We start from the raw sequence: 72,089 nt of genomic DNA on the forward strand, positions 1-72,089 counted from the left end.
CCTTTGAAGGAGGTGATAGCATAGCAAACTAGGCAACCGGACTATAATGCTTTATCACTTTCACTTAGCCATAGGAGCTCGATGGTGGGGCTACTATATAGCCCCTAGAGGCACCGCGCTCTCCGAACTCGGGGCGCATGTGTGCCTGACCGGGAAGCGGTCCTTTGTCAAAGCGGAGGAATTCTAAACATTCCAGTAGTAGATCGAGTGGTTGACCAGTCTCTCGCTATATCATGACAGTCAGTTTTCGGCTTTCTCTACTGAGGTGCTCGCCCAGCCGAACCGGGGCACAATCGCAGTAGTTCTCCTGGTGCCGTGTTAGCCGATGGAGCGGAACGTAAGGCAGCAAAACACAGGAGCCGGGCAAACCCAACATTTGACCAAGGACATGATTCGGAGCTGATGCATATAAGGCCTAACTCGAGACGTCGAACACTCCCTGAGGTATTCGGTCTTTATGATAACGGGTAGAACAATGCCCTAAGCCCCTAGTGTCCAGGTACGGGCGTGAACTTCTGACGCGGCCGATGCCAAAACGCCAGCCTCCTCCTCGGTTATGGTAGGAAACCGGGGGATGTGTATCAACAAGAGACAGTAAGAAAGGTTTACGTAGGGTCTTAATCTGAAAAGAATCCTTGCAACGGGTCCCTGCTGCACGTCTGCGCCTGTGTCTCCGTTGTGCTGTATCCTGGACGGGTGTAGCACATGGTTCATCTATAAAAGAGAAGAACTTAGTTTGGAAAAAATATCGTGCAAAAAATGTATTTAAGACAGAGTATGATTTGGAAGATGAATAAAGTTGAGCTTTATTGGCTCTCATCGTTCATACGTGCAGCCCCTTGTAAAGAGGTATGCGGCTGGGAAGCCCCTTGTTTATTTATACCGGACTCGCCTAACTGTGTCTGAGGTCTCAATGACCTGTTTTTAGGGGCTTTGATCAGCAGGGCCGGATTAGTGTGTGGCTGTCAAGGCAGTCTCACGTTTTCCGTGGTCGAGGAACACTCGGAGTTACCCTTTAATGAGATTATGCCGCGTGGACCGGGCATTTTAAGTGTAAGAGACGCGTAATGCGGTATTGCGTTAAAGCGGGCGAAAGCTTCGCGTCCCAGTAGTGCTTGATGGCTACTTTTGAATGGGGCGATATGGAAGATTAGCTTTTCGCGACGGAAGTTGTCGGATGAACCGAACACAACCTCTAGTAGTACAGAGCCTGTACAATTGGCATAAAGGCCTGGCGTCACTCCTTTGAAGGAAGTGCTGCTATGGTGAATTTTTGTAGGGTTTATCCCCATTCTGCGGATGGTATCCTGGTATAGCAGGTTTATATCACTGCCGCCATCCATTAGGACTTGTGTGAATTGTAGTCCGTCGATTATGGGATCCAATATCAAAGCAGTCCCTCCTGCGTTTCGAATACTTCTGGAGTAATCCTGATGGTCGAAAGTAATTGGTTTTGACATCCAATTTCGGGACTCCACTGGGGTGGACCATGCGGCGCGTGCTTTAGCAGGTGCCGCACTATTTTTCCTTGTTATCACATGAAGTGAGTTCACTGTTTTAACTTCTAGTGGGAAAGTCTTCTGTTTTTCGGCGTGCTGCTTGTGGGGTTCGTCATCGTCTTCGCTTGGTGTGTCGAGCCCCTTGTGTTCGGCGTTAAGTCGGTCGGACTGCTTGAAGACCCAACAATCTCTGTGGGTATGGTTTGTAGGCTTCCCGGGAGTACTGTGGATTAGACATATCCTATCCAAGATTTTGTTTAGGTTGGATAGCTCGTCACTGTTGTCCTTAAGAGGCAGTGTTTTGTTATTCGGCCGAGAGCTTTTGAACCCGGCGTTGACCGCCGTGCCATTTTCCTTATTCCGGCGCTGATCTTTTCTGCGTCGTGATTTCCAATTTCCATCCCTGACCTCGGATGTACTCAGGTCACTGGTGCTGCATCTTGCCAGCCAGCTATCTTCCCCCGCGCAAAAGCGGGTCATGAGGCTTGTTAGCGTGGCCATTGTTCTTGGTTTTTCCTGGCCGAGGTGTCTGGCGAGCCATTCGTCTCGGACGTTGTGTTTAAATGGTACTAAGGCTTCGGCGTCCGGACAGTCAACTATTTGGTTCTTTTTGGTGAGGAACCTGTTCCAGAATTTGCGTGCTGACTCTCCGGGCTGTCGAGTTATGTGACTTAAATCGTCTGCATCCGGAGGGCGGACATAAGTTCCTTGAAAATTTGCTCGAAACGCATCCTCGAGCTCTTCCCAACTTCCGATGGTATTTTCTGGGAGGCTTTTGAGCCAATGCCGAGCTGGCTCTTTGAGCTTGAGGGGTAGGAATTTTATGGCGTGGAGATCGTCTCCTCTAGCCATATGTATGTGTAGGATATAATCCTCAATCCAGACTCCGGGGTCTGTTGTTCCGTCATATGCCTCTATGTTTACGGGTTTGAATCCCGCTGGAAATTCATGATCCAGCACCTCATCGGTAAAACATAGTGGGTGTGCGGCGCCCCTATATTTAGGTGTGCCGTTATCTTCGAATACTCGGCGTGTTGTGTTGCTTCCTGGAGCCTTCTTTTTTGGCCCATAGATGGACCTGACCGGGCCATCCTTTTTGTGAGGATCCTTATGTGGATCGTGTGCCGGCTTGTGTGCGGTGCCGCTTGCCGCTCTTAGCCTGTCATCTGGTCATCTATCCGGCTAGGCGGCCTCTTTGGTTTTTGACTGTGGGGGCCCTACGGCCTCCTCGTCAAATTCGGGCAACAGCCTGTGCTTCGGGTAGCTCTTTGCTTGGTGACTATCGCCGTATTTATCTGCGGTCTTGAGTACTTTGCTCCATCTCATTCTGAGTACATCTTCTGTTGTTTTGAGCTTCCGCTTCTGCTTCTTCAAACTTCTTGCAGTGGCGATGAGCCTTTTGTGAAGGTTCTTATGCTCCGGTGATGTGTCCGACGTGAGATCGTCTGGACTGTTGTTTTCGTCGGGGATGGGTTGCTCGTCCAATTCATCCTGTTCGGATGGTTGCTTGGTGGCATGTTTGTCATCCACTGGTTCGCCCTGCTCTACGGATGGGTCAGTATGGGTGCTTTTGTTATCGAGGCGGGACTTCGGGCATCGCTTGCGTCACCATTTTGGTTGTTTTTCGGGGGAATTATCCTTCGCCGCGTCCCGTTGTTCCTCGTTATCGCTTCCTTTTGGTGTATCCACCATGTATACGTCGTGAGTTGAGGTGGCTTTCCAGTGCCCAGTAGGCACTGGTTCTTGGTCGTCTCCAGCATCGTCGTCCATACCTTCGATGTCTTCGGAGTCGAAGTCTAGAACGTCAGTTAGGTCGTCGGCAGTGGCTACGAAGTGGGTGGTGGGTGGGTTTTGAATTTCTTCGTCGTCCGCATCCCAACCGTCCTGACCGTGATCCGGCCAGGGCTCTCCTGATAACGAGAGATACTTTAGTGAATTCAGGATGTCGCCAAAAGGTGAGTGCTGAAAGATGTCCGCAGCGGTGAACTCCATGATCGGCGCCCAACCGGATTCGATTGGTAGGGGCGCGAGGGGTTCGGAGTCCGGCGAGGAGTCTGGAACCTCGGAGTCACGAGCTTCACAAGGGACAAGGTCAGTATTCGGCTCCATCGCCGTAGAGGTTGCAGCCCCCGAGGCGGTGTCTAGCCACCCGTCCTCGATCTGCGCAGCCAGCTCCGAATTGAGGGTCGGAGCGGACTCGTGTGCGGCCTCCAGGGCACTGTCCGGCAGCAGGGCTAAATCATGCCCATGGTGACAGTGCGGCGCGCTCGGCTGTGGCTCGAATCCATCGAAGATCAAGTCTCCGCGGATGTCAGCCGTGAAGTTCAGACTTCCAAATCTGACCTGACGGCCAGGGGCGTAGCTTTCGATCTGCTCCAGATGGCCAAGCGAATTGGCCCGCAGTGCAAAGCCGCCGAATACGAAGATCTGTCCGGGGAGAAAAGTCTCACCCTGGACTGCGTCGTTGTTGTTGATGATCGAAGGAGCCATCGAGCCTATCGGTGACGACACAGAGGAACTCTCAATGAAAGCACCAATGTCGGTGTCAAAACCGGCGGATTTCGGGTAGGGGGTCCCGAACTGTGCGTCTAGGCGGATAGTAACAGGAGACAAGGGACACGATGTTTTTACCCAGGTTCGGGCCCTCTCGATGGAGGTAAAACCCTACTCCTGCTTGATTGATATTGATGATATGGGTAGTACAAGAGTGGATCTACCACGAGATCAAGGAGGCTAAACCCTAGAAGCTAGCCTATGGTATGATTGTTGTTCTGTCCTATGGACTAAAACCCACCGGTTTATATAGACAACGGAGAGGGCTAGGGTTACACAAAGTCGGTTACAATGGTAGGAGATCTACATATCCGTATCGCCAAGCTTGCCTTCCACGCCAAGGAAATTCCCATCCGGACACGGGACGAAGTCTTCAATCTTGTATCTTCATAGTCTTGGAGTCCGGCCGATGATGATAGTTCGGCTATCCGGACACCCCCTAGTCCGGGACTCCCTCAGGGGGGAAACGTTTTTTTCGTGAAATACGGTGGCCCGTCCGGTGGGTCCCTGCTGTTAGGTGGAGGTATCATTATTTTCCGCGTAATAAGGGGGCACTTCCTTGCTGCGGCCGTGGACCCAGCTGTCAGCCTCTCCACGTAGAGTCCATGTCCGATGGAAGTCGTTCCTTGACCACGTTGACCACGCCGTGCCGAGAGCACCACGACGGTGGACGACGGCGAGGCCTAGGAAGGGGACTGCGCGGAGCTAGGGAAGACGCGGCAGTGGATGCCCAGGCGGAGAGGAGTACGAGGGTTCACTGGTTCGGCTGCCGTCGCCGCAGAATAACAGGGGGTGTGGGTGAGTGGAGGGATGTCCTGGCCAGTGGTGAGTGGAGGGATGTTTTTTTTTAAGCAGGGATTTACCCGATTTCAAGAGGTCGAAACCAACAGAAACAATATGCGAGTCTTACGACTTGAACGAAGTATAGGTAGAGCAAATTTAAACGTCAGGTGTGTTGTGTTAATCACATCGCTCAATAGTCGCTTTGTTTTCCCCATAATTATGGGCTACATTAGCTGGTAGGCCCAACATGCATTTGTATTAGATGTTTCGTTTAGTCCGGCCAGAGGCGTGCTGTGTTCACGTTGCGGTCGAGAGAGTTTTTCATGGGTTTTAGTTAGGCCACGCCGAGGCAAGCGTGGGGTGGCGCAATCAAGTCGTGGCGTGGCGTAAGCAGGACCTCTATGAAACTTCACGGAGGGAGTAGGAAGAGAGGGACCGACCCGGAGTCCGTCCCTAGGGTGACGGTTCGTGTACGCTCCGCCGATCGCGGGGCGATTAGGGTTTTGGTCATCCGCTCCCATCTCCTCCAGAGAGCGGATGCGGTGACCGTCCGTGTGATTGTTTGATCACGCGTCCCCTTCAACGACGCGTTTCCCCCGTCCATCCTTCCCCACCATAGTCCTTCCCTGTGTTCCCTAGGGCACAGGGTCGTAATACACCCCGGAAACCCTAGGAGGAGTTTGGAGGAGGCGTCGGGTGAAGAACAGGAGATGGAGATAGTGCCGGGGCTGCTGGGAAACCTGGAGCTCTCGGAGGAGAAGAAAGGAGTGAAGATCCGTCTAGGGGGGGAGGGGAAGGAAGCGGCGGCCCAAGTGGTAGGAAGAGTTGTTTCAGAGAAACCAGCTCATCCTGATGCGATCTGTCTCTCACTGGGACGGATCTGGTGCCCAATTAAGGGTATTGACTACAAAGAGGCTGGTGACAACAGATTTGTGTTCACGTTCAAACAAGAGTCTGGGAAGAGGAAAGCACTAGAGGACGGACCGTGGATGTTTGACAAAGAGTTGGTGGTTGTGGAGGACTATGATCCGGGGAAAAGAATTGAGGACTACGATTTTAATGAGATCCCGATTTGGGTGAGGATTTTTAGCCTCCCACTTGGCATGATGAACGAGGATTCAATGGAGGAGATGGGCAACATCATTGGGCGGTTCGTGGAGGTAGATGCAGGAGAGGATGGAAGGGCTATTGGGAAGTTCTTGAGGGTGAAGGTCCGAATGAACATTGAAAAACCAGTGATGAGAGGCTTCACTCTCGATGATGAAGAGGGTGGAGGTGCTAACAAGAGGAAGAAACGGATGAGCATAGATGGCAGAGAGGAGGAGGAAGAAGGAGAGGGCTTGTGGTGCAGATTTGAGTACTAATTTTTACCGGGCTTTTGCTGTACATGTGGAATAATAGGACATGTGGCAACGGACTGCTATATCAAGGTGAACAAGGGGGAGAGAGCTCAGTTTGGGCTGTGGCTGCGAGCTAATGTTGGGAGGAGGAGGTTTATGGGGGAGGACGAACGGAGCTGGAAGACGAGGGGTGGAGGAAGTGGAGGGGGAGGAGGTGGAATCAGGCACTATGGCTACAGCTGATCGCAAGGAAGGACGGGAAGTGGTAGTGGGAGCGACAGCCTGTCATGGCGCAAGAATGCCGGCCAGGATTCGGGTGGCAAAGGAGGTAGGGAAGGAGAAGAAGAGGTGACAAGCCCACCCAAGCTGAAAGACACGGTGTCGCCACATGGGGGAAACCCTAAGAAAACTGGATATGGAGGAGGGTGTGGTGCAGCAGCAGCAGGAGAAGAGAGATTCCAACATTGGGGAAGAGGTGGTGGTGCATGAGCAGAGTCAGGCGGTGGAGGGGGTACCTGTCGCCCAGGTGGGTTCGGTGGCTGTGACAACTAAGGATGGGGAGGAGGTGCTAGCAACACGGGAGGAGGATAACATGGGAGGGGGAGCAGGAGCCGAGCTCACAAAGGAATGGCAGCGGGGTACTTTCAAATAGAGGACCGGTGGGGAGGAGAAGAGGAGGGCTTCTGCTGTGTGTAGCGAAAGAATCGTGGGTCATAAAAGAATCCTGATGGAGATCAATGAAGACTTGGAGGGTGAAGCAAAGAAGGGAAAGATAATGGAGGATGTGGGGTGAGTAAGGTGATAGCCCAGGAGGAGGATGGGAACAAAACAAATGAACAGATATTGGCCGGGCTGCTCGAGCAGTCCCGCCGTATATAATGAAAATCGTCAGCTGGAACTGTCGGGGGTTGGGGAATGGCCCGGCGGTTCGGTCTCTTCTTGAGCTGGGAAGACTAGAGGACCCTGACATCTTGTTTTTATTGGAGACAAGGTTGTATGAGAAGGAGTTAGGTCATTTAAGGTGGAAGCTGGGGTTAGCCAACATGTCAGTTTGGAACCCTGAGGGGAGAAGTAGAGGTATAGCCATGTTCTGGAGGAGAGGGGTGGAAGTTTGTCTTAGATCATATGGTAGGAGGCATGTTGATGTGGATGTGAAGGAGGGTGATGATCCGGTGTGGAGGCTCACGGGTATGTATGGACATTCAGCTACAGGGAGAAAGAAGGAGACCTGGAAAACATTAAAAATCCTTAAACAGCAGCACCAACAAGGAAGGCCATAGATGTGTGTGGGCGACTTTAATGAAATATTATCGGAGGTTGAGAAGGTAGGAGGTGCCCCGAGAGCGCAACACATGATGGACGGGTTTCGGGATGCTTTGACAGTATGTGAGATGAATGATCTTGGTTTTGAGGGTGATATATTCACATGGAGGAATCACAGCAAAGATGTGAGCACATACATTTGCGAGAGACTTGACAGGGCCGTCGGTAATGAAGAATGGAGACAGCAATTCCCGAATTATGTAGTGATCAACGGCATTCCCCGACACTCCGATCACAGGCCAGTCATTGTGCAAATGCAAGGAGCGAGTAAAAGGTGGATGAATGGGGAACGTGGCTTTAGGTTTGAAGCACGGTGGCTACAGGAGGAGGGGTGTGAGGATGTTATTCGGGAGGCATGGGAGAGGAGTTGGGCAAAAAGGGGGGAAGGCGTGGCGGCTGCTCTAAAAACAGTGGCGGAGACGATGCGGGTGTGGGATAGAAAAGTAGTAGGGGAGCATGAAGGGAGGCTGAAAAAAGCGAAGAATGAACTAGAGACGTGCATGCATTCTAGAGTATCACAGGAGAAGATCGTGGAGGAGGCTAGGTTGAGGTGCTTGGTTGACGAGTTGGAGGAGAAGAAGAACACCATGTGGAAACAACGAGCACATGTCTGGTGGCTGGTAGATGGTGATCGGAATACAAGATATTTCCAGCTCGTGGCGTTAGGAAGGAAGAAAGCTAATAGGATCAAAGAGTTGAGGAGGGAGGATGGGTCGGTCGTGGAGGAAGGAGATTTATCTAACTATGTCTGCTCGTTTTTTCAGGATCTTTTCTCCTCATCGGCCGGGGATAGGGCACATGAACTGATCGATACGGTCAGCCCCCGAGTAACTCCTGCCATGCGTCGTACCCTTGATGCTGAATACACTAGAGAAGAAATCAAGGCAGCCCTGGATCATATTGGCGACCTCAAGGCACCGGGTCCGGACGGCATGCCCTCCATGTTCTTCACACGACATTGGCATTTTATGGGTGACCAAGTGGTTGAGGAAGTCCTTAGGGCGCTGAATGGTGGTAATATGCCCGTGGGTTGGAATGACACTCTTGTGGTTCTTATACCCAAGGTGAAAGACCCCTCTAGAATCAAGGATCTGCGACTGATCAGCCTCTGCAACGTTGTTTACAAGCTCATCTCGAAGGTCATAGCAAATCGGTTGAAGGTGGTGCTCCCGAACCTAATCTCTGAAAACCAGAGTTCCTTCGTACCGGGCAGGCTAATAACAGATAAGGTTCTGATCTCCTATGAGATTTCGCACTTACAAAGAAACAAGAGGAAGAGAAAGGAAGGGGTGACAGCGGTGAAGGCTGATATGAGCAAGGCGTACGACAGAGTTGAACGGAACTTCCAGGCAATGTTGACCAAGATGGGCTTCAGTCATCGCTGGGTAAGCCTCGTCATGTCCTGTGTGCATACGGTGCATTATCAGATCAAGGTTAACGGCATCCTGACATACCAGTTTTGCCCGTCGCGTGGCCTGCGTCAAGGAGATCCTCTGTCGCCCTACCTCTTCGTCATATGTGCTGAAGGTCTCTCTTCTTTGCTGCATGAGGCTGAACGGGCGGGAAGGATCTCGGGCGTCAAGATATGCCAAGCTGCACCGAGCGTCTCACATCTCTTTTTTGCTGATGACTCCATGATCATGCTCAAAGCTAACCAGCAGGAGGCGGTTGCCCTTAGGGAGATTCTGGACTTGTATGAAAATTGCTCTGGACAATGTATCAACTTAGACAAATCTGCTGTTATGTTCTCACAGAACACTTCGGAGGAGTCCAAAGACGAGGTCAAGGCTGCACTTGGCATTGTCAGTGAGAATTGGAATGAAAGATATCTCGGCCTACCTGTACATGTGGGTAGATCACGAAGGAAGGTGTTTGCATACATCAAGAAGAACCTATGTGGACGCATGAATGGATGGCAGGAGCGGCTGCTGGCCAAAACGAGCAAGGAAACTTTGGTTAAGGCGGTCGGACATGCTATACCGAACTTCGCCATGTCATGCTTCGACTTAACCAAGGGTTTTTGCAAGGAACTCGATTCTCTGATGAACAAATTCTGGTGGAGTCAACAAGATAATGAGAACACGATGCATTGGATCAGTTGGGAGACGTTGACACAACCAAAGGCACTAGGAGGACTGGGCTTCAGGAATATCTATGATTTCAATATCGCAATGCTTTCAAGGCAAGGGTGGCGATTTCTGCAGGACCCAGAGAGTCTTTGTGCTCGCATCCTGAAGGCTCGCTACTTTCCTCACTGCTCAATTCTGGAGGCCGAGGCGAAAGAGGGTATCTCTTATTCTTGGAGAAGTATATTGCATGGTCTAGAGCTCATCAAGCAAGGGTACATCTGCCGCATTAGGGACGGTACTCAAGTCAACATATGGTCGGACCCGTGGAGCCCTAGGGCCTGGTCGCGTCAAGTTATCACCCCCAAAGGTCAGAACATCCTAACACATGTCAGCGAATTGATTTGCCCCGTCACTGGCTCTTGGGACGCACAACTGGTGCATGATTTATTTTGGCCTGATGATGCCCAACGCATCCTGCAAATCCCCCTACGTGAAGGTGCTACTGACTTCATTGCGTGGCACTTTGACTCCAAAGGGCAGCATTCGGTCCGAAATGCGTACAAGCTACAGGTTCACCTTGAAAGGAAGAGCAACACGGTTAGAGCTGGGAGCAGTAATATGATTCCGGGTAACTTTGAGAGCTGTGAATATCAGGCCTGGAAGTGCCTTTGGAAGCTTCCGTGCTCGCGAAAAATTCAGATGTTTGCATGGAGGATAAAACACGAGTCCCTTGCCTTCAGAACCAATCTAACCCGGAGGGGTATGAAGCTCGATAACACCAAGTGTCTGTTCTGTGGATGTGCTGACGAGGATGGAGCTCATCTTTTCATCAAGTGTAAACACGTGAAGCCAGTGTGGAGGGTACTCGGGTTTGAAAAGGAGAGGAATGAGCTTGAAGAGATCACGTCTGTGCACGCAATGATGGACCATTTATGGGGTCTAAATGAAAATAAGTGTGTGCAGATTCTCACCATGTGGTGGCACTGGTAGAATAATCGCAATAAGCTCAGAGAGGGAGAGCTAGTAGTACCTTGTGAAGAACTGACACGGAGAGTGTTGTCAAACTCGCTGGAGTACTTGCACCTGTTCGCGAGAGAACGAAGAAGAAGGAGAAGCTGGAATGGCGGCCCCCTTGCGACGGGATGATCAAAATTAACCTGGACGGCGCCTTCAAACCAGGCGACAACTTTGCCACTTGGGGAGTCGTGGCCCGGGATGAATCTGGAGAGGTAATCACAGCCCGAGCAGGCAAGACGGAGCAGGTAGCAAGTCCGTTTGGAGCTGAAGCCATAGCACTGTCGGAAGCAATCAACATTGCGGCGGATCTCGGGGCGTTACGTGTGGTTTTTGAAACCGACTCGACACTTCTCCAGGAAGCTATGAACATGAGGAGAGCAGACTCATCATCGTATGCAGCACTCATCGAAGATTCCAAGCTCCGACTCAGGCTGTGGTTCTCGAAGCAACAGGTCCAAGTGTGCCGTAGGGAGGCAAATTTAGTCGCACATGAACTTTCCCAAGTAGGACGTCAGTGCATGTCTAATAATTGTATCGTGTGGAACGATGATGTACTGCCTCAAAAGCCTCTTCACGCTGCTTCTTGCGCACTTCGTAGGCTTGGCGATGTTCATCCGATAGCTCATCAAGACCGGGCTTAATGATGTTATCGTCGTCAACTTCCAAGGGCTTGGGGAGATTAGACATGGTTGATGATGATTCTTGATCTTTGTGTCCCTAGCGAAGTCGCCAAAAAGTGTGTTCGCACATGAACACGTCACCGTGTACCTCCAACGCTGAGGGTGATGCACCGCAGCTCATGTCGAAGGAGACCCGTCCGGAAGCGCGGTACGCAAGCAATCCGGCGGGTGCTTTTCAGGACCCGAAACCCCAAGCGCCCGGGAGGGACCCCGTCTGGACGCGCGGTGGCTATGGGATGCCCTAGGTCGATTCGCTCGCCCCTAGAGCCTCGAGGATCACTGCCCTTCAACACGAAGAACGAACGAACAACGAGAGAGAAAGAACAAGGGAGAGATGTAAAAACTAGGATAAAAAGTAGTATATTGATTTGTCGATTGTGTGTTGTTCAATCGGCCGTCACCTCTCATCTATTTATGAGGCAGCTGGACTTCCCGTACAAGAAAAGGACTAAAAAGTCCATCCAAAACATTACAAACCCTAACCTAACTCGGACAGGAATCTTTGGCAATTTTTCGGATCAACTCGGTCTCACCGATTGTTTTGCTTCGGTCCCACCGAGTGAACGTGGCCAACTCTCTGTAAATTTCTGTAATTTCCCAGATCAACTCGGTCTCACCGACTAGTTTTCTTCGGTGCCACCGAGTGAGCGTTGCCAACTTTCTGTAACTTTCTGTAGTTTCTCGGATCAACTCGGTCTCACCGAGTCAATCAACTCGGTCCGTCCGAAATGACTTTGCAGCTTCTATTTTTGTCCTTGTTTTGCCTCCACAGGTTGCATACGACCTCAGATTAAGATGATTGTTATATCAGAATCGACCGTTTCGACGAGACGAAGACAACTTATGTAGAAAGTTTGTCCATTTGAGGTCGTATTGGGGGCTTAATCCGCCAAACTGTACTCTGAATATAAGATCTTAGTACTTTGAGCATAGTTTCGGCCTTCGAGATGAAATCGGACGGTGATGGCCCAAACTTCAAAGACGTTCATATCATCAATACAGAACTCTCTCATGTAGATCTTCTCTATCTGATGCCATTTTAAATAAGTTCTAGGCCGTGCCAAAATCTGGTGTCAACACTTAGAATAATACCTAGCGTCTTGATCACCTTTTTACTGTCATCTAGCATCCGATCTGGGGGGCAGATTCTGAAATTAAGTTGTGTCCTGAAAAGATATCATGGACGTGTGGCATTGAACACAGAGCTATATAAACAGTGCTATCATAGCCACCACTAGTGCTCACTTGGCTATTAGATTCCTCATCCATGTCTTCTTTTTTATCAAGCGTTGGCAACTCTTTGTAACGACGTCCACTTGAACTCTCGAGGCTTGTAAAGCAACCACAGTGAAGAGAGCATATTCTTTCCCCATACTTGATAATTCCAACAACAAACACAAATACACAAGACAATAGAAGCTCCAGGCTGTGTCTTCCAATGGATTTCCAAAAATCATATATAGCCAGGACAACTTGCACCACGAGATTAAGCAAATGCCTCAGCCACAAGCTGTTGTCCTCCATGGAAAAGGCAGTAATGGTGTCCTGCCCACCAAGATGGACGAGGAGAAATGGTGCCCAAAAGAAAACTAGTGATCGTGTTACCCCTGTTACGTGCCTTTCAGAGCTGATGTCCTCATGTCGTGAGACAAGGCCTAGGGTATAAACTGCTACAAAGTTTGCTCCAAGATAAGCAGCCCAAATGGAGAGCCTTAGGACCATGCTCGTGCTATGTTGCCGCAGGCTGCCAGTAAAGAACAAGAAAATTTGTGGTGCGAAGCTCAGAAGCACAAGCACCTGGATTTCCCACATATCGAATAGTTTGAGCAAACCCTCCATTGCAGGCATGAATGCTTTTGTATGTCTCAGATGACCACCTGATGGATCAGTTTTAGAAGTTAAGAGTGTGTTTTCCAAGATAGCAAGATTCTCCAGACTCAAATATAGAAGCCGTTTCACCTTTATGCATGCACAACAGGAAAGTATTCAATGTCTGCAGTTCTACATTATAGATGAAGGATTACTTTGTATATGTTTTAGGCTATACACAAGTAGAAAAAGAAAAACCAAGATATCGAAGCAGCCTAGGGATCGTGTGGTGCAGTACGTTGGCTCATGTTTCTTTGGAATTAAATTCGTACGTCCCCAGGACTACTACTACTAGTTGCGTTGGGCAGGCTCCAAGGAAGATGCATCGGGTAGGTCATGCTCGTGACCTTTCCTTCTTTTCCTGTTTGCTTCCATATCTCTCCTCTCTCCCTAATAATAAAGCACGGATTGGGTCTCCGGGTTTACCGTCACAATACGTTTCTTGTCGTGAATTTACGCTTTCAGTTTTTTTCACCTATATTATTTTCGTTATCCGAGGTGGTACTAATTTCATCCCGTTCGCTCGATCGTGCCTTATGTCGCACGCATGGGCTCTTTCACCGCTGATTGGGCCTATTAGCACTTGGGCTTTAGCCTATGTTGTTTCCACTTCAATCTTTTGGCAATAGCTAGCGCAGGAACATTGTCTTAAAAAAAAGCTGGCGCACGAACAGGAAACCCCAAATCAGAAACCAACTAGGTCACGAAAAGGAATTCCCATGAAACGATCTAGAAACCGTCGGAGCCAAGCCAATCGCCACAGGAGTCTTCTTTCCCGACATACTATATATAATGTCCAAGTTGTTTTCCCCGTTTTTTCTCTCCCGTCTCACATGCACAGGATCTTCAACAGCGAGATCCCGACGGCCACGGCAGACCGATCTTGACGGAAACGAGGAGCACGCCGAATAATGCGGCAACGCACGCCAAGAAATTAGCTTGTCCACCTTCCACAGCTTGGCAGGGCCATATACATCGATTAGCCTGGCCACGGCGGTAATATTGATGCCGGAGAGGATCACGTTGGGGCTGTTGTATAAGAGTGGCAAAAGAAAAAGGAGCGTGACCAGCACCGTCGCCACCACGTCGAGGGGAGATGCCAAGATGCCATGGTGAAGACGCGGCGACGCAGAGAAAGCTTTAGTCTCTTGATTGCTTTCGTCTCCTCAACTTAGCGAAGCCGAGTCCAATATTTTTTCTTCCTATGGAGATACATGTGACAATCAGATGGGTTGGCGTACATTCAATCTTGTCCATGCAATTAGTCGTGAACTTTTGGTGCGACAGTACGATTTGCCAACCGCAGGGACACCACCGTCTAGGAGTAGCGGCTGGCCCAATCCGGCTCATCCACTTTTCTGAGCTCGTCGAGCGAGACGCCAAGAAGGCTTAGAAGAACGTGGCTGATGAGATTGTGCAACAGGCCTGGCCCTGGTGAAGCCTCCACAAGAGGATGCAGGAGGCGCAAGATGAGGTGAGCCGCGCAAAGCACCAATGAAGGATGACAGTGGCAGCGGGTAGCCAGGTAGAGGTCGATGGGGTCGACGAGATAGTGGATGATGGGAACAGGAGCTGGAAGCCAAGACGTACATGCACAGTTGGCTCAGGTGGTTGATGCTTGAGGTGATTCTTACATATGGTGATGTTCTGATGAAGTGGACATGGAGGTAGGAAGGAACTAGCTGAAATTTTCAACGTCAGTACATATGGTGCAAACGTTGTTGTCCTTTAGCATTGCGTTGAGGAAATCCAGAAGCCCTCCCCTCACATTGGTCTGCCCCCCTTGCAGTCCATCATGAAAACTGTTACGTGATATTCTTTCAAAATTGGTGAAGCTGCATCAGAACATGGTATTCTTCTAGGAGTGTGTCCCATCTTTTTTGTGTGTGAATGTACTATTGGTTGAGCAAAGCAAGACAGGAGATGATGAACTCGAAGATGTGCGTAAAAGGAATTCCAGTACTTTTACTGCTATAGAAGTACAGAAAGAGAGGGCTAGACAGTATATTCCCTCGAGCCGAACGAAGCATGGTTAATTCCAATCGATACATGCATGTTTTTAATAATTGTTAAAGTTTGCTTGGGTGTTGAATAATCCCACCTCGTTCTGTTATATTGAGTCGTCTCAGTTTATATATGTTCCCAAGTTAGCTGAAATATCAACAAAGCCACCTGGGAATCAACAAGCAGCCCGGAGAGCCAATGGGAGAAGATGACGCAGTACCATTGAACAGGCTTGGCGAGGCAAAGAGGAGTAGTAAAGGTTGTTGAGGGGCGAGGGACGCCGGCGACGAGAGGAGAACAAGCGGCGGCCGGGAGGTGCAAGAGCGTGAGGGGGGCGCAGCTGGGCGACGGCGTCCATGGCCGGAGGCGCTATGAGTTGGGCCAAAAAGAAACACATGGTAGAGAGTACGGTGTTTAAGAATTATATAAAATCTTGCCGAAGAAAATAAATTGAAACTCATTTGGTTTTGAAAAACTTGAAACTGTTTTATTTGGCCTTTCGGGGTTGTGCAACTCCACATAAATTATCCCACGTGGAACTTATATTTACATTGCTATAAATAAAAATCCAATATTTAATTTAGAGGGTTAAATTGAAAGTGGGTTATGCTTAATTCGAAATGAATGGGATTGTTATTTTTAGCTCCCTAATATTTTTTGGGGGCTATGTTCATGAGTTATAAAGAGAACCACCATGTGAATTCCCTCAATTTAGATAGAACGAGGATCCATAAAATTTACTTATTTGAATTTCATTTGGTTGGCTAATTTAACAAAATTCAAGTGAGGGATTTAAAAAAAAACCTCAATACAAATCAAAGCATGATGACAAGACCAGCAAAAATAACATGAAACAAACATTATAGTTTAGTAGATGTATGTAGTACTGATGCAACAGAAGCATAAGATGCCCAGACTTGTTGCACTTGAAAAAAGTAAAGTATCAGGGATAAGAAAACAAGCGAAAGGCCTGGTTGACTTGGTCCTTATAAACGTTGTTCCGAAAACCGCACGAATCCAAGCCACAGCTGCCGTCATTGAGAAGCAGTGCACTGACGGGCCGTCAACAGCGATAATGTTGTCTTAGTAAATAAAATAGGCATGTTTAACAGAACGCAAGGACCTTAGTGGTGATATGATAAACAGATCAGCTTTATGCACATGCTCATAATAGAAATACCTTTAAGTTCATGCTTTAAGATTCTTTTTGCACGAATCCAAGCCACAGTAGCCGCCATGGATATGTACTCGAGCCTGCCACAGGAGAGCACATGGCGCCATGGACACGCCGACGTAACAGCATACGAGCGCCAGCGCCGGAGACCGCGACAATGGTCACGCTCCCGCCCGATCTCCTGCTTGAGATCGTGGCTCGCTCCGACTTCTCCACAATCGTTCGTTGTGCCGCTGCCTGCAAGCTTCTTCGGCAAGACATCCTCACCCCGCCGTTCATCCAGCGCATCACACAGCAAACGGCTCCCTGCATCGTTGTTGATATGTGCGACTACGGCAGGAAACCCCTCACCTTGGTGCACCCAGCTACGCCCGCTGCCGCGACCTTCTGCCAGGACCACCTCTCACCCTTCATGTTACGTCGGATGCCAAAGCTCCTTCGCAAGTATAGACCGGAGATGTCCCGCGGCGGCCTCGTTGTCCTCCGCAGCCTCGACGATATGCAACCCAAATCTCACACGTGCGTATACAACCCCATGACAGGTCATTGCACCTACCTCTCGAAACCGCCTGATGTCAAGAGTATTAGTAGCTGCTTCCGGGAGTCTGTCCTACTCACCGCCGTAGACGGCATCGTCTGTTCCTTCATGCTGCTCTTCGCCGACATCTACACAGGGATCATGAAAGTGCACACCGCCACATCCCTATCAAGTACATGGGAGTCGGTCACTTGCTCCAGAAACCATCACTGGTGTGGTTACGGTAGCCATGTACTCCTCCGTGGTGGCGTCATCCACTGGCTTGCCGACAACAACGACCATATCCTCACTTACAACGTCGGCACAAGGACATCGGAATTGCTGGAGCTCCCGCTTACTAATAAAGATGTATGGAGCCTCCAGTTAGCAACATCACGAGACGGGAACTTACTAAAACTACTCGCCATGGAGGGGTTCAAGATATACGTGTGGCTACAACTCCCTTTGGACCCAACACATGGTGGTGGTGGTGGTTGTAATTGGTCCCTGCAAAATATCCTCGACACCGAGGAGACGCTACGATCAATGTGTCCAGACATGCCAAGAAACGTAACTGTTTATTTCCAGGGCTATGAGAACAGGAGTGGCGACGTGCGGCTGCTGCAGGTACAAGGGAAATATCTCGTACAGGGGAAGGATTTCTTTTATGTGTTCCTAGTTCTCGATCTGGAGACAAAGGAAGTACGTAAGCATAAGTCAAGCTCCTTGTGGTTGGAGATTGACCTACCAACCCACCTACAAACAATGAAAGTGTTTTACTAGCTGCAAGCTAGCCAAGTAAATAGGGTAAGTGGGGGAACACTAGATTTGCTGCTCTCCCCTATTTTCCGTGCTTTAGTAATTCTTGGTGGCATGGGAAAAACGTGGTGCTGTTTAGATATTTGTGTGGGGCGTGGGATATATTACCACCTGAAGTAGTGGGCAATAGTTTCTAAGTTTTCAAATGGTCACGGAATAACTTGCTTTTTTATGCCCCTCCTGTCTCAAAATACAATTTGTACTATATTTTCTTAAGTTGAACCTTGTAAAACCTGACAGGGTTTAAATAAAAAATATTAATATAATACAACTAATACCATTAGTTTCATCACAATTATATATATATATATATATATATATATATATATATAGATAGGACAACACTATTCTAATTCCAGGATTAGAATAACATTTGCGTCACGATCTGCCCTATAAGGGCCCGACAAGCAGTTCCCTAACCCATTAAGAAAAACCCGAGCCTAAAACTACCCGGTCCTCTCGGCCTCCACACCTCCTGCACGACCCACCTCCCTCGACTGAAACGCACCACCTACCCCGGATTGATCCCCCACCCAACCGGCGCCGCCGGCCCCGCGCCACCCGCACCCCGTCCCAACCGGCGCCTCCGCCACCGCGCCGCCCGCACCCCGCCCTGACAGGCGCCGACGCCGGCGCCCCCGCGCTGCTACAACAGGCATCGCTGTAGCCCCGCCCCCGCGTCGCCCCAACGGGCCCTGCCACCTCTGCTGGCTCCCCGCTTGGATCCGGTGACGCCATCGACCACCGGAACAGGCGCCGCTCACACCCCGGTCGCTGTTGGGCGCCGCCGATGCAGGACACCTCCTGATGCTCTGCGGCCATGCCATGGATGACCACGAGCGGCCTTCTTCCACCTCCACAAAAGTTGCCACTCGGGACACCCCGCACTCGGGCCTTCTCCTTGCCGCCGTGAACTCCCCCCCCTACCACCGCGACCTTCTTCCCCTTGTTGCACGACCTTCTTCCACCTTCCTCCACCACCCTTAGGCCGCAAGGCAACGCTCCAACCAGCCAAATGGGTCGCCGCCCACCACCTGTGCACCATCCAACACAGATCGATGCCGGACAACGTTGAGATCTCCCTCCTCCCGACGCCTCCCATCCTGCAGGTATTGACCCTCCCTGTCTTCTCTGAAGTCTCACTTCGGGAGTGTTTGACCATCTCTGAACATTTGTTTATGAGTTTGTTCTCTAAAAAACTGAAATTGGAAGAACCCTTTTATATATCTGATGGTGGTTTGAGGTTTGAGCATGGTTGAACTGCACTTTAACAAAAAAATGTGAAAAACATACAGGTCTGTCACATTATTTTGGTCACGAAGGTGCTCCATTTGAGCATCCATAGCATCACAGAAGCTCTTCAAAAAATGGACCTGATGGTGGTCCATGTGAGCAGCCATACAAAACAATCTCTACCAGCTATCTAAATTCTTCAAACAAAGCACTATGTTGTTGTATTTTTCGTTTGTAGGCTGCTCTGGGGAATTTGTAATAGTAGCATGGTCAGATTCAGATTATAATGTGCCATTTTGTAACACATAGTGTGCCATTGTTAGTTCAAAGTCTAGCAGAGATTTCAGTTTAGGAAAAGGTTTTTGTAAATTACAGTATGAGCCATTTCTAGCTCATGTTCAGCAGAGTTTTCAGTTTCATGAAGATTTTGTAGAAAAGAGACTATGAGCCATTCTAAGTTCAAGTAACATGACATGTGCAACATTAAACCTAGTTGCCACAAAATGAAATGTGCGGCATATATTCCAGTATGTGGACCAAAGGAGAACTACAATTTTTTTTTGATTACTTAGTCATGCAATTGCCAGAGTCATGATGGTAGAAAGTTCAAACAAAAATAATAGAGTAGTTCAAAAATAAAAAACAAGAATTTCGAACATTAAAAAATAGAGAAGTTAAAAAATCATAAAAAAGACCTTTGATCGTTTCTAGAATTAGAAAAAACTCTTGAAGTTCAAATTAAATTAACGGGCGGTCCAATATTTATTACAAAACTAGGATATTTTTGTTACTAAAAGAAATAATCAAGAAGTACAAATTACAAAAAATAGAGAAGTTATATATAAAAAAAATTTGATTTTCCTCGTTACACAATAATAAACCAAGAAGTTCAATTTCCAAAAGTGGAGGAGTTCAATATTTATTACAAAAACTCAAATTTTGCCCGTTACTAACAAATAAACCAAGAAGTTCAGTTCGAAATAACCAAGAAGTTGTATAATGTTTATTACATTTCTAAAAAATACACAATGAAGTTCAAATAAAAAAGTTAGAGCGGTTCAATGCCTATAAAAGACTCAGATATTTTCACGTAACCTAGAGAAGCTCGGGTTGATAACTGCCAGAAGTTCACGTACTACAAGGTGTGCATTTTGTATGAAAAAAACAATGAGAAAGCAAAGGCTAAAATATTTGTTGCTAGAAGTTCAAGTGTTTTGTCCAGGGAAGTTGAAAAATTCTTGCGAGAAAGGTTCACCTTGTATTTCCATGTCCAAAAACACAAAAAAGAAATTGTTTATTTGTGTTCTAAAATAATTCTCTCAATCCACAAAGAAGTTCAGTTATTATTTGGGATCAATTTGATTTCAAAAAGAAAATAAAAAATTCAAATTATAAAAATGGAAAAGGTTCATATAGTACATGGTGTGTTTTAATATAAGAAAAATGAATTAAAAGGCAATGTCCAATTTTGTTGTTGTTATAAGTTCAAGTCCTCGGTCGGAGAAATTTAAAAAAATTATTGTGAGTGAGGTTTGAACAAAAGGAATATATTTGCGCAGCATTGACGAAAGGATGAGAAAATTACAAATGAAAATACATCACAAAAGTTCAACATGAAAACAGTAGGAAGTTCAACTACTACACTGAATGAATTTCAGATGGAAACTATTGAAACCGTAGAGAGTATGAAAAAATGATCAACATGGGAAATTTGCGTGTTTACATCAGCTTTCCATCGGTATATCACTTGCTCAATTCCGGTGAGTGGATGGAGAGCGACGAGCAAAAAAAGCACGTGAAAAACAGAGTGAAGTTCAGGTAGACATATCGAGAAGTTCAAGTTCTTCACGCGGCGCATTTTTGGATATTCTGTTTCGCGATATAGGCAGGACGAATGATCTCACTGTTTTCGAAATTACATGAAAACGGTTAGGAATCAAAGAAAATTATCAACATGAAAAAGTTTCGCATTTTCCGTAGCTTTCCGAGGGTGTATTATTTGCGCCATTCCGATAAAGCTTGTAGGAATTACGGCAAAAAACTGTTTTTTAGTCATTTTCTTAATTGACTTAAAACCATAAGGAATTGGGAGAAACAAATATATCAAAAAGTTTCGCATTTCCTCAAGCTTTCCAGTGCCATATCATTTGCTGCATTCGGACATACGGTTCAAAAATTAGCTCGAAAAATCATATTCGCTAGAACTTGTATCGTTTTCTAGATTTCTTTTAAACCGTTCAAAATTAGAAAAAACTTTCAACATGATAAAATAGCACATTTTTATAAGTTTTCCAACGCCATATCATTTATCTCGATTAGATTAGCCATTTAGAAATGACATCGAAAATACGAACTCGGCTATTCGGTTTGCGAAATTTCACGATTTTCCAAATTACTCTTTATCCATAGGGAATTAGAGAAAACTTTCAACAAGTGAAAGGAGTGGTCTTGTAGCACCTTTCCATTGCCATATTATTTGCCTCATTCCGTTAATCGGTTTAGAAATACGATCGAAAATACGATTCACGTTTTTTGTATGAAGAAAAAAAACAGTTTTCAAAACTGCTCTTAAACCACTTTTTAGTTGAAGTTCGACCTAGTACTCGGAGAAGGTCAGACACGTTACTCGGGAAGTTCATGTTATGATTAGAATATTACTAGTCATCAACCCGTGCATCCGCACGGGCTAGCGAATTTGGATTTCAGTACTATTAATTATAATAATGTGTTTAACATGTAAAAGAAATTATTCTGTGGTACTGGGGAAAGAGAGGTTGTATTTCTTTTCAACTTGTGATTAGACAGTTTTCACTAATTTTACTTTTTCGTTGTCCCATCTCTCATAGTTCTCAAATATGATGTCTTGGTGACACGATTATGGAGCCGATATTGATGGAAAACGTAGTTGCAAATGTGAAATTCATTTATGTGCTATTTTCTTTGAACCTATGTATCTAAAAGAAATCCAAATATAAAATATAAAGTAATTTATTTTTACTTGTACCAGATTGTGAGGTGTGATGAAAGTAAACACTTTATTTGGCGCTAGAGTTTGCTAAGACAGTAAGCAATCCTCCCGGCATCTCATAAGTTTTAGCTTCCTCATGAAATAACATTTCATCGGCCACAACTTGTTGGATATGTTTTATTTAGAAAACTGCAATGGCGTACTATCATATCAAGATGTGAAGGCAAGGAGGCAATCACCTCCTTTCATGTCTTTTACCCCTAGAATGAATGGACGCACATGTCCTATGCATAATAGCTGCAATTCCCTAACCTTAGGATAGACATGCGCTTGCATTATCTTTGTTCCATTAAGAGTGAATAGTTACCCTGACTTTATTTCTCTCAATACCTAAGCCAAAATGACACTAAAATAAGTGTTAGATTCTACTCTTGGTAATACTGCCTATTACTTACAAAAACTTTGGATATATACCTTGAATTTATTATTCATTCCTCGAGTTAATCATCTATCTATTTATAAAAATAATATATTGAACTGGGGATTTCTAAATATTTTGGTGTAAGATGTATATTTACTCACATAACATTGAACTATACAAATACTGGGACATACATATATACTCAGCAATGTAAATATGAGAACTTCGTTATGTGTCCTCCATAGTGATAATCTGTTTTTCTTCTCTATGTGTATACGAATTTCAAGATTTAATAATGTTGCCAATCTGACCAATCCATTGTTACATGCATGTACGTATACATATTTGTATGATCCATTATGCTAAAAAGGCTAATTTAATAGTAGAAGCATTAGCCGAGACAGCATGATGTCATTGTTATTACCTTTGCTTCCTGTAGAAATTCAGTCAAATATAAATAGGCACTATACGCTAGACTACATGATGCCATTCTCATTGCCTTACTGCACGCATGGCGCTGGCTGCATGCATACTGTGTCCAAGGCCAAGAGTAGCTCTCGATGAGGCAGTCATCTTCTGTTATCATTGATCTACTGCCAATACAAATCTCTTTTGCTGAAGATAATCTCACATAATCATGAGGACTTCAATTAAAATTGGGCACTAATGTTAGCAAATAGAGAGAGAAACGTGATGTAGTAGTATATATGAAGAGAAGGAAAATTGAAAATATACAATAATTAGCTAATTACTACGATGAGTTATTCCCAGCGCTGCATCGTCGCCCGAACATAGAAATTTTGTTAATTCAGTACGTAGAGAAGGGAAACTAGTGGCTGCACCCATCTTCGGTGCACCCACGCAAGAAAATATAGCAAAACACTTTAAAAAATTCTAAAACTTTATGGGAATGCTCAACAATAAATGTTATGGGCGCTTGCAGAATTTGGTTGTCAAATAACATTCGAGGAGCTTTGTACAAAAAAGACAAAATTACAAAATCTGTTCAAACAGTGCACACACATTTTGACTAATTTTCAGTGATTTTGTGTTGAACTGCAAATTAGCCAAACTCTTTTGTCAGGCTTGTTCGTGGTAGTTCCTCTAGTCAGCAGTTTTACTGATGATGTCGGCTACCCGATCCGCTTCAGTTTGACACCAATACATCTGACCAACTGTTGCATCAACCATTGTGAGAATTATTCATTAATTAACCCAAAATAGATGCTTGATTGTTGTGTGATGCAAACCTGAAAACTGTGGAGATTAGAAGGTTGGAGGAGGAATTGGGAAGAGGCTGAAGCTGGATCTTGGCTCTTTTCAGATCGGATGCAATATTTTCCAAGCAGCTCCGGGATTCGTCAAAGAAATCCCGGGAGAGGAGAGGAGAGCTGATGGAGGGTTGAAGGGAACAAATACGTATGCGAGGGACCAGAATAGATTAACAATCAGGAAACGATCTTTTTTTCTGGCAAAACGTTCTTACTTTTGTATCTCGCAAGGAGGAAGATGCAGGAGTATCCCCCTAGGATTCTATCGATGAGCCACGGCGGCAGATGATGACCGGTGGCAGGGGCAGCAGTAGCGTGTTGCTCGCTGCTCTATCTTATCGCCTCGTTCCTTCCCCATGGCCGCCAGTCAGCATCTTGGAAGGCCATGGGTGCGCCTACTATCTCTCCATCGTCTCCGCCGATGCGTTCGACCTAGCAGAGTCGTGCATCGTGATAGGATTATGTTAGTTTGTTTGCAGCCTATAGAATCGCTTGGGAAGGTTTTCACGTGGGAGGCGGAGTCTGGGAAGAGGTTTTCACGTGGGAGGTGGCATCACACATTTTTTTTCCTTTTACAACGTAAAGAGAAGTCCTGGCGTGAGAGGTGATAAAATGTGAGGACTTCTTGAGAGAAATCATCGAACGGTTATGGATAACAAATAAGAAGATCCAACGGACAATTTTGCTTAATTCTAAGGATTAACATGGAGGCTCGGATGGTGCATCCAATTGGTAAATATAAGATTCTGATCATGGGATGAGAATAATTTTCTGATCACAACCTAAACTTCCCGTGTAACGCGCCTGAACTTCCCTCTGTACGAACCCGAACTTCGGGCTATCTTAGCAACTGTGGCTTCCCCCGTGAATTATTCTGGTCGGTCTGTTGTCTGGATGTGACTGTAATCCAAATACCGATACCTGCATCTAAATGCTCATTTTGGTTCGTAATTTTGTATTTTGTCGGATTCGCTCTCGGGGCGGTTGAACTTGTGTCTGTTTGCAAGTTTAATGCATTCACTGGATGTTCTAGAACATCTAACACGATGGGAATTTGGTGGAAGTATGAGTTTCGTGGACAATTTGTCGTCAATTTCAACGGATTTGATTTCGGCTTCTGTGTTCTTCGTCCGCCAGAGTGGTTTCCACGGCTTCTGTAGATTTCTTGTTTTTCCTGTGAATGTAGAGGGCGGATTTGCTTGCAGTAGTGAGATTGGATCCTTCGTTCGTTGTTAATTTGGTTGGGTAGGCGCATACACCCGGGCGATTGGATCTCGTGTCCGGCCGCGTTGGTTTCGGTTCTTCGATGAGACAACTTGGTGGCTTTATCGTTTTGATGTTAGGGCCGAGTAGGTGTTGCGTGTGTGGGTAGTGTCTTGGGCGCGCGTGTGCATGTACACGGGACACGTCATAGTAGGCGTAGTCAGTTGGCGACTTGGTCCGGGGAGAGCGAGGCGATCGGGGTGGGCTCGCCGCGGTACGTGCGTACGGGCGCGCGTGGTGGATGCGGCCAAGGCGGGCCGAACCGTGGGCTCGTACAGGTGGGAGCATGGGGATCGTGGACACGCTGGCCTGGGTATAAATCCCGTGTGGAGGTCATTGTAGACTGGTGTGTTTGTAGCTCGAGTTTGTTGCTCGAGGGAATACAAGGTCATACGTGCGGCTGCAGTGTTCGTGCGCGGGGAAGAAATTCTGCTATGTCTCCCAGCTCCTTCTTCTTCTTCTGTACTCCTCTTCGTCTACCTCCAGTCCGGTGAGTGAGAGAGAGAGAGAGAGAACTCCGGTGAGTGCTAGGGCAAGAGTAGACACCAACACTCCCGACCGATATCTTGCTTGAGATTATTTGATTGGAGGATTGGGGAATTAACGAGCGAAGGGGAAAGGGAGTACGAGTTAAACTCCCTCTTATCTCTTCCCTGGTGGGGGGCTGGTAATTGAGGAATCTTTCCCTGCTTCAGGAGTCGGCAGTGCATCGTCAGAGTTCTTCAGTACATGGGGATATTTCGGTCGTGAAAACTAGGCAGTTCATCTCAATCCCTAAAATATAACGTGCGACTCAAAACAAAAAGAAAAAACATGATGTGAAGTTACTAGGAGTAGGAGGCAAATGCGGTCACTAATGTCTACGGCATCAAGACCAACCGGTATGCGGACAACGAAGCCACAAATCACATCACCGGTGAGCTGGACAAGCGGACAACCAGACACAAGTACCACGAACTGAACTAAGTTCACACTGCATGCGGTTCTGGTATGAAAATTACTCATGTTGGTAGTCAATTGTCAAAACCCCCCATGAAAATTTTGCATGTAAACAAAATTCTACATGTTCCTGAAACTTCAAAAAATCTCGTCTCTGTTCATAGGTTCAATCTTCACTGTCGTCTTCTCATTGAATGTTATCCTTATTTCTTTTTTGGTTAAGCACTTGGACACGAGGAGAATGTTAGACTGTATTTCTATCTGGCTTTTGCATGTCTTGTATATTGTATTGCACACTTCACAATACTACGTTTAACCATAGTTTTAAATAGCGCGCTAAGCATCTTAGCGGCGGACCTCTTCCAAATGCTATAGCGTGCTATAGCGAAGCTATAGCGCGCTATTTAAAATGTTTATTCATTTGTTTGGACCAAAGTCTCTTAGCGCAAGACCTTTTGTAAACGCTATAGCGTGCTATAGCGGAGCTATAGCGGGCTATTTAAAACAGCGCGTTTAACATGGTATCAGGTTAGGTCATCGATCGATGTCTTCCGCTCCTGTTGCGATCGTCCCGTTCGCCTATGGTCCCGCAGCCGTCGCCCCAGCTGCTGCAGCCCAAGCCGCGGCTGCTCACGCCGCTACCACCTCTCCGTTTTTTATGTCGCAGCCGCTAGTCTCTCTGGCCGGTGTTTCCCAAGCCGCCGCAGCACCTGCCATGGCTGGGTCGTCAATGCATGGATCTGCATCAATTGGTCAATACACTGCCCTGCAAACAGTCGACGATGCAACGCCTCCATCTGGACTTGCACCGCAGGCGTACAGCGAACGGCATCTCTACGGCACTCCCGTGGGCTATGCACCGATCCACGGCGCTCAGCAGCCGCCGTACTACGACGTCCAGCAGCCGCCGTCATACGGCTTCCCGGGCACCCAGCTGCCGCTGACCCACGGCGCCCAGCAGCCGACAACCCTCAGCGCTGCCTCCTACGGCATCTCGGCACCACCATCGCCGTCCCATGGTGTCGCCTCCTATGCTGCGTCGACGCCACCGCCGAGCACTGGTACCATCATGGTCAACCCGTGGCTGCCTCAATCTGCCTTGCCGGCGCCCTACGGCCCCTCTGCTCCATTGGCGTCCGCCTACCCGACGGCCTCGGTGCCCTACGGTGGACCATCAGAGAAGTTGGTGGCTTTGTCCGTGCCCCTGCGTTTCTATGCGCCATCGCCCTCTTCGGATCATGCTGTGCCTATTGCACCGTTTTACTTTGCGCACATGATTCCGGTGAAGCTCACGACGGATAACTACTTATCATGGCGTGCTCAAGTATTGCCGCTTCTTCGCAGTCGCTACTTGGAGGGTTATTCGTGCCCGCCGCCGTATCGTAGCAAATAGATCTTGAAGTGGTTATGAGTACATGAATAATAAAACGACATTAAATGAGAAAACACATCTACAATAAGGTGTTTGAATGAGAAGAACATGTGTGCACTAAGGGTATGGAAGTAGTGTTAGTAGAGGGTATAAAAGGTCATAGCAAATAGATCTTGAAATGGTATTAGAACATGAAAAATACTCCCCCCGTCCCAAAATACTTGTCGGAGAGATGGATACAAATGGATGTATCTATGTCTAAAATACATCTAGATTCATCCTTTTCTCCGACAAGTATTTCCGGATGGTGGGAGTAAAAAGAAATACCACATTGAATGATAATACACATCTAGAATAAGTTGTTTGAATCAAAGATAACATGAGTGCATTAGGGGTGTGGAAGTAGTGTTAGTACGAGGTACAAAAGGGCAACAGTGGGGACAGAGCGAAGGAGAGCTGCTTGTATAGGGAGCAGACTGAGCGAGTGAGATACTCCAGAACGCGACATTGAATTTGGCAACGCGGACAGGAACATGATATACCGAGACCGCGCTTACATTGCCATTTTCAAGCGGTTTACAGGTTTAAGTATACCCTCGAAATAAAATCCGAACGATCTGCTTGGATGGTCGTTTTTGCGTCGTAAAGTTTCCGGCCTGTTTCTGGTTACACACCTGTATTTCACATATATGTCACTGGTTTGCAAAACACTGCCAGGGGCATCGTCTGCCCCTGTATTCCCCGATAACGCTAGATCTCGCTAGGTGGCCACAAGCGACAGAACCGCGCCGTGTGGCTAGGCCGGAGTACGCAGAGGTCAGCTCCGTTGGCTGGAGACAACACCGTCAATCACCAACGTCTTCGCCTCCCGCCACATCAGCTTCACCACAACGGCTTTCCACCGACGACCAGCATCGCCTCGGCCACAATGGGTCTAGGATAAAGTTAAACCGATACAGATAACTAAGCGGAATGTAAGCGGTACAGAGATATCTTCTCAATGCACTTTAAAGTAGAAAAAAATATTTCTCTCTCATCACTTCTCAAATTACTAATTGTTGGCTCATTCCGTCCTGTATTCCGAACACGGGGCCAAAGGGGGCCATTGCCCCATGGCTCTAGGAAAACTCGTGAGTGTACACTTATTATTGGACTCAAATGTTGAATATTTATCAGGGTTAATGCATAACTTGTTTTCTTCGCCCCCTCAACTCGGATTAGGCCCATCAACGTTGATTCCACAACCAATGTCACCACCTAAGTTACCACCGGCGCTAGCCGAGGTGATGAACGCCCGTGATACGTTTTAGTTGATTAGGTTTTTATTTTACATCTGTGTATTAATGAACTAAAAAAATTGGAAACTTTCCTTGGTGTGTTTCCATAACCTTAATATAGCCATTGGATTAAATATGAGACTCTTATACATAGTTTGCCATGTAAGTTGCTTGATGATCATATTCCACATGATGTCTTAGGGATCGCACTGAAGATTCCCAGAGAATAATTTCTCAATCGATCACATTGGAGTTCTAGTTGGCCAGTTGACTGAAGGTACACATTGCATATTATTTTTAATAGTTTGCACTATAATCACAGGATTGTTTCTGACAAGAATGTACTTAATTAATTAAATTCATTTGTATGTATGCACATAGGTGCACCAGAGTGATGTTAGTAGTGGCCGACACCGTTAATGTTTTACTGCAGCCCAACCCTGTTTTCAGCGCCGGTAGTATCCCATGTGTGCGTCGTTGTTGCTGATGAATGGGTCCTACTCATCAGAAACCCCCTCTCTCGCTCATCTCACGCACTCTCGCTGTCTTTCCTGCCAAAAACCCGCAGACCAGACAGGAGCTCGTCATGGAAGGCCACTGGAAGATGCTGCTTGCCGGCCGCATCTCTGAGATATGCACGGCCGGGCTCTGCTGCCGGGCGGGCGTTGGATCTGTAGTCTCGGCGTTTCCGCCGCCCGCAGCGCACCACCACAGGACATTGACAGTGACGAACCTTCCTGTCACCATCACATGTACGGACCGCATGTTGTGTGTGTGTGTGGTAGACCTCGATCTCACACTCTAGTCGCCGATAGTATGTACAGTCTCTCACAGGAGGTATCCCTGCTTGGATTCGCCATCGGTGAGGCCGCTGTCCTCGTGTTTCCACTGGTATAGGCGCGGCAGGAGGTCCAGGAGGCTCCGCTTGTTTTACTCTACGACCATTCCCCGTAGCAGAATGCGTTCAGGAGGAGCGACATCGTTGCCGCCTAGACCTCGATCTCACACTCTAGTCGCCGATAGTATGTACAGTCTCTCATAGGAGGTATCCCTGCTTGGATTCGCCATCGGTGAGGCCGCTGTCCTCGTGTTTCCACTGGTATAGGCGCGGCAGGCGGTCCAGGAGGCTCCGCTTGTGTTACTCTACGACCATTCCCCGTAGCAGAATGCGTTCAGGAGGAGGAAGTGATGCTAGTTGTCTCGACCAAGCACTCCAAGAAGGCAGCGTACAATGTGGCGCCTCGACCAACGATGCGGCCGACCATGGCTGGCGTCGTGTATGCGCGGTCAGACATGGAGGAGGCGACTATGCTCAAAGCGGTCTTTGGGCAGTCCGTGCTCCGGGTTGTAGCGGACGGCGCCTTGCAGGCCGCTGATGACGCGGTTATGGTTGCTGGGATTACGGTCTCCAAGCTCGACGCAAACAGACCCGTGCTCTAGGCGTGTGTCAAAAACGGCTGCGCGGCGGGCTGGCAAAGAGCGAGGTAGAAGACGACGGTCGAGGGGCGGCTCGCACTCGGCAAGCATTTCTGTGGCCTCTTTGCGCTCTAGAACACTTACGTAGTGTGGTAATGTAGTTATATTTAGATATGAGGACGTACATTTTGTAGCTACAATGATAATCTGGGGTAGCTATGTCCTTAGCGGATGCAACATATTTTGGCAGCCAATCAATATGTAATGATATATGTTCTAAACATATGTATGGATAACTAAGTTTTCACTACATTACGTATGTGTGCATGTGTCAATGTTATAATTAGCGGTGACATATTTAAGAATGATGAGAAATTTTGCCTAGTTAAAGATGAGTAAGAAATATGGTGATTTGGATGGTGCGGTAGAAGAAACCGACACGACTGGAAAAGCACATGTTTTACCAAACTATTCAGTTACCACTGACACTTGTCAAAAAATAATTGTACTAATTATCTAACATGAATTGTGTGAGAGAACATTAGTGGCGTCGCAATTGGTAGCTATGCCGTTGATATAGAGTAAAATTTGCATGCGTTCCTTTGTACGAGAAAATGAGACACCGGCGCTATTTTCCAGAAGGGCGATGATAGGCGCCGGCGCGCCGGCCCAAAGTTTCGGCCGGTCGCGCCTCAGCCATCCGATGTAGTCAGTAGGGTCCGTCCGATCTGGCATCTCAATCCCCAACCCATTCTTCTTTCTCTAGTCAACGCTTTCAAGAAAAAACGCTCTCCTCCTGCAGCCAATCTTCTCCTCCCGCAGCTGTGCGTGCGCTCCCGGCGAGGTCGCCGCTCCCTTGCTCGCCTCTGATGCTCGCCGTCGAAGCTCACCGCCGACGCTCGCCGTCGTCAAAACGCAACAAAAAACAGTTGACCCGCAGCAGCTTTTCCTCACTTTCCCTGCATTCATGGTTGCGTCGCCATGGCGCCGGCCACAAAATCCATTCCTCCTCGCCGGTGCTGCCGACCCCCGTTTCAGCATTAATGATTACACGGCGTCGCTCACAGCCAAAGCTGGTGGTAGCAAAAAATTGGGCTGGTTCCAGCAGAACAAAAATACGCTGGTAGCAAAAATACGTTGGTTCCAGCACAAACCACACACGGTTGTAGCAAATTTGGATGCTAGTTCCAGCAAAACACAAAGCCGGTGGTGGCAATCAAAATGGCTGGTTCCAGCAAAATACAAAGATTATGGTAGCAAAAAAATCCTCTGGTTTCAAAAAAAATGTGATAGTGGTAGCAAAAATGGATGCTAGTTCCAGCAAAAAACAAAGCCGATGGTAGCAAAAAGAAATCGGGTTGGTTCCCTCAGAACAATTATTGTCATCCCGCGGGTCACCGTCGTCGCAACTTCTGTGATGCCGGTTGTAGCTTCTGGACAACCGATTGCAGCTTTTCTACAACCAATAGCAGCAAAAACCTTGCCGCGTACCACAACGCCGTCAGTGCCGCAGGCGATGCTGTGGTCGGTCGCAGCAATTTCGTGCCCCTGGTTGTAGCACAAGCAGATGCGGGTTCCAGCCAAAATCTTACAGGGTAGCCATCGCCGGGGAAGAAGTGGAGGTGGGCGGCAGTCATAGCCACCACCTGGCACAAGGGATGCGTGTGTGTGTGCGACGGCCATGGCGGGTCGCGGCACCACAGGGTGCAAAGCGGGGAGGAGAGGGAAGGGGGAGGAGGGCACTAGCCACAGCCACCACATGGCAAAAGAGAAAGGAAGGCGGGCGTCCATGGCGAAGAAGGAGGAGAATTCGGTGGGGAAAAGATACAGGGGAAGGGGACGATAGATGAGTGCGTGGATGGATAAGGAAAGGGGAAAAGGTGGGGTGGGGCGGTGCGCAGGCTCCACAGGACATGTCTCGTGCGTCGTGGGAGGAGCAGGGAGCGCTCTACGTGTCATGCGTGTGACCGGCTGAAGTTTTAGCCGGCGCACCGAACACAAGCGATATCCTTTCCAGAATAGCAGCGGCGTCTGTTCTTTGGTCAACGCCAGACAATAGCAACTAACAGTGGGACTGTCTATATTCCCGACACCGCAGCCATTTCAGAAATTACCGTCGGCTTTTCGTTTTGGTCCGGAGCCGCGGATGAACTACTGCTATAAGGTTTTCCTACTAGTGTTTGCTCCCTGTTGGCAGTAGCACACTAGCATCCTGCCCGATATCAGCGAGACAAGGAGCCAAGGATTTAAATATTATTTGGGTGAACAATCCCATAGTTTAATTTCAGCAACCAATCAGAACAAGATAACAAGTGGGCAGTAAATAATTGAGTGTATGGAGTCTCAAGAGGAAATCACTTAATTTTCAATTGATCTTGGTCCACTGAATATTCAGATTCATATATACACTTGTGTAAGATAATGATAGAAAACTCTGCACCATAAGATGCAGACGGCCACTTTTTAATCACTTCATGTATGTAATCACCTGTTTCTCTGTTGCTATCCAAGAGCCGTAATAAACGACAACAGAATGCTTTAGTCGCGTAGACATCTGTTTATTTCAGTGTTTTAAATAGCGGGCTATGAAAAAATAGCGGTAGACCTCCAAATCAGCTATAGCGGGCTATAACAGGCTATAGCGGACAATTTGTGAAGACGATCATTTAGCAGCGTCGTGCTGAACGGCTATTTAAAACTATTGTTTACTTGCATACTGCCCTCTTTACTTGTCTAGCTAGGTAGGAAAATATACTTTCATAGTTTCTAGGCGGGATTATAGATTAATCTCCACAAATGAGAAGCCCCATTTGTGCACATGCATCTCCTTTGTCTGCAGATCAAGAACTATCAGACCACAGGAACGATATTTCATGTACACCTGCAGCACCACTACGTCGCCACTCCTCTTCGCGGCCACAAAATCAATGACCGCTTTGCCACCATTGTGGGGTGTGTCTGGGCACACCGATTGTACTTTGTCCTCAATGTCGATCACATTTTGCAGTGACCAACTACCACCTGCTGGGACCGTAGGGTTTTGTAGCCACACTGATATCTTCAACCCCTCTATGGTGAGCAGTTTCAATAGGTTCCCGTCCAGTGACGTTGCCAACTGGAGCTTTCTGGGATTAGTGGGCGGGAGCTTCACCTGTCCTGGCGCCCACGTGCTCACATTGTATGTGAGGGTTTTGTCACTGCAGTTTACTTGCCAGTGGATGATGCCACCACGGAGGATGGCAGGGCTTCTGTATGCAAGTACGTGCATCCATGGAAAGTCAGGGTGGCTCGCATGAGCAGTAACAGGACCCCAAGTACCAGAGGAGGAAGTGACAGCATGGACTTTGATGCTCCGTCCACAGAGAACAAAGAAAAGCAACATGAATGAGCAGTCGATACCATAAGCGGCGATGAGTAGGACGTACACTTACAAGCTGTCATAGGTAGTATGGATACCTGTCGGTCTCGGGAGAAAGGTGTGGCGGCCGCTCATTGGATCATACACACACAGGGAGGAGCTCTTGGATTTGGGTTGCGCATAAATACCAAGAACGACGAGGCCGCCTCGGGATGTCACCTTATAGTAGTGGCTAAAGAGGTTGGGACGTGGCGTGACATGTAGGACGAGAGGTTGGCGGCATGTCGTGACAAATAGGCCGAGAGGTAGTTGTGACAGAATCAAGGTTTTGGTTACCGGTCGAAATTTCGAGATTTCCCATGGTTACCCCGTATTTCTGTGCCCCTCGGTAAATCGATATACCGAGAAAAAAATACCATTTTTTGATTTTGTTTTTGAATTTAAACACTCAATTTATAATATACTCCCTCCGTGCCAAAATAAATGTCCTGAGCTTAATACAAATTTGCACTAGAGCTAGTACAAAGTTGAGACACTTATTTTGGGACGGAGGGAGTAGTACGTAGGATGTAATTAAGGCCATGAGAGTTGGTTCTCGTGTGCTGGTAGCAACCTAGTTCCTGTTTTGAGTGGTCTCTGGTTCAAATGTTTGTTCATTTATTTATTTGAATTCAAAATTTAATTATAAAATTCGTTCAAAATATTCTTGGTATTTCTCGGTAACTGTGGTAACCACGTTTACCAGTCCCCCTCGATAAAAATGCCTCGTTCGGTAACCAAAACCTTGGACAGAATAGCACAGCTATAGACGGGAGCGGGTGGACCGGATGCACGAGCCCCTTGTCACAGGTGCAGTGCACGAGCATGGTGGAAGCCGCTTGCTGGCTGAAGCGGCGGATGAACAGCGGATCGAGGATCTCACGGCGGAAGAGCTTACAGACGGCGGCACAGCGGATAAGCGTGAAAAAGTCGTTGATGCAGGCCACAATCTCAAGCAGGAGATCAGGCGGGAGCGTCGGCACAATCTCCGGCACGTCGTTCGGTCGGCGCCTCGGTGACGCCATGGATCGTGTGTCTTTGAGTTAAAGGCCGTAGCGTGCTATATAGGAGTACTACTTCTCGTACTAGTTTGGTAGTTAGGAACAGTAGCACGCATATATGTACGTTGTCTCCGGCAGGAAGCCCCCTTAATGTTGAACGCTCCAAACAGAAACTGTGTAGAGAAACGGAGTCTGCTACCGGCTGGGGCTTGGTCGCATGGCACGTAGTACAAATTAAGAAGGAAAGGCGAGTTCGAGTTTGAGTTTGATGCGCATACGTGCAGTTAACAAACACGAGCGGATAAAATAATGCAATTTTGAAAGCCTGTTCGTATGATACTTGCCAACTGGGCGGCCGGCTTCCTCATCATCAGATGAAAGAAAGATGACCCCAGCAGCACTTCGTCCGACGTACGGCACAAGACGATCGATCGAGATTCCCCCTTGCGCTGCTAGTGTCCAGCTGCTTGGAAGAAAATCTTTGCGTTCCGTCGATCGCGCTTCGTTTCCCAGTCCAACTCAAATACCTCCACATGCCTTTCTTTCTTTTTTTTAGAAAAGGAGGATGACCCCCGGCCTTTGCATCTGGGAGATGCATACGGCCACTTTATTGATTATTCTCGAGGACCTTACAAAGTATTACAACAATATGCCTGAATCCACCATCTTGGCAACACATGCCGCTACTCCTATCTAAAATGATGAAGAGGTGCTAGCTGGGCCACTACCCAAACCACTCACCTAAGCCTAACATCAAAAAGCCGGAAACCGAAACATATTCGGAAGCCCCAGCCGAGCCACATACTGGGTCTGGGGCACAATCCGGTCAGACGCACTCGTGTGTCGTCGCCGCCATCTTCCACAGGTCCGTCTTCAGATCATATTGAGGCTTCTACCTTGTCTGGCCACTCTGCCATCGACGTCACCATGACGCCAGACAGCAACCTCCTCTTGCGCGAGTCCATCTTCGTGCATCGGACGCCGAGCCTCCACAGCGCCATGCTGCCGATATCCGCCGCCATCGATGTGTGAGATGAAGCACCGCTCCACCACCCCCCAGCCAGCACTTACTCCAAAACGATGCCCCTAGGAGGGAAAGCAATAAAACGCCATCATCGTCCGATCTGGAAGACCCAGATCTAGGGTTTCCCCCGGAGCATCCCGAGCCTGATGACACAGACTGCAACGACGATGCCTCGACAAGGGAACGACATCTAAGACGCCGCCATCGTCCGCCATGACCGTAGTCGGCATGATTTTCATCGGCAGTTGCTCCACCAGACTTGCGCCGCCGACGTCGTTGGTCCCTTCAACCAGAGCAAACTCCAAAACAATGCCCTAAAGAGGGACTACGACGCAAAAGCGCCGCCATCGCTCTATCCCAAGAAGATCTAGGGTTTCCCCCGTAGTTGCCCGCGCTGTCAAGGGCCAGACAAGGGTAGAATCCCGTGGATCTGCCCAGCTACCGACAAGTCGCACCCACCACCGTGCCGATGGCCGACCAGCGATCAATCCGGCCGCGCCGCCGTGAACCGATCCGTTCACGCCGCCGCCGTCCCTGGCGGCCGCAACGCACCAGATCGCAAGGCCTCCTGCCGCGGGGAATCGACGTCGTCGAGGCGCCGCCACCACCCGCCGTGGCGACCGGCCCGCCGCCACGCTCCGGCCCGGCGGCGCCGTCCCGCGCCAGCCCCACCCGAGCGAGAGGGCCCGAGTCCCCGCCGCCACCGGTGACGGCTAGGCTTAGCCTGGACGCGCCCTTGGGCGGCGGCAAGGGAGGAGGAGGAGTGGGGGAGGTTCGGCGGCGATGGGATCTGGGGCCTCCCGGTCGCCCATGCCTTTCTTTCTTTCTTTCTTTCTTTCTTTATAATTCATTCTATACAATCTTAGGGCTGGCGGGTTGCAATGGCGCCTTTCCTTCTCATGTCATGGCTAGCTCGATCGTGCAGGAGCGCCGCGACGGCTCACAAACGCCGGCGACGTGGGCCTGCCGCCCTGTTGATCGCGACGCTCCCAGTCGATGTCCTGCTTGAGATTGTAGCCCGCACTGACTTCTTCACCCTGATCCGCTGCGCTGCGGTCTGCAAGCATCTCCGCCGTGACATCCTAAGCCCGCCGTTCATCCGCCGCATCAGCCAACAAGTTGCTCCCTGCATCATTGCCGATCTCTACACCTTTGACAATATACTTCTCACACTCGTGCACCCGCCTACGCCAGCTGCTGTGTCCTTCTGCGATGACCGCCTCTCGCCCTTCATGTCACGCCGCGCTGCCGACATCCTTCGCGAGTATCGTCCGGTGACATCTTGTCGTGGCCTCGTCGTCCTTGATCGCAGGCGCCGCCTAGTGCGAGACAATTCCAACCATCTACATGTCATAATGCGACCCGAATCCGAGCGCAATTTTGGCATGTGCGTGTATGATCCCATGACTGACCAACGCACCTTCCTTGCAAAACCGCCAGGTTTCCATAGTAGCATGAGTACCTCACATAAGTACGTGCTACTCACTTCCGTGGATGGCATCGATGACTCCTTCATGCTGCTCTTTGCCCATAGCTATGGATGGAGCATCGAAGTACATATAGCCACATCCTCCTGTAGTACCTGGGAGCCTGTCGCCAATGAGGTGAGACCCAATCAATTTCCATGGTGGTCTGTGAAACTATGTAGCGACCCCGCCGTCCCTCACGGAGGCGTCCTCCACTGGCTAACATACCGCGATGACCAAATCGTCTCCTACGATGTGAGCACGGGGATGCCGGTACTAATGAAGCTCCCGCCCATGAACCACAAAGCAAGACAGGTCCACTTGGCAACATCATCGGACGGGAACCTATTGAAATTGCTCACCATAGAGGGGTACAAGATATCTGTGTGGCTACAACACCCCACAGTCCTAACAGATGGTGGTGGTAGTTATTGGTCGCTGAAAAATGTAATTGACATTGAAAAGAAAATATGGCCAGTGTGCCGAAACATCCCTCTCAGCGCTGGCACAGATATATTCATTGAATTTCAGGGATTTGGGAACAGGAGCGGCGACGTGATGCTGCTACATATACAAAAGAAAAATCAATGTAGTGCACCCCTTGTTCTTGATTTGAACACGAAGGAGATGCAAATACATAAGGGGGGCTCAAGATTGTTGGAGATCGACCTATCATATCGCCTACAAACCATGAAAGTGTATTCCTAAGTACCTAGCCAAGTATCGCAGGACATGCTACAAATGTATTTGCAACTGTATATTATTTCTGTATTCCATAAATTATGTAACTTATTTTAAATAATTAGATTTTCTTTATGAATATACAGTGTACAAGGATGCAACAATATTTTTGTGGCAGGGATGCAGTTTAATGCAGTGTTCTTCGTGTTGCGCAGAGGCGGCGCCGACCTCCTTAACTGCTACAACTCCAAGACGTCTTGTGGTGGTCCAATTGTCCTCCTTCACCATGTATACCAGTGGTTGGGGGCTTGGGGCGCGCCCATGGCGTGCCGTCTGAGTCGGTATTGTGCGGTGCTAGTTTTGATGCCGCCCATTGAGCTGGCTTGTTTGGTGTGACTCGTTGCTAGCTAGGTGCTACAAATTCAGTTTTCACACATAAACAAACAACACCGTACAAGGTGCCATTTCCTCATCCTCACAAGAACCGCAGCAGTCAACCAAGTAAAATTAACAGACCAAATAGGGATCAGCCACATTAGTACGCGATACACTGGCAACCATTGCCATGCACAGAATCAATCAAAGCTTGACAACCATTGCTATTGACAGAATCAAATAAACCCCAACCAGGGTCCCACCTTTGATCACTACCAAATAACAAATGTCTAGCCATGGTACATGTATGCATGTACATTAGATTAGATAAAGAACCGGAGCTGACCAGCTAATCGTCAACCCCGAGAATGAGGGTTCATCCACGCCTTGACCTGCTTGTCGATGGGAGACGGAGGTTGCTGACAAGGAGGACGATACCTCCTTCCTGCGGCGGCACGTCGGCCATCACTGGCAGGTACCTGCCCCCAACGTCCATGGCCGCCTCCACGACGTCCATAGCCGCCTCCATGATGGGGACGGTGCAGCTCCTCGCCTTGGCGTCCATCAGGACCTTCATCTAGTATCTTGCACCTGTACCATGCCGACACCGGGCCTTCCTCCTCCGTGGCGGCGCTCACGCGCACCAGCAGGAACAGCCGCTCCTGGTCCTCCGCGGAGAGCAGCTATTGTCCTCGCTCTGCCAGCTGCATATGGATCTCGTCGATCACAGGCCATAGGTGGTGCTCGGCAAGCTGGGCGGCAGGCCGAGGAAGCCATAGCCAGGCTCAGGGCAGCGGCACCACACGTGCGGGCACACCAGATGGTGGTCACTGACCATGAAGTGCACCATGGAGCTGTTGGTGCTAATCTTGTTACAAGGTGTGGTTCAGATATTGCATTAGTCTGCATTAGGTGAGTAAGCTAGTTTTTACCTGCATTTGTTTGGAATTTGTAGCCTGAAACATGCCCGTTCACGTTGAGGTTTATATTTTTTGGTTTTGTGTTGAGTCTGCATATAGTTGGTACAACACATGTAACGTGTTGCATGCATTAAACATGGTCTGACGTGAGTGTACGTACACGCTCGGCCAGGTCGTGGTTACGTTTTTGTAACGTATGGGTGAGTTCACGATCCGTGGGATGGCGCGTGCATGCTGGATCACGGCGTAGTTTTCGCCCAGTTTGTTTCTCATTGAAAAAAATCAGCCGTAAGAAATCATCCGCCTGTTTATCCGTCCAATCAGCGTGACGGGGGTTGTTGGATCACAGCAGGCAGCAGCGAGCTTTCAACGCAGCTCCAGCGCAGCCCGGCGCGGAGCTCCAACGCAGCACCAACACTCCGGCGAAGGTCCATTGCAACTCCGGCCGAGCTCCATAGCAGCACCAACGGAGCTCCAATGCAGCACTGGCGCTCCGGCATAGCTCCTTGCAACTCCGGCTGAGCTCCATTGCAGCCCCGACGGAGTTCCGACGACTCCGGCGAATCTCCATTGAAACTCCGGCTGAGTTCCATTGCAGCCCCGGCGGAGCTCCGACGACTCCAGTTAAGCTCCATTGAAACTCCGGCCGAGCTCCATCGCAGCCCCGGCAGAAACGCCTACTTCATGGCAGCGTCGCCATCCTTGACTTGTCGCGCTGCCGGGCAGCAGCTCCTCCTGCTTCATTGCAGCGTCGCCGGCAGCAGCAAGGAGACCGAGACGTTCCCGCGCCACTGGAGACACTGCATCGGCGCTCTGCCCCCGCGCTACTGGAGACGCTGCATCAGCACGCTCTACCAAAAGCGGGGCGCTCCCTCGCAGCACCGCCAGGCTCACAAACACCGGCTGCAGCGAGCCAGCGCACGGGAATTGCTAGTCAATATGGACGCTACAGTTCGCCGGCGCTGCAGGTCGATGCGGGTGTGCTACAAATTTTTGACCCCTGCTGCAAGCCGACCCACGGCTGCTCCGACGAGGGCCGATAGCGAAGCAGGAGATGGTTCGTTGTGTGACAGAGCTAGAAGAAAGAGGAATGGAGATTTCGCTGGGAAGAGGAAAGGGAATGAGCGGCTCGCCTTGACGCTAGGGATAAGGATAACTGGATAAGGTAGCACGAGGATGCGTGTAAATGGCCCCACGAGGATGCATGTCATGCTGGCGAGACGGCTTATTTCCTCCGGAAATTATCGGGTTGATTTTAAAAAATTTCCTTGAATAAAAGGAAAGAGGACCGAAAAAATACAGTAAAGACTTTTCGTGGGTCCACCTCCTGAGGAAAACACGGAGGGGCGATTGGGGCGATTGCTAGGCGATCAGCCCGAGAGTTAAGGTTAGGGTTTTCCATACTGTGGTCCTGTGTTTCCGGTGACGTGCGAAGGGGCGACGGCGCTCCCTAGTGCGTAGATCGTCGAGCATCTCTCTCCAGAGCCATGGCAGAGGGGATGAGGAACGGGACGACGCTGAAGAGTGCTGCGACGGACCCTGAGAATGCAGCGACACCGAGACAGCCAGCTCACACGTCGGCGACGGCGGGGACGCCGAAAGCTTCGGCACACAGGGCGACTATGGCAGCTTCAGCAGTGAAGACGCCTCCGGGAAGGCAGGCTAAGACTGACTCGCAATCTCCCGCGGACCGCAAGGTGTCGGCGGAGGCGGCGGGTCTGACGGCGCGCATGGGAGGTCTGGTGATGACAGAGAAGGAAGCAACAGGCTTTGTCTTCAAGGCATCTGGACAGGAACAACCAAGAGCAGCGAAGTGGTCAGCGATCAGGAAAGCTTTCACTCCAAGGACTCTGAATTCTCGTGCGCTAGAGAAAGCGATGCCTGGGGCTTGTGGCCTCCACCGTGAAGCTCAGTTCAAGAATATTGGGAGAAACATGTTTGTTGTGAACTTTGGTAGTGAGGGGGACTGGAGGCATGCGCTAAACAACGGCCCGTGGCAATTCGACTTCAGCGTGCTGGTCCTAAAGGATTATGATGGGATTACTCGTCCATCAGAGATGACTTTTGACACGGTTGAAGGTTGGGTAAGGGTTGCTGATTTACCACTGGATAAACGTTCAAAGGCATTTGGTGAAGCACTAGGGAATTGGTTGGGTGAGTCAGTACGTGTGGATGTTGAGGAAGATGGATTTGCCAAGGGCACTAATCTTCATTTCAGAGTTAAACTTTCAGTTTTTGAGCCTTTGGCGAGAGGTTTCTATCTCAAGAAGTTTGAGGATGACATGGAACAAACTTGGTTTGATTTCTCTTACGAGAAAATCCCACACTTCTGCTTTGAATGCGGTCGTCTTGTGCACGGTGTATAAGGTTGTACCCCTCTAGTAGAATCTGACCAGCAATGGGGAGAATGGCTTCGGGCTTCGCCGAGCCGTTCTTGGTCGACAAAGGAAGGGTTCCACAAGGCGGCATCGAGTGTTGGGGCAAATCGCGGACCAGCTCGCCGCTCATCTTCTCTCACTCGCTCGGACGAAGGTGAAAGAAAGAGCACACTGGATTTTTTTCAGCGCACAAACGCCCTGCCGCATGAACGGCCTTACTTTACTGGGCACATACCCCCAGCTCGGCTCATACCGTTACCGTGGCTCGGCAAACACACCGGTGCTTCTTAATCAGTACCTGGAAGGGCTTTTTATACCCAACGTGCACACACACCTAGCTAGCTACCACGCCTAAGGTCACCACGCACGCACACATGACCCGGCCAACACTGGCCACTAACTCAACTAGGATAAAGTTAAACCGATACAGATAACTAAGCGGAATGTAAGCGGTACAGAGATATCTTCTCAATGCACTTTAAAGTAGAAAAAAATATTTCTCTCTCATCACTTCTCAAATTACTAATTGTTGGCTCATTCCGTCCTGTATCCGAACACGGGGCCAAAGGGGGCCATTGCCCCATGGCTCTAGGAAAACTCGTGAGTGTACACTTATTATTGGACTCAAATGTTGAATATTTATCAGGGTTAATGCATAACTTGTTTTCTTCGCCCCCTCAACTCGGATTAGGCCCATCAACGTTGATTCCCACAACCAATGTCACCACCTAAGTTACCACCGGCGCTAGCCGAGGTGATGAACGCCCGTGATACGTTTTAGTTGATTAGGTTTTTATTTTACATCTGTGTATTAATGAACTAAAAAAATTGGAAACTTTCCTTGGTGTGTTTCCATAACCTTAATATAGCCATTGGATTAAATATGAGACTCTTATACATAGTTTGCCATGTAAGTTGCTTGATGATCATATTCCACATGATGTCTTAGGGATCGCACTGAAGATTCCCAGAGAATAATTTCTCAATCGATCACATTGGAGTTCTAGTTGGCCAGTTGACTGAAGGTACACATTGCATATTATTTTTAATAGTTTGCACTATAATCACAGGATTGTTTCTGACAAGAATGTACTTAATTAATTAAATTCATTTGTATGTATGCACATAGGTGCACCAGAGTGATGTTAGTAGTGGCCGACACCGTTAATGTTTTACTGCAGCCCAACCCTGTTTTCAGCGCCGGTAGTATCCCATGTGTGCGTCGTTGTTGCTGATGAATGGGTCCTACTCATCAGAAACCCCCTCTCTCGCTCATCTCACGCACTCTCGCTGTCTTTCCTGCCAAAAAACCCGCAGACCAGACAGGAGCTCGTCATGGAAGGCCACTGGAAGATGCTGCTTGCCGGCCGCATCTCTGAGATATGCACGGCCGGGCTCTGCTGCCGGGCGGGCGTTGGATCTGTAGTCTCGGCGTTTCCGCCGCCCGCAGCGCACCACCACAGGACGTTGACAGTGACGAACCTTCCTGTCACCATCACATGTACGGACCGCATGTTGTGTGTGTGTGTGGGGGGGGGGGGGGCATATCGACATCGTTGCCGCCTAGACCTCGATCTCACACTCTAGTCGCCGATAGTATGTACAGTCTCTCACAGGAGGTATCCCTGCTTGGATTCGCCATCGGTGAGGCCGCTGTCCTCGTGTTTCCACTGGTATAGGCGCGGCAGGAGGTCCAGGAGGCTCCGCTTGTTTTACTCTACGACCATTCCCCGTAGCAGAATGCGTTCAGGAGGAGCGACATCGTTGCCGCCTAGACCTCGATCTCACACTCTAGTCGCCGATAGTATGTACAGTCTCTCATAGGAGGTATCCCTGCTTGGATTCGCCATCGGTGAGGCCGCTGTCCTCGTGTTTCCACTGGTATAGGCGCGGCAGGCGGTCCAGGAGGCTCCGCTTGTGTTACTCTACGACCATTCCCCGTAGCAGAATGCGGTTCAGGAGGAGGAAGTGATGCTAGTTGTCTCGACCAAGCACTCAAGAAGGCAGCGTACAATGTGGCGCCTCGACCAACGATGCGGCCGACCATGGCTGGCGTCGTGTATGCGCGGTCAGACATGGAGGAGGCGACTATGCTCAAAGCGGTCTTTGGGCAGTCCGTGCTCCGGGTTGTAGCGGACGGCGCCTTGCAGGCCGCTGATGACGCGGTTATGGTTGCTGGGATTACGGTCTCCAAGCTCGACGCAAACAGACCCGTGCTCTAGGCGTGTGTCAAAAAACGGACTGCGCGGCGGGCTGGCAAAGAGCGAGGTAGAAGACGACGGTCGAGGGGCGGCTCGCACTCGGCAAGCATTTCTGTGGCCTCTTTGCGCTCTAGAACACTTACGTAGTGTGGTAATGTAGTTATATTTAGATATGAGGACGTACATTTTGTAGCTACAATGATAATCTGGGGTAGCTATGTCCTTAGCGGATGCAACATATTTTGGCAGCCAATCAATATGTAATGATATATGTTCTAAACATATGTATGGATAAACTAAGTTTTCACTACATTACGTATGTGTGCATGTGTCAATGTTATAATTAGCGGTGACATATTTAAGAATGATGAGAAATTTTGCCTAGTTAAAGATGAGTAAGAAATATGGTGATTTGGATGGTGCGGTAGAAGAAACCGACACGACTGGAAAAGCACATGTTTTACCAAACTATTCAGTTACCACTGACACTTGTCAAAAAATAATTGTACTAATTATCTAACATGAATTGTGTGAGAGAACATTAGTGGCGTCGCAATTGGTAGCTATGCCGTTGATATAGAGTAAAATTTGCATGCGTTCCTTTGTACGAGAAAATGAGACACCGGCGCTATTTTCCAGAAGGGCGATGATAGGCGCCGGCGCGCCGGCCCAAAGTTTCGGCCGGTCGCGCCTCAGCCATCCGATGTAGTCAGTAGGGTCCGTCCGATCTGGCATCTCAATCCCCAACCCATTCTTCTTTCTCTAGTCAACGCTTTCAAGAAAAAACGCTCTCCTCCTGCAGCCAATCTTCTCCTCCCGCAGCCTGTGCGTGCGCTCCCGGCGAGGTCGCCGCTCCCTTGCTCGCCTCTGATGCTCGCCGTCGAAGCTCATCGCCGACGCTCGCCGTCGTCAAAACGCAACAAAAAACAGTTGACCCGCAGCAGCTTTTCCTCACTTTCCCTGCATTCATGGTTGCGTCGCCATGGCGCCGGCCACAAAATCCATTCCTCCTCGCCGGTGCTGCCGACCCCCGTTTCAGCATTAATGATTACACGGCGTCGCTCACAGCCAAAGCCGGTGGTAGCAAAAAATTGGGCTGGTTCCAGCAGAACAAAAATACGCTGGTAGCAAAAATACGTTGGTTCCAGCACAAACCACACACGGTTGTAGCAAATTTGGATGCTAGTTCCAGCAAAACACAAAGCCGGTGGTGGCAATCAAAATGGCTGGTTCCAGCAAAATACAAAGATTATGGTAGCAAAAAATCCTCTGGTTTCAAAAAAAATGTGATAGTGGTAGCAAAAATGGATGCTAGTTCCAGCAAAAAACAAAGCCGATGGTAGCAAAAAGAAATCGGGTTGGTTCCCTCAGAACAATTATTGTCATCCCGCGGGTCACCGTCGTCGCAACTTCTGTGATGCCGGTTGTAGCTTCTGGACAACCGATTGCAGCTTTTCTACAACCAATAGCAGCAAAAACCTTGCCGCGTACCACAACGCCGTCAGTGCCGCAGGCGATGCTGTGGTCGGTCGCAGCAATTTCGTGCCCCTGGTTGTAGCACAAGCAGATGCGGGTTCCAGCCAAAATCTTACAGGGTAGCCATCGCCGGGGAAGAAGTGGAGGTGGGCGGCAGTCATAGCCACCACCTGGCACAAGGGATGCGTGTGTGTGTGCGACGGCCATGGCGGGTCGCGGGCACCACAGGGTGCAAAGCGGGGAGGAGAGGGAAGGGGGAGGAGGGCACTAGCCACAGCCACCACATGGCAAAAGAGAAAGGAAGGCGGGCGTCCATGGCGAAGAAGGAGGAGAATTCGGTGGGGAAAAGAAACAGGGGAAGGGACGATAGATGAGTGCGTGGATGGATAAGGAAAGGGGAAAAGGTGGGGTGGGGCGGTGCGCAGGCTCCACAGGACATGTCTCGTGCGTCGTGGGAGGAGCAGGGAGCGCTCTACGTGTCATGCGTGTGACCGGCTGAAGTTTTAGCCGGCGCACCGAACACAAGCGATATCCTTTCCAGAATAGCAGCGGCGTCTGTTCTTTGGTCAACGCCAGACAATAGCAACTAACAGTGGGACTGTCTATATTCCCGACACCGCAGCCATTTCAGAAATTACCGTCGGCTTTTCGTTTTGGTCCGGAGCCGCGGATGAACTACTGCTATAAGGTTTCCTACTAGTGTTTGCTCCCTGTTGGCAGTAGCACACTAGCATCCTGCCCGATATCAGCGAGACAAGGAGCCAAGGATTTAAATATTATTTGGGTGAACAATCCCATAGTTTAATTTCAGCAACCAATCAGAACAAGATAACAAGTGGGCAGTAAATAATTGAGTGTATGGAGTCTCAAGAGGAAATCACTTAATTTTCAATTGATCTTGGTCCACTGAATATTCAGATTCATATATACACTTGTGTAAGATAATGATAGAAAACTCTGCACCATAAGATGCAGACGGCCACTTTTTAATCACTTCATGTATGTAATCACCTGTTTCTCTGTTGCTATCCAAGAGCCGTAATAAACGACAACAGAATGCTTTAGTCGCGTAGACATCTGTTTATTTCAGTGTTTTAAATAGCGGGCTATGAAAAAATAGCGGTAGACCTCCAAATCAGCTATAGCGGGCTATAACAGGCTATAGCGGACAATTTGTGAAGACGATCATTTAGCAGCGTCGTGCTGAACGGCTATTTAAAAACTATTGTTTACTTGCATACTGCCCTCTTTACTTGTCTAGCTAGGTAGGAAAATATACTTTCATAGTTTCTAGGCGGGATTATAGATTAATCTCCACAAATGAGAAGCCCCATTTGTGCACATGCATCTCCTTTGTCTGCAGATCAAGAACTATCAGACCACAGGAACGATATTTCATGTACACCTGCAGCACCACTACGTCGCCACTCCTCTTCGCGGCCACAAAATCAATGACCGCTTTGCCACCATTGTGGGGTGTGTCTGGGCACACCGATTGTACTTTGTCCTCAATGTCGATCACATTTTGCAGTGACCAACTACCACCTGCTGGGACCGTAGGGTTTTGTAGCCACACTGATATCTTCAACCCCTCTATGGTGAGCAGTTTCAATAGGTTCCCGTCCAGTGACGTTGCCAACTGGAGCTTTCTGGGATTAGTGGGCGGGAGCTTCACCTGTCCTGGCGCCCACGTGCTCACATTGTATGTGAGGGTTTTGTCACTGCAGTTTACTTGCCAGTGGATGATGCCACCACGGAGGATGGCAGGGCTTCTGTATGCAAGTACGTGCATCCATGGAAAGTCAGGGTGGCTCGCCATGAGCAGTAACAGGACCCCAAGTACCAGAGGAGGAAGTGACAGCATGGACTTTGATGCTCCGTCCACAGAGAACAAAGAAAAGCAACATGAATGAGCAGTCGATACCATAAGCGGCGATGAGTAGGACGTACACTTACAAGCTGTCATAGGTAGTATGGATACCTGTCGGTCTCGGGAGAAAGGTGTGGCGGCCGCTCATTGGATCATACACACACAGGGAGGAGCTCTTGGATTTGGGTTGCGCATAAATACCAAGAACGACGAGGCCGCCTCGGGATGTCACCTTATTAGTAGTGGCTAAAGAGGTTGGGACGTGGCGTGACATGTAGGACGAGAGGTTGGCGGCATGTCGTGACAAATAGGCCGAGAGGTAGTTGTGACAGAATCAAGGTTTTGGTTACCGGTCGAAATTTCGAGATTTCCCATGGTTACCCCGTATTTCTGTGCCCCTCAGTAAATCGATATACCGAGAAAAAAAATACCATTTTTTTGATTTTGTTTTTGAATTTAAACACTCAATTTATAATATACTCCCTCCGTGCCAAAATAAATGTCCTGAGCTTAATACAAATTTGCACTAGAGCTAGTACAAAGTTGAGACACTTATTTTGGGAACGGAGGGAGTAGTACGTAGGATGTAATTAAGGCCATGAGAGTTGGTTCTCGTGTGCTGGTAGCAACCTAGTTCCTGTTTTGAGTGGTCTCTGGTTCAAATGTTTGTTCATTTATTTATTTGAATTCAAAATTTAATTATAAAATTCGTTCAAAATATTCTTGGTATTCTCGGTAACTGTGGTAACCACGTTTACCAGTCCCCCTCGATAAAAATGCCTCGTTCGGTAACCAAAACCTTGGACAGAATAGCACAGCTATAGACGGGAGCGGGTGGACCGGATGCACGAGCCCCTTGTCACAGGTGCAGTGCACGAGCATGGTGGAAGCCGCTTGCTGGCTGAAGCGGCGGATGAACAGCGGATCGAGGATCTCACGGCGGAAGAGCTTACAGACGGCGGCACAGCGGATAAGCGTGAAAAAGTCGTTGATGCAGGCCACAATCTCAAGCAGGAGATCAGGCGGGAGCGTCGGCACAATCTCCGGCACGTCGTTCGGTCGGCGCCTCGGTGACGCCATGGATCGTGTGTCTTTGAGTTAAAGGCCGTAGCGTGCTATATAGGAGTACTACTTCTCGTACTAGTTTGGTAGTTAGGAACAGTAGCACGCATATATGTACGTTGTCTCCGGCAGGAAGCCCCCTTAATGTTGAACGCTCCAAACAGAAACTGTGTAGAGAAACGGAGTCTGCTACCGGCTGGGGCTTGGTCGCATGGCACGTAGTACAAATTAAGAAGGAAAGGCGAGTTCGAGTTTGAGTTTGATGCGCATACGTGCAGTTAACAAACACGAGCGGATAAAATAATGCAATTTTGAAAGCCTGTTCGTATGATACTTGCCAACTGGGCGGCCGGCTTCCTCATCATCAGATGAAAGAAAGATGACCCCAGCAGCACTTCGTCCGACGTACGGCACAAGACGATCGATCGAGATTCCCCCTTGCGCTGCTAGTGTCCAGCTGCTTGGAAGAAAATCTTTGCGTTCCGTCGATCGCGCTTCGTTTCCCAGTCCAACTCAAATACCTCCACATGCCTTTCTTTCTTTTTTTTAGAAAAGGAGGATGACCCCCGGCCTTTGCATCTGGGAGATGCATACGGCCACTTTATTGATTATTCTCGAGGACCTTACAAAGTATTACAACAATATGCCTGAATCCACCATCTTGGCAACACATGCCGCTACTCCTATCTAAAATGATGAAGAGGTGCTAGCTGGGCCACTACCCAAACCACTCACCTAAGCCTAACATCAAAAAGCCGGAAACCGAAACATATTCGGAAGCCCCAGCCGAGCCACATACTGGGTCTGGGGCACAATCCGGTCAGACGCACTCGTGTTGTCGTCGCCGCCATCTTCCACAGGTCCGTCTTCAGATCATATTGAGGCTTCTACCTTGTCTGGCCACTCTGCCATCGACGTCACCATGACGCCAGACAGCAACCTCCTCTTGCGCGAGTCCATCTTCGTGCATCGGACGCCGAGCCTCCACAGCGCCATGCTGCCGATATCCGCCGCCATCGATGTGTGAGATGAAGCACCGCTCCACCACCCCCCAGCCAGCACTTACTCCAAAACGATGCCCCTAGGAGGGAAAGCAATAAAACGCCATCATCGTCCGATCTGGAAGACCCAGATCTAGGGTTTCCCCCGGAGCATCCCGAGCCTGATGACACAGACTGCAACGACGATGCCTCGACAAGGGAACGACATCTAAGACGCCGCCATCGTCCGCCATGACCGTAGTCGGCATGATTTTCATCGGCAGTTGCTCCACCAGACTTGCGCCGCCGACGTCGTTGGTCCCTTCAACCAGAGCAAACTCCAAAACAATGCCCTAAAGAGGGACTACGACGCAAAAGCGCCGCCATCGCTCTATCCCAAGAAGATCTAGGGTTTCCCCCGTAGTTGCCCGCGCTGTCAAGGGCCAGACAAGGGTAGAATCCCGTGGATCTGCCCAGCTACCGACAAGTCGCACCCACCACCGTGCCGATGGCCGACCAGCGATCAATCCGGCCGCGCCGCCGTGAACCGATCCGTTCACGCCGCCGCCGTCCCTGGCGGCCGCAACGCACCAGATCGCAAGGCCTCCTGCCGCGGGGAATCGACGTCGTCGAGGCGCCGCCACCACCCGCCGTGGCGACCGGCCCGCCGCCACGCTCCGGCCCGGCGGCGCCGTCCCGCGCCAGCCCCACCCGAGCGAGAGGGCCCGAGTCCCCGCCGCCACCGGTGACGGCTAGGCTTAGCCTGGACGCGCCCTTGGGCGGCGGCAAGGGAGGAGGAGGAGTGGGGAGGTTCGGCGGCGATGGGATCTGGGGCCTCCCGGTCGCCCATGCCTTTCTTTCTTTCTTTCTTTCTTTCTTTATAATTCATTCTATACAATCTTAGGGCTGGCGGGTTGCAATGGCGCCTTTCCTTCTCATGTCATGGCTAGCTCGATCGTGCAGGAGCGCCGCGACGGCTCACAAACGCCGGCGACGTGGGCCTGCCGCCCTGTTGATCGCGACGCTCCCAGTCGATGTCCTGCTTGAGATTGTAGCCCGCACTGACTTCTTCACCCTGATCCGCTGCGCTGCGGTCTGCAAGCATCTCCGCCGTGACATCCTAAGCCCGCCGTTCATCCGCCGCATCAGCCAACAAGTTGCTCCCTGCATCATTGCCGATCTCTACACCTTTGACAATATACTTCTCACACTCGTGCACCCGCCTACGCCAGCTGCTGTGTCCTTCTGCGATGACCGCCTCTCGCCCTTCATGTCACGCCGCGCTGCCGACATCCTTCGCGAGTATCGTCCGGTGACATCTTGTCGTGGCCTCGTCGTCCTTGATCGCAGGCGCCGCCTAGTGCGAGACAATTCCAACCATCTACATGTCATAATGCGACCCGAATCCGAGCGCAATTTTGGCATGTGCGTGTATGATCCCATGACTGACCAACGCACCTTCCTTGCAAAACCGCCAGGTTTCCATAGTAGCATGAGTACCTCACATAAGTACGTGCTACTCACTTCCGTGGATGGCATCGATGACTCCTTCATGCTGCTCTTTGCCCATAGCTATGGATGGAGCATCGAAGTACATATAGCCACATCCTCCTGTAGTACCTGGGAGCCTGTCGCCAATGAGGTGAGACCCAATCAATTTCCATGGTGGTCTGTGAAACTATGTAGCGACCCCGCCGTCCCTCACGGAGGCGTCCTCCACTGGCTAACATACCGCGATGACCAAATCGTCTCCTACGATGTGAGCACGGGGATGCCGGTACTAATGAAGCTCCCGCCCATGAACCACAAAGCAAGACAGGTCCACTTGGCAACATCATCGGACGGGAACCTATTGAAATTGCTCACCATAGAGGGGTACAAGATATCTGTGTGGCTACAACACCCCACAGTCCTAACAGATGGTGGTGGTAGTTATTGGTCGCTGAAAAATGTAATTGACATTGAAAAGAAAATATGGCCAGTGTGCCGAAACATCCCTCTCAGCGCTGGCACAGATATATTCATTGAATTTCAGGGATTTGGGAACAGGAGCGGCGACGTGATGCTGCTACATATACAAAAGAAAAATCAATGTAGTGCACCCCTTGTTCTTGATTTGAACACGAAGGAGATGCAAATACATAAGGGGGGCTCAAGATTGTTGGAGATCGACCTATCATATCGCCTACAAACCATGAAAGTGTATTCCTAAGTACCTAGCCAAGTATCGCAGGACATGCTACAAATGTATTTGCAACTGTATATTATTTCTGTATTCCATAAATTATGTAACTTATTTTAAATAATTAGATTTTCTTTATGAATATACAGTGTACAAGGATGCAACAATATTTTTGTGGCAGGGATGCAGTTTAATGCAGTGTTCTTCGTGTTGCGCAGAGGCGGCGCCGACCTCCTTAACTGCTACAACTCCAAGACGTCTTGTGGTGGTCCAATTGTCCTCCTTCACCATGTATACCAGTGGTTGGGGCTTGGGGCGCGCCCATGGCGTGCCGTCTGAGTCGGTATTGTGCGGTGCTAGTTTTGATGCCGCCCATTGAGCTGGCTTGTTTGGTGTGACTCGTTGCTAGCTAGGTGCTACAAATTCAGTTTTCACACATAAACAAACAACACCGTACAAGGTGCCATTTCCTCATCCTCACAAGAACCGCAGCAGTCAACCAAGTAAAATTAACAGACCAAATAGGGATCAGCCACATTAGTACGCGATACACTGGCAACCATTGCCATGCACAGAATCAATCAAAGCTTGACAACCATTGCTATTGACAGAATCAAATAAACCCCAACCAGGGTCCCACCTTTGATCACTACCAAATAACAAATGTCTAGCCATGGTACATGTATGCATGTACATTAGATTAGATAAAGAACCGGGAGCTGACCAGCTAATCGTCAACCCCGAGAATGAGGGTTCATCCACGCCTTGACCTGCTTGTCGATGGGAGACGGAGGTTGCTGACAAGGAGGACGATACCTCCTTCCTGCGGCGGCACGTCGGCCATCACTGGCAGGTACCTGCCCCCAACGTCCATGGCCGCCTCCACGACGTCCATAGCCGCCTCCATGATGGGGACGGTGCAGCTCCTCGCCTTGGCGTCCATCAGGACCTTCATCTAGTATCTTGCACCTGTACCATGCCGACACCGGGCCTTCCTCCTCCGTGGCGGCGCTCACGCGCACCAGCAGGAAACAGCCGCTCCTGGTCCTCCGCGGAGAGCAGCTATTGTCCTCGCTCTGCCAGCTGCATATGGATCTCGTCGATCACAGGCCATAGGTGGTGCTCGGCAAGCTGGGCGGCAGGCCGAGGAAGCCATAGCCAGGCTCAGGGCAGCGGCACCACACGTGCGGGCACACCAGATGGTGGTCACTGACCATGAAGTGCACCATGGAGCTGTTGGTGCTAATCTTGTTACAAGTGTGGTTCAGATATTGCATTAGTCTGCATTAGGTGAGTAAGCTAGTTTTTACCTGCATTTGTTTGGAATTTGTAGCCTGAAACATGCCCGTTCACGTTGAGGTTTATATTTTTTGGTTTTGTGTTGAGTCTGCATATAGTTGGTACAACACATGTAACGTGTTGCATGCATTAAACATGGTCTTGACGTGAGTGTACGTACACGCTCGGCCAGGTCGTGGTTACGTTTTTGTAACGTATGGGTGAGTTCACGATCCGTGGGATGGCGCGTGCATGCTGGATCACGGCGTAGTTTTCGCCCAGTTTGTTTCTCATTGAAAAAAATCAGCCGTAAGAAATCATCCGCCTGTTTATCCGTCCAATCAGCGTGACGGGGGTTGTTGGATCACAGCAGGCAGCAGCGAGCTTTCAACGCAGCTCCAGCGCAGCCCGGCGCGGAGCTCCAACGCAGCACCAACACTCCGGCGAAGGTCCATTGCAACTCCGGCCGAGCTCCATAGCAGCACCAACGGAGCTCCAATGCAGCACTGGCGCTCCGGCATAGCTCCTTGCAACTCCGGCTGAGCTCCATTGCAGCCCCGACGGAGTTCCGACGGACTCCGGCGAATCTCCATTGAAACTCCGGCTGAGTTCCATTGCAGCCCCGGCGGAGCTCCGACGACTCCAGTTAAGCTCCATTGAAACTCCGGCCGAGCTCCATCGCAGCCCCGGCAGAAACGCCTACTTCATGGCAGCGTCGCCATCCTTGACTTGTCGCGCTGCCGGGCAGCAGCTCCTCCTGCTTCATTGCAGCGTCGCCGCAGCAGCAAGGAGACCGAGACGTTCCCGCGCCACTGGAGACACTGCATCGGCGCTCTGCCCCCGCGCTACTGGAGACGCTGCATCAGCACGCTCTACCAAAAGCGGGCGCTCCCTCGCAGCACCGCCAGGCTCACAAACACCGGCTGCAGCGAGCCAGCGCACGGGAATTGCTAGTCAATATGGACGCTACAGTTCGCCGGCGCTGCAGGTCGATGCGGGTGTGCTACAAATTTTTGACCCCTGCTGCAAGCCGACCCACGGCTGCTCCGACGAGGGCCGATAGCGAAGCAGGAGATGGTTCGTTGTGTGACAGAGCTAGAAGAAAGAGGAATGGAGATTTCGCTGGAAGAGGAAAGGGAATGAGCGGCTCGCCTTGACGCTAGGGATAAGGATAACTGGATAAGGTAGCACGAGGATGCGTGTAAATGGCCCCACGAGGATGCATGTCATGCTGGCGAGACGGCTTATTTCCTCCGGGAAATTATCGGGTTGATTTTAAAAAATTTCCTTGAATAAAAGGAAAGAGGACCGAAAAAATACAGTAAAGACTTTTCGTGGGTCCACCTCCTGAGGAAAACACGGAGGGGCGATTGGGGCGATTGCTAGGCGATCAGCCCGAGAGTTAAGGTTAGGGTTTTCCATACTGTGGTCCTGTGTTTCCGGTGACGTGCGAAGGGGCGACGGCGCTCCCTAGTGCGTAGATCGTCGAGCATCTCTCTCCAGAGCCATGGCAGAGGGGATGAGGAACGGGACGACGCTGAAGAGTGCTGCGACGGACCCTGAGAATGCAGCGACACCGAGACAGCCAGCTCACACGTCGGCGACGGCGGGGACGCCGAAAGCTTCGGCACACAGGGCGACTATGGCAGCTTCAGCAGTGAAGACGCCTCCGGGAAGGCAGGCTAAGACTTGACTCGCAATCTCCCGCGGACCGCAAGGTGTCGGCGGAGGCGGCGGGTCTGACGGCGCGCATGGGAGGTCTGGTGATGACAGAGAAGGAAGCAACAGGCTTTGTCTTCAAGGCATCTGGACAGGAACAACCAAGAGCAGCGAAGTGGGTCAGCGATCAGGAAAGCTTTCACTCCAAGGACTCTGAATTCTCGTGCGCTAGAGAAAGCGATGCCTGGGGCTTGTGGCCTCCACCGTGAAGCTCAGTTCAAGGAATATTGGGAGAAACATGTTGTTGTGAACTTTGGTAGTGAGGGGGACTGGAGGCATGCGCTAAACAACGGCCCGTGGCAATTCGACTTCAGCGTGCTGGTCCTAAAGGATTATGATGGGATTACTCGTCCATCAGAGATGACTTTTTGACACGGGTTGAAGGTTGGGTAAGGGTTGCTGATTTACCACTGGATAAACGTTCAAAGGCATTTGGTGAAGCACTAGGGAATTGGTTGGGTGAGTCCAGTACGTGTGGATGTTGAGGAAGATGGATTTGCCAAGGGCACTAATCTTCATTTCAGAGTTAAACTTTAGTTTTTGAGCCTTTGGCGAGAGGTTTCTATCTCAAGAAGTTTGAGGATGACATGGAACAAACTTGGTTTGATTTCTCTTACGAGAAAATCCCACACTTCTGCTTTGAATGCGGTCGTCTTGTGCACGGTGTATTAAGGTTGTACCCCTCTAGTACGAATTCTGACCAGCAATGGGGAGAATGGCTTCGGGCTTCGCCGAGCCGTTCTTGGTCGACAAAGGAAGGGTTCCACAAGCGGCCATCGAGTGTTGGGCAAATCGCGGACCAGCTCGCCGCTCATCTTCTCTCACTCGCTCGGACGAAGGTGAAAGGAAAGAGCACACTGGATTTTTTTCAGCGCACAAACGCCCTGCCGCATGAACGGCCTTACTTTACTGGGCACATTACCGCCCAGCTCGGCTCATACCGTTACCGTGGCTCGCAACACACCGGTGCTTCTTAATCAGTACCTGGAAGGGCTTTTTATACCCAACGTGCACACACACCTAGCTAGCTACCACGCCTAAGGTCACCACGCACGCACACATGACCCGGCCAACACTGGCCACTAACTCAACTAGGATAAAGTTAAACCGATACAGATAACTAAGCGGAATGTAAGCGGTACAGAGATATCTTCTCAATGCACTTTAAAGTAGAAAAAAATATTTCTCTCTCATCACTTCTCAAATTACTAATTGTTGGCTCATTCCGTCCTGTATTCCGAACACGGGCCAAAGGGGGCCATTGCCCCATGGGCTCTAGGAAAACTCGTGAGTTGTACACTATTTATTGGACTCAAATGTTGGAATATTTATCAGGTGTTAATGCATAACTTGTTTTCTTCGCCCCCTCAACTCGGGATTAGGGCCCATCAACGTTGATTCCACAACCAATGTCACCACCTAAGTTTACCACCGGCGCTAGCCGAGGTGATGAACGCCCGTGATACGTTTTAGTTGATTAGTTTTTATTTTACATCTGTGTATTAATGAACTAAAAAAAAATTGGAAACTTTCCTTGGTGTGTTTCCATAACCTTAATATAGCCATTGGATTAAATATGAGGACTCTTATACATAGTTTGCCATGTAAGTTGCTTGATGATCATATTCCACATGATGTCTTAGGGATCGCACTGAAGATTCCCAGAGAATAATTTCTCAATCGATCACATTGGAGTTCTAGTTGGCCAGTTGACTGAAGTACACATTGCATATTATTTTTAATAGTTTGCCACTTATAATCACAGGATTGTTTCTGACAAGAATGTACTTAATTAATTAAATTCATTTGTATGTATGGCACATAGGTGCACCAGAGTGATGTTAGTAGTGGCCGGACACCGTTAATGTTTTACTGCAGGCCCAACCCTGTTTTCAGCGCCGGTAGTATCCCATGTGTGCGTCGTTGTTGCTGATGAATGGGGTTCCTACTCATCAGAAACCCCCTCTCTCGCTCATCTCACGCACTCTCGCTGTCTTTCCTGCCAAAAACCCGCAGACCAGACAGGAGCTCGTCATGGAAGGCCACTGGAAGATGCTGCTTGCCGCCGCATCTCTGAGATATGCACGGCCGGGCTCTGCTGCCGGGCGGGGCGTTGGATCTGTTAGTCTCGGCGTTTCCGCCGCCCGGCAGCGCACCACCAACAGGACGTGACAGTGACGAAAACCTTCCTGTCACCATCACATGTTACGGGACCGCCATGTTGTGTGTGTGTGTTGGGGGGGGGCATATCGACATCGTTGCCGCCTAGACCTCGATCTCACACTCTAGTCGCCGATAGTATGTACAGTCTCTCACAGGAGGTATCCCTGCTTGGATTCGCCATCGGTGAGGCCGCTGTCCTCGTGTTTCCACTGGTATAGGCGCGGCAGGAGGTCCAGGAGGCTCCGCTTGTTTTACTCTACGACCATTCCCCGTAGCAGAATGCGTTCAGGAGGAGCGACATCGTTGCCGCCTAGACCTCGATCTCACACTCTAGTCGCCGATAGTATGTACAGTCTCTCATAGGAGGTATCCCTGCTTGGATTCGCCATCGGTGAGGCCGCTGTCCTCGTGTTTCCACTGGTATAGGCGCGGCAGGCGGTCCAGGAGGCTCCGCTTGTGTTACTCTACGACCATTCCCCGTAGCAGAATGCGTTCAGGAGGAGGAAGTGATGCTAGTTGTCTCGACCAAGCACTCCAAGAAGGCAGCGTACAATGTGGCGCCTCGACCAACGATGCGGCCGACCATGGCTGGCGTCGTGTATGCGCGGTCAGACATGGAGGAGGCGACTATGCTCAAAGCGGTCTTTGGGCAGTCCGTGCTCCGGGTTGTAGCGGACGGCGCCTTGCAGGCCGCTGATGACGCGGTTATGGTTGCTGGGATTACGGTCTCCAAGCTCGACGCAAACAGACCCTGCTCTAGCGTGTGTCAAAAAACGGCTGCGCGGCGGGCTGGCAAAGAGCGAGGTAGAAGACGACGGTCCGAGGGGCGCTCGCACTCGGCAAGCATTTCTGTGCCTCTTTGCGCTCTAGAACACTTACGTAGTGTGGTAATGTAGTTATATTTAGATATGAGGACGTACATTTGTGTACACAATGATAATCTGGGGTAGCTATGTCCTTAGCGGATGCAACATATTTTGGCAGCCAATCAATATGTAATGATATATGTTCTAAACATATGTATGGATAACTAAGTTTTCACTACATTACGTATGTGTGCATGTGTCAATGTTATAATTAGCGGTGACATATTTAAGAATGATGAGAAATTTTGCCTAGTTAAAGATGAGTAAGAAATATGGTGATTTGGATGGTGCGGTAGAAGAAACCGACACGACTGGAAAAGCACATGTTTTACCAAACTATTCAGTTACCACTGACACTTGTCAAAAAATAATTGTACTAATTATCTAACATGAATTGTGTGAGAGAACATTAGTGCGTCGCAATTGGTAGCTATTGCCGTTGATATAGAGTAAAATTTGCATGCGTTCCTTTGTACGAGAAAATGAGACACCGGCGCTATTTTCCAGAAGGGCGATGATAGGCCGGCGCGCCGGCCCAAAGTTTCGGCCGGTCGCGCCTCAGCCATCCGATGTAGTCAGTAGGGTCCGTCCGATCTGGCATCTCAATCCCCAACCCATTCTTCTTTCTCTAGTCAACGCTTTCAAGAAAAAACGCTCTCCTCCTGCAGCCAATCTTCTCCTCCCGCAGCTGTGCGTGCGCTCCCGGCGAGGTCGCCGCTCCCTTGCTCGCCTCTGATGCTCGCCGTCGAAGCTCACCGCCGACGCTCGCCGTCGTCAAAACGCAACAAAAAACAGTTGACCCGCAGCAGCTTTTCCTCACTTTCCCTGCATTCATGGTTGCGTCGCCATGGCGCCGGCCACAAAATCCATTCCTCCTCGCCGGTGCTGCCGACCCCCGTTTCAGCATTAATGATTACACGGCGTCGCTCACAGCCAAAGCTGGTGGTAGCAAAAAATTGGGCTGGTTCCAGCAGAACAAAAATACGCTGGTAGCAAAAATACGTTGGTTCCAGCACAAACCACACACGGTTGTAGCAAATTTGGATGCTAGTTCCAGCAAAACACAAAGCCGGTGGTGGCAATCAAAATGGCTGGTTCCAGCAAAATACAAAGATTATGGTAGCAAAAAAATCCTCTGGTTTCAAAAAAAATGTGATAGTGGTAGCAAAAATGGATGCTAGTTCCAGCAAAAAACAAAGCGATGGTAGCAAAAAGAAATCGGGTTGGTTCCCTCAGAACAATTATTGTCATCCGCGGGTCACCGTCGTCGCAACTTCTGTGATGCCGGTTGTAGCTTCCTGGCACAACCGATTGCAGCTTTTCTACAACAATAGCAGCAAAAACCTTGCCGCGTACCACACGCCGTCAGTGCCGCAGGCGATGCTTGTGGTCGGTCGCAGCAATTTCGTGCCCCTGGTTGTAGCACAAGCAGATGCGGGTTCCAGCAAAATCTTACAGGGTAGCCCATCGCGGGGAAGAAGTGGGAGGTGGGCGGCAGTCATAGCACCACCTGGCACAAGGGATGCGTGTGTGTGTGCGACGGCCATGCGGTCGCGGCACCACAGGTGCAAAGCGGGGAGGAGAGGGAAGGGGGAGGAGGCAAGCCACAGCCACCACATGGCAAAAGAGAAAGGAAGGGCGGGCCGTCCATGGCGAAGAAGGAGGAGAATCTGGTGGGGGAAAAGAACAGGGGAAGGGACGATAGATGAGTGCGTGGATGGATAAGGAAAGGGAAAAAGGTGGGTGGGGCGGTGCGCAGGCTCCACAGGACATGTCTCGTGCGTCGTGGGAGGAGCAGGAGCGCTCTACGTGTCATGCGTGTGACCGGCTGAAGTTTAGCCGGCGCACCGACACAAGCGATATCCTTTCCAGAATAGCAAGCGGCGTCTGTTCTTTGGTCAACGCCAGACAATAGCAACTAACAGTGGGACTGTCCTATATTCCGACACCGCAGCCATTTCAGAAATTACCGTCGGCTTTTCGTTTTGGTCCGCGGAGCCGCGGATGAACTACTGCTATAAGGTTTTCCTACTAGTGTTTGCTCCCTGTTGGCAGTAGCACACTAGCATCCTGCCCGATATCAGCGAGACAAGAGCCAAGGATTTAAATATTATTTGGGTGAACAATCCCCATAGTTTAATTTCAGCAACCAATCAGAACAAGATAACAAGTGGCAGTAAATAATTGAGTGTATGGAGTCTCAAGAGGAAATCACTTAATTTTCAATTGATCTTGGTCCACTGAATATTCAGATTCATATATACACTTGTGTAAGATAATGAAGAAAACTCTGCACCATAAGATGCAGACGGCCACTTTTTAATCACTTCATGTATGTAATCACCTGTTTCTCTGTTGCTATCCAAGAGCCGTAATAAACGACAACAGAATGCTTTAGTCGCGTAGACATCTGTTTATTTCAGTGTTTTAAATAGCGGGCTATGAAAAAATAGCGGTAGACCTCCAAATCAGCTATAGCGGGCTATAACAGGCTATAGCGGACAATTTGTGAAGACGATCATTTAGCAGCGTCGTGCTGAACGGCTATTTAAAACTATTGTTTACTTGCATACTGCCCTTTACTTGTCTAGCTAGGTAGGAAAATATACTTTCATAGTTTCTAGGCGGGATTATAGATTAATCTCCACAAATGAGAAGCCCCATTTGTGCACATGCATCTCCTTTGTCTGCAGATCAAGAACTATCAGACCACAGGAACGATATTTCATGTACACCTGCAGCACCACTACGTCGCCACTCCTCTTCGCGGCCACAAAATCAATGACCGCTTTGCCACCATTTGTGGGTGTGTCTGGGCACACGATTGTACTTTGTCCTCAATGTCGATCACATTTTGCAGTGACCAAACTACCACCTGCTGGGACCGTAGGGTTTTGTAGCCACACTGATATCTTCAACCCCTCTATGGTGAGCAGTTTCAATAGGTTCCCCGTCCAGTGACGTTGCCAACTGGAGCTTTCTGGGATTAGTGGGCGGGAGCTTCACCTGTCCTGGCGCCCACGTGCTCACATTGTATGTGAGGGTTTGTCACTGCAGTTTACTTGCCAGTGGATGATGCCACCACGGAGGATGGCAGGGCTTCTGTATGCAAGTACGTGCATCCATGGAAAGTCAGGGTGGCTCGCATGAGCAGTACAGGACCCCAAGTACCAGAGGAGGAGTGACCAGCATGGACGTTTGATGCTCCGTCCCACAGAGAACAAAGAAAAGCAACATGAATGAGCAGTCGATACCATAAGCGGCGATGAGTAGACGTACACTTACAAGCTGTCATAGGTAGTATGGATACCTGTCGGTTCGGGAGAAAGGTGTGGCGGCCGCTCATTGGATCTACACACACAGGGAGAGCTCTTGGATTTGGGTTGCGCATAAATACCAAGAACGACGAGGCCGCCTCGGGATGTCACCTTATAGTAGTGGCTAAAAGAGGTTGGACGTGGCGTGACATGTAGACGAGAGGTTGGCGGCATGTTCGTGACAAATAGGCCGAGAGAGTTGTGACAGAATCAAGGTTTTTGGTTACCGGTCGAAATTTCGAGATTTCCCATGGTTTACCCCTATTTCTGTGCCCCTCGGTAAAATCGATATAACCGAGAAAAAATACATTTTTTGATTTTTGTTTTTGAATTTAAACACTCAATTTATAATATACTCCCTCCGTGCCAATAAATGTCCTGAGCTTAATACAAATTTGCACTAGAGCTAGTACAAAGTGAGACACTTATTTGGGACGGGGGGTAGTACGTAGGATGTAATTAAGGCCATGAGAGTTGTTCTCGTGTGCTGGTAGCAACCTAGTTCCTGTTTTGAGTGGTCTTGGTTCAAATGTTTGTTCATTTATTTATTTGAATTCAAAATTTTAATTATAAAATTCGTTCAAAATATTCTTGGTATTTCTCGGTAACTGTGGTAACCACGTTTACCAGTCCCCCTCGATAAAAATGCCTCGTTCGTAACCAAAAACCTTGGACAGAATAGCACAGCTATAGACGGGAGGCGGGTGGACCGGATGCACGAGCCCCTTGTACAGGTGCAGTGCACGAGCATGGTGAAGCGCTTGCTGGCTGAAAGCGGCGGGATGAACAGCGGATCGAGGATCTCACGGCGGAAGAGCTTACAGACGCGGCACAGCGGATAAGCGTGAAAAGTCGTTGATGCAGGCCACAATCTCAAGCAGGAGATCAGGCGGGAGCGTCGGCACAATCTCCGGCACGTCGTTCGGTCGGCGCCTCGGTGACGCCATGGATCGTGTGTCTTGAGTAAAGGCCCGTAGCGTGCTATATAGGAGTACTACTTCTCGTACTAGTTTGGTAGTTAGGAACAGTAGCACGCATATATGTACGTTGTCTCCGGCAGGAAGCCCCCTTAATGTTGAACGCTCCAAACAGAAACTGTGTAGAGAAACGGAGTCTGCTACCGGCTGGGGCTTGGTCGCATGGCACGTAGTACAAATTAAGAAGGAAAGGCGAGTTCGAGTTTGAGTTTGATGCGCATACGTGCAGTTAACAAACACGAGCGGATAAAATAATGCAATTTTGAAAGCCTGTTCGTATGATACTTGCCAACTGGGCGGCCGGCTTCCTCATCATCAGATGAAAGAAAGATGACCCCAGCAGCACTTCGTCCGACGTACGGCACAAGACGATCGATCGAGATTCCCCCTTGCGCTGCTAGTGTCCAGCTGCTTGGAAGAAAATCTTTGCGTTCCGTCGATCGCGCTTCGTTTCCCAGTCCAACTCAAATACCTCCACATGCCTTTCTTTCTTTTTTTTAGAAAAGGAGGATGACCCCCGGCCTTTGCATCTGGGAGATGCATACGGCCACTTTATTGATTATTCTCGAGGACCTTACAAAGTATTACAACAATATGCCTGAATCCACCATCTTGGCAACACATGCCGCTACTCCTATCTAAAATGATGAAGAGGTGCTAGCTGGGCCACTACCCAAACCACTCACCTAAGCCTAACATCAAAAAGCCGGAAACCGAAACATATTCGGAAGCCCCAGCCGAGCCACATACTGGGTCTGGGGCACAATCCGGTCAGACGCACTCGTGTGTCGTCGCCGCCATCTTCCACAGGTCCGTCTTCAGATCATATTGAGGCTTCTACCTTGTCTGGCCACTCTGCCATCGACGTCACCATGACGCCAGACAGCAACCTCCTCTTGCGCGAGTCCATCTTCGTGCATCGGACGCCGAGCCTCCACAGCGCCATGCTGCCGATATCCGCCGCCATCGATGTGTGAGATGAAGCACCGCTCCACCACCCCCCAGCCAGCACTTACTCCAAAACGATGCCCCTAGGAGGGAAAGCAATAAAACGCCATCATCGTCCGATCTGGAAGACCCAGATCTAGGGTTTCCCCCGGAGCATCCCGAGCCTGATGACACAGACTGCAACGACGATGCCTCGACAAGGGAACGACATCTAAGACGCCGCCATCGTCCGCCATGACCGTAGTCGGCATGATTTTCATCGGCAGTTGCTCCACCAGACTTGCGCCGCCGACGTCGTTGGTCCCTTCAACCAGAGCAAACTCCAAAACAATGCCCTAAAGAGGGACTACGACGCAAAAGCGCCGCCATCGCTCTATCCCAAGAAGATCTAGGGTTTCCCCCGTAGTTGCCCGCGCTGTCAAGGGCCAGACAAGGGTAGAATCCCGTGGATCTGCCCAGCTACCGACAAGTCGCACCCACCACCGTGCCGATGGCCGACCAGCGATCAATCCGGCCGCGCCGCCGTGAACCGATCCGTTCACGCCGCCGCCGTCCCTGGCGGCCGCAACGCACCAGATCGCAAGGCCTCCTGCCGCGGGGAATCGACGTCGTCGAGGCGCCGCCACCACCCGCCGTGGCGACCGGCCCGCCGCCACGCTCCGGCCCGGCGGCGCCGTCCCGCGCCAGCCCCACCCGAGCGAGAGGGCCCGAGTCCCCGCCGCCACCGGTGACGGCTAGGCTTAGCCTGGACGCGCCCTTGGGCGGCGGCAAGGGAGGAGGAGGAGTGGGGGAGGTTCGGCGGCGATGGGATCTGGGGCCTCCCGGTCGCCCATGCCTTTCTTTCTTTCTTTCTTTCTTTCTTTATAATTCATTCTATACAATCTTAGGGCTGGCGGGTTGCAATGGCGCCTTTCCTTCTCATGTCATGGCTAGCTCGATCGTGCAGGAGCGCCGCGACGGCTCACAAACGCCGGCGACGTGGGCCTGCCGCCCTGTTGATCGCGACGCTCCCAGTCGATGTCCTGCTTGAGATTGTAGCCCGCACTGACTTCTTCACCCTGATCCGCTGCGCTGCGGTCTGCAAGCATCTCCGCCGTGACATCCTAAGCCCGCCGTTCATCCGCCGCATCAGCCAACAAGTTGCTCCCTGCATCATTGCCGATCTCTACACCTTTGACAATATACTTCTCACACTCGTGCACCCGCCTACGCCAGCTGCTGTGTCCTTCTGCGATGACCGCCTCTCGCCCTTCATGTCACGCCGCGCTGCCGACATCCTTCGCGAGTATCGTCCGGTGACATCTTGTCGTGGCCTCGTCGTCCTTGATCGCAGGCGCCGCCTAGTGCGAGACAATTCCAACCATCTACATGTCATAATGCGACCCGAATCCGAGCGCAATTTTGGCATGTGCGTGTATGATCCCATGACTGACCAACGCACCTTCCTTGCAAAACCGCCAGGTTTCCATAGTAGCATGAGTACCTCACATAAGTACGTGCTACTCACTTCCGTGGATGGCATCGATGACTCCTTCATGCTGCTCTTTGCCCATAGCTATGGATGGAGCATCGAAGTACATATAGCCACATCCTCCTGTAGTACCTGGGAGCCTGTCGCCAATGAGGTGAGACCCAATCAATTTCCATGGTGGTCTGTGAAACTATGTAGCGACCCCGCCGTCCCTCACGGAGGCGTCCTCCACTGGCTAACATACCGCGATGACCAAATCGTCTCCTACGATGTGAGCACGGGGATGCCGGTACTAATGAAGCTCCCGCCCATGAACCACAAAGCAAGACAGGTCCACTTGGCAACATCATCGGACGGGAACCTATTGAAATTGCTCACCATAGAGGGGTACAAGATATCTGTGTGGCTACAACACCCCACAGTCCTAACAGATGGTGGTGGTAGTTATTGGTCGCTGAAAAATGTAATTGACATTGAAAAGAAAATATGGCCAGTGTGCCGAAACATCCCTCTCAGCGCTGGCACAGATATATTCATTGAATTTCAGGGATTTGGGAACAGGAGCGGCGACGTGATGCTGCTACATATACAAAAGAAAAATCAATGTAGTGCACCCCTTGTTCTTGATTTGAACACGAAGGAGATGCAAATACATAAGGGGGGCTCAAGATTGTTGGAGATCGACCTATCATATCGCCTACAAACCATGAAAGTGTATTCCTAAGTACCTAGCCAAGTATCGCAGGACATGCTACAAATGTATTTGCAACTGTATATTATTTCTGTATTCCATAAATTATGTAACTTATTTTAAATAATTAGATTTTCTTTATGAATATACAGTGTACAAGGATGCAACAATATTTTTGTGGCAGGGATGCAGTTTAATGCAGTGTTCTTCGTGTTGCGCAGAGGCGGCGCCGACCTCCTTAACTGCTACAACTCCAAGACGTCTTGTGGTGGTCCAATTGTCCTCCTTCACCATGTATACCAGTGGTTGGGGGCTTGGGGCGCGCCCATGGCGTGCCGTCTGAGTCGGTATTGTGCGGTGCTAGTTTTGATGCCGCCCATTGAGCTGGCTTGTTTGGTGTGACTCGTTGCTAGCTAGGTGCTACAAATTCAGTTTTCACACATAAACAAACAACACCGTACAAGGTGCCATTTCCTCATCCTCACAAGAACCGCAGCAGTCAACCAAGTAAAATTAACAGACCAAATAGGGATCAGCCACATTAGTACGCGATACACTGGCAACCATTGCCATGCACAGAATCAATCAAAGCTTGACAACCATTGCTATTGACAGAATCAAATAAACCCCAACCAGGGTCCCACCTTTGATCACTACCAAATAACAAATGTCTAGCCATGGTACATGTATGCATGTACATTAGATTAGATAAAGAACCGGAGCTGACCAGCTAATCGTCAACCCCGAGAATGAGGGTTCATCCACGCCTTGACCTGCTTGTCGATGGGAGACGGAGGTTGCTGACAAGGAGGACGATACCTCCTTCCTGCGGCGGCACGTCGGCCATCACTGGCAGGTACCTGCCCCAACGTCCATGGCCGCCTCCACGACGTCCATAGCCGCCTCCATGATGGGGACGGTGCAGCTCCTCGCCTTGGCGTCCATCAGGACCTTCATCTAGTATCTTGCACCTGTACCATGCCGACACCGGGGCCTTCCTCCTCCGTGGCGGCGCTCACGCACCAGCAGGAACAGCCGCTCCTGGTCCTCCGCGGAGAGCAGCTATTGTCCTCGCTCTGCCAGCTGCATATGGATCTCGTCGATCACAGGCCATAGGTGGTGCTCGGCAAGCTGGGCGGCAGGCCGAGGAAGCCATAGCCAGGCTCAGGGCAGCGGCACCACACGTGCGGGCACACCAGATGGTGTCTGACCATGAAGTGCACCATGGAGCTGTTGGTGCTAATCTTGTTACAAGGTGGGTTCAGATATTGCATTAGTCTGCATTAGGTGAGTAAGCTAGTTTTTACCTGCATTTGTTTGGAATTTGTAGCCTGAAACATGCCCGTTCACGTTGAGGTTTATATTTTTTGGTTTTGTGTTGAGTCTGCATATAGTTGTACACACATGTAACGTGTTGCATGCATTAAACATGGTCTGACGTGAGTGTACGTACACGCTCGGCCAGGTGTCGTGGTTACGTTTTTGTAACGTATGGGTGAGTTCACGATCCGTGGGATGGCGCGTGCATGCTGGATCACGGCGTAGTTTTCGCCCAGTTTGTTTCTCATTGAAAAAAATCAGCCGTAAGAAATCATCCGCCTGTTTATCCGTCCAATCAGCGTGACGGGGGTTGTTGGATCACAGCAGGCAGCAGCGAGCTTTCAACGCAGCTCCAGCGCAGCCCGGCGCGGAGCTCCAACGCAGCACCAACACTCCGGCGAAGGTCCATTGCAACTCCGGCCGAGCTCCATAGCAGCACCAACGGAGCTCCAATGCAGCACTGGCGCTCCGGCATAGCTCCTTGCAACTCCGGCTGAGCTCCATTGCAGCCCCGACGGAGTTCCGACGACTCCGGCGAATCTCCATTGAAACTCGGCTGAGTTCCATTGCAGCCCCGGGGAGCCCGACGACTCCAGTTAGCTCCATTGAAACTCCGGCCGAGCTCCATCGCAGCCCCGGCAGAAACGCCTACTTCATGCAGCGTCGCCATCCTTGACTTGTCGCGCTGCCGGGCAGCAGCTCCTCCTGCTTCATTGCGCGTCGCCGGCAGCAGCAAGGAGACCGAGACGTTCCCCCGCGCCACTGGAGACACTGCATCCGGCGCTCTGCCCCCGCGCTACTGGAGACGCTGCATCAGCACGCTCTACCAAAAGCGGGCGCTCCCTCGCAGCACGCCAGGCTCACAACACCGGCTGCAGCGAGCCAGCGCACGGGAATTGCTAGTCAATATGGACGCTACAGTTCGCCGGCGCTGCAGGTCGATGCGGGTGTGCTACAAATTTTTGACCCCTGCTGGCAAGCCGACCCACGGCTGCTCCGACGAGGGCCGATAGCGAAGCAGGAGATGGTTCGTTTGTGTGACAGAGCTAGAAGAAAGAGGAATGGAGATTTCGCTGGGAAGAGAAAGGGAATGAGCGGCTCGCCTTGACGCTAGGGATAAGGATAACTGGATAAGGTAGCACGAGGATGCGTGTAAATGGCCCACGAGGATGCATGTCATGCTGGCGAGACGGCTTATTTCCTCCGGAAATTATCGGGTTGATTTTAAAAATTTCCTTGAATAAAGGAAAGAGGACCGAAAAATACAGTAAAGACTTTTCGTGGGTCCACCTCCTGAGGAAACACGGAGGGGCGATTGGGGCGATTGCTAGGCGATCAGCCGAGAGTTAAGGTAGGGTTTTCCATACTGTGGGTCCTGTGTTTCGGTGACGTGCGAAGGGGCGACGGCGGCTCCCTAGTGCGTAGATCGTCGAGCATCTCTCTCCAGAGCCATGGCAGAGGGGATGAGGAAACGGGACGACGCTGAAGAGTGCTGCGACGGACCCTGAGAATGCAGCGACACCGAGACAGCCAGCTCACACGTCGGCGACGGCGGGGACGCGGAAAGCTTCGGCACACAGGGCGACTATGGCAGCTTCAGCAGTGAAAGACGCCTCCGGGAAAGGCAGGCTAAGATGACTCGCAATCTCCCGCGGACCGCAAGGTGTCGGCGGAGGCGGCGGGTCTGACGGCGCGCATGGGAGGTCTGGTGATGACAGAGAAGGAAGCAACAGGCTTTGTCTTCAAGGCATCTGGACAGGAACAACCAAGAGCAGCGAAGTGGTCAGCGATCAGGAAAGCTTTCACTCCAAGGACTCTGAATTCTCGTGCGCTAGAGAAAGCGATGCCTGGGCTTGTGGCCTCCACCGTGAAGCTCAGTTCAAGAATATTGGGGAGAAACATGTTTGTTGTGGAACTTGGTAGTGAGGGGGACTGGAGGCATGCGCTAAAACAACGGCCCGTGGCAATTCGACTTCAGCGTGCTGGTCCTAAAGATTATGATGGGATTACTCGTCCATCAGAGATGACTTTTGACACGGTTGAAGGTTGGGTAAAGGGTTGCTGATTTACCACTGGATAAACGTTCAAAGGCATTTGGTGAAGCACTAGGGAATTGGTTGGGTGAGTCAGTACGTGTGGATGTTGAGGAAGATGGATTTGCAAGGCACTAATCTCATTTCAGAGTTAAACTTTCAGTTTTTGAGCTTTGGCGAGAGGTTTCTATCTCAAGAAGTTTGAGGATGACATGGAACAAACTTTGGTTTGATTTCTCTACGAGAAAATCCCACACTTCTGCTTTGAATGCGGTCGTCTTGTGCACGGTGTATAAGGTTGTACCCCTCTAGTAGAATCTGACCAGCAATGGGGAGAATGGCTTCGGGCTTCGCCGAGCCGTTCTTGGTCGACAAAGGAAGGGTTCACAAGGCGGCATCGAGGTGTTGGGCAAATCGCGGACCCAGCTCGCCGCTCATCTTCTCTCACTCGCTCGGACGAAGGTGAAGAAAGAGCACACTGGATTTTTTTCAGCGCACAACGCCCTGCGCATGAACGCCTTACTTTACTGGGCACATACCCCAGCTCGGCTCATACCGTTACCGTGGTGCGGCAACACACCGGTGCTTCTTAATCAGTACCTGGAAGGGCTTTTTATACCCAACGTGCACACACACCTAGCTAGCTACCCACGCTAAGGTCACCACGCACGCACACATGACCCGGCCAACACTGGCCACTAACTCAACTAGGATAAAGTTAAAACCGATACAGATAACTAGCGGAATGTAAGCGGTACAGAGATATCTTCTCAATGCACTTTAAAGTAGAAAAAAATATTTCTCTCTCATCACTTCTTCAATTACTAATTGTTGGCTCATTCCGTCTGTATTCGAACACGGGGCCAAAGGGGGCCATTGCCCCATGGCTTAGGAAAACTCGTGAGTGTACACTTATTATTGGACTCAAATGTTGAATATTTATCAGGGTTAATGCATAACTTGTTTTCTTCGCCCCCTCAACTCGGATTAGGCCCATCAACGTTGATTCCACAACCAATGTCACCACCTAAGTTACCACCCGGCGCTAGCCGAGGTGATGAACGCCCGTGATACGTTTTAGTTGATTAGGTTTTTAATTTTACATTGTGTATTAATGAACTAAAAAATTGGAACTTTCCTTGGTGTGTTTCCATAACCTTAATATAGCCATTGGATAAATATGAGACTCTTTATACATAGTTTGCCATGTAAGTTGCTTGATGATCATATTCCACATGATGTCTTAGGGATCGCACTGAAGATTCCCAGAGAATAATTTCTCAATCGATCACATTGGAGTTCTAGTTGGCCAGTTGACTGAAGGTACACATTGCATATTATTTTTAATAGTTTGCACTATAATCACAGGATTGTTTCTGACAAGAATGTACTTAATTAATTAAATTCATTTGTATGTATGCACATAGGTGCACCAGAGTGATGTTAGTAGTGGCCCGACCACCGTTAATGTTTTACTGCAGCCCCAACCCTGTTTTCCAGCGCCGGTAGTATCCATGTGTGCGTCGTTGTTGCTGATGAATGGGTCCTACTCATCAGAACCCCCTCTCTCGCTCATCTCACGCACTCTCGCTGTCTTTCCTGCCAAAAACCCCGCAGACCAGACAGGGAGCTCGTTCATGGAAGGCCCTGGAAGATGCTGCTTGCCGGCCGCATCTCTGAGATATGCACGCCGGGCTCTGCTGCGGCGGGCGTTGGATCTGTAGTCTCGGCGTTTCCGCCGCCCGCAGCGCACCCACAGGACGTTGACAGTGACGAACCTTCCTGTCACCATCACATGTACGGACCGCATGTTGTGTGTGTGTGTGGGGGGGGGGGGGGGGCATATCGACATCGTTGCCGCCTAGACCTCGATCTCACACTCTAGTCGCCGATAGTATGTACAGTCTTCACAGGAGGTATCCCTGCTTGGATTCGCCATCGTGAGGCCGCTGTCCTCGTGTTTCCACTGGTATAGGCGCGGCAGGAGGTCCAGGAGGCTCCGCTTGTTTTACTCTACGACATCCCTCGTAGCAGAATGCGTTAGGAGGAGCGACATCGTTGCCGCTAGACCTCGATCTCACACTCTAGTCGCCGATAGTATGTACAGTCTCTCATAGGAGGTATCCCTGCTTGGATCGCCATCGGTGAGGCCGCTGTCCTCGTGTTCCACTGGTATAGGCGCGGCAGGCGGTCCCAGGAGGCTCCGCTTGTGTTACTCTACGACCATTCCCGTAAGCAGAATGCGTTCAGGAGGAGGAAGTGATGCTAGTTGTCTCGACCAAGCACTCCAAGAAGGCAGCGTACAATGTGGCGCCTCGACCAACGATGCGGCCGACCATGGCTGGCGTCGTGATGCGCCGGTCAGACATGGAGGAGGCGACTATGCTCAAGCGGTCTTTGGGCAGTCCGTGCTCCGGTTGTAGCGGACGGCGCCTTGCAGGCCGCTGATGACGCGGTTATGGTTGCTGGGATTACGGTTCCAAGCTCGACGCAAACAGACCCGTGCTCTAGGCGTGTGTCAAAAACGGCCTGCGCGGCGGGCTGGCAAAGAGCGAGGTAGAAGACGACGGTCGAGGGGCGGCTCGCACTCGGCAAGCATTTCTGTGGCTCTTTGCGCTCTAGAACACTTACGTAGTGTGGTAATGTAGTTATATATTAGATATGAGGACGTACATTTTGTAGCTACAATGATAATCTGGGGTAGCTATGTCCTTAGCGGATGCAACATATTTTGGCAGCCAATCAATATGTAATGATATATGTTCTAAACATATGTATGGATAACTAAGTTTCACTACATTACGTATGTGTGCATGTGTCAATGTTATAATTAGCGGTGACATATTTAAGAATGATGAGAAATTTTGCCTAGTTAAAGATGAGTAAGAAATATGGTGATTTGGTGATGGTGCGGTAGAAGAAACCGACACGACTGGAAAAGCACTGTTTTACAAAACTATTCAGTTACCACTGACACTTGTCAAAAATAATTGTACTAATTATCTAACATGAATTGTGTGAGAGAACATTAGTGGCGTCGCAATTGGTAGCTATGCCGTTGATATAGAGTAAATTTGCATGCGTTCCTTTGTACGAGAAAATGAGACACCGGCGCTATTTTCCAGAAGGGCGATGATAGGCGCCGGCGCGCCGGCCCAAAGTTTCGCCGGTCGCGCCTCAGCCATCCGATGTAGTCAGTAGGGTCCGTCCGATCTGCATCTCAATCCCCAACCCATTCTTTCTTCTCTAGTCAACGCTTCAAGAAAAAACGCTCTCCTCCTGCAGCCAATCTTCTCCTCCCGCAGCTGTGCGTGCGCTCCCGGCGAGGTCGCCGTCCCTTGCTCGCTCTGATGCTCGCCGTCGAAGCTCATCGCGACGCTCGCCGTCGTCAAAACGCAACAAAAACAGTTGACCCGCCGCAGCTTTTCCTCACTTTCCCTGCATTCATGGTTGCGTCGCCATGGCGCCGGCCCACAAAATCCATTCCTCCTCGCCCGTGCTGCCGACCCCCGTTTCAGCATTAATGATTACACGGCGTCGCTCACAGCCAAAGCCGGTGGTAGCAAAAATTGGGCTGGTTCCAGCAGAACAAAAATACGCTGGTAGCAAAATACGTTGGTTCCAGCACAAACCACACACGGTTGTAGCAAATTTGGATGCTAGTTTCCAGCCAAAAACAAAGCCGGTGGTGGCAATCAAAATGGCTGGTTCCAGCAAAATACAAAGATTATGGTAGCAAAAAAATCCTCTGGTTTCAAAAAAATGTGTAGTGGTAGCAAAAATGGATGCTAGTTCCCAGCAAAAAACAAAGCCGATGGTAGCAAAAAGAAATCGGGTTTGGTTCCCTCAGAACAATTATGTCATCCCGCGGGTCACCGTCGTCGCAACTTCTGTATGCGGTTGTAGCTTCTGGACAACCGATTGCAGCTTTTCTACAACCAATAGCAGCAAAAACCTTGCCGCGTACCACAACGCCGTCAGTGCCGCAGGCGATGCTGTGGTCGGTCGCAGCAATTTCGTGCCCCTGGTTGTAGCACAAGCAGATGCGGGTTCCAGCCAAATCTTACAGGGTAGCCATCGCCGGGGAAGAAGTGGAGGTGGGCGGCAGTCATAGCACCACTGGCACAAGGGATGCGTGTGTGTGTGCGACGGCCATGGCGGGTCGCGGCACCACAGGGTGCAAAAGCGGGGAGGAGAGGGAAGGGGGAGGAGGGCACTAGCCACAGCCACCACATGGCAAAAGAGAAAGGAAGGCGGGCGTCCATGGCGAAGAAGGAGGAGAATTCGGTGGGGAAAAGAAACAGGGGAAGGGGACGATAGATGAGTGCGTGGATGGATAAGGAAAGGGGAAAAGGTGGGGTGGGGCGGTGCGCAGGCTCCACAGGACATGTCTCGTGCGTCGTGGGAGGAGCAGGGAGCGCTCTACGTGCATGCGTGTGACCGGCTGAAGTTTTTAGCCGGCGCACGAACACAAGCGATATCCTTT

This window comes from Triticum aestivum, chromosome 7B (genome assembly GCF_018294505.1).
Source record: "Triticum aestivum cultivar Chinese Spring chromosome 7B, IWGSC CS RefSeq v2.1, whole genome shotgun sequence".
NCBI classification, from domain to species: Eukaryota; Viridiplantae; Streptophyta; class Magnoliopsida; order Poales; family Poaceae; genus Triticum; species Triticum aestivum.